This window comes from Triticum urartu, chromosome 7A (genome assembly GCF_056163025.1).
Source record: "Triticum urartu cultivar PI428250 chromosome 7A, HENAU_Tu73, whole genome shotgun sequence".
Lineage (NCBI taxonomy): Eukaryota > Viridiplantae > Streptophyta > Magnoliopsida > Poales > Poaceae > Triticum > Triticum urartu.
Genome location: NC_141879.1, coordinates 703,084,928 through 703,156,152, shown reverse-complemented (window position 1 = coordinate 703,156,152; position 71,225 = coordinate 703,084,928). Strand labels below are relative to the sequence as shown.

Sequence of the window (71,225 nt, the reverse complement as noted above, 5' to 3'; positions counted from 1 at the left end):
AGTATACCTTTATAGTCACCCAGTCACGTTGTGACGTTTGGTACACCCAAAGCACTCCTACGGTATCCGGGAGTTACACGATCTCATGGTCTAAGGAAAAGATACTTGACATTGGAAAAACTCTAGCAAACGAACTATACGATCTTGTGCTATGTTTAGGATTGGGTCTTGTCCATCACATCATTCTCCTAATGATGTGATCTCGTTATCAATGACATCCAATGTCCATAGTCAGGAAACCATGACTATCTGTTGATCAACGAGCTAGTCAACTAGAGGCTTACTAGGGACATGTTGGTGTCTATTATTCACACATGTATTACGATTTCCGGATAACACAATTATAGAATGAATAAAAGACAATTATCATGAACAAGGAAATATAATAATAATGCTTTTATTATTGCCTCTAGGGCATATTTCCAACAGTCTCCCACTTGCACTAGAGTCAATAATCTAGTTACATTGTGATGAATCGAACACCCATGGAATTCTGGTGTTGATCATGTCTTGCTCTAGGGAGAGGTTTAGTCAACGGATGTGCTACATTCAGGTCCGTATGTACTTTACAAATATCTATGTCTCCATCTTGAACATTTTCACGAATGGAGTTGAAGCGACGCTTGATGTGCCTGGTCTTCTTGTGAAACCTGGGCTCCTTAGCAAGTGCAATAGCTCCAGTGTTGTCACAGAAGAGTTTGATTGGCCCCGACGCATTGGGTATGACTCCTAGGTCGGTGATGAACTCCTTCACCCAAATTGCTTCATGCGCTGCCTCCGAGGCTGCCATGTACTCCGCTTCACATGTAGATCCCGCCACGACGCTCTGCTTGCAACTGCACCAGCTTACTGCCCCACCATTCAAAATATACACGTATCCGGTTTGTGACTTGGAGTCATCCAGATCAGTGTCGAAGCTAGCGTCGACGTAACCTTTTACGACGAGCTCTTCGTCACCTCCATAAACGAGAAACATTTCCTTAGTCCTTTTCAGGTACTTCAGGATATTCTTGACCGCTGTCCAGTGTTCCTTACCGGGATTACTTTGGTACCTTCCTACCAAATTTACGGCAAGGTTTACATCAGGTCTGGTACATAGCATGGCATACATAATAGAACCTATGGCTGAGGCATAGGGGATGACACTCATCTCTTCTATATCTTCTGCCGTGGTCGGACATTGAGCTGAGCTCAATTTCACACCTTGTAACACAGGCAAGAACCCCTTCTTAGACTGGTCCATATTGAATTTCTTCAATATCTTATCAAGGTATGTGCTTTGTGAAAGACCTATGAGGCGTCTTAATCTATCTCTATAGATCTTGATGCCTAATATATATGCAGCTTCTCCAAGGTCCTTCATTGAAAAACTTTTATTCAAGTAGGCCTTAATGCTGTCCAAGAGTTCTATATCATTTCCCATCAAAAGTATGTCATCTACATATAATATAAGAAATGCTATAGAGCTCCCACTCACTTTCTTGTAAACACAGACTTCTCCATAAGTCTGCGTAAACCCAAACGCTTTGATCATCTCATCAAAGCGAATGTTCCAACTCCGAGATGCTTTCACCAGCCCATAAATCGAGCGTTGGAGCTTGCACACCTTATCAGCATTCTTAGGATCGACAAAACTTTCCGGTTGCATCATATACAATTCTTCCTTAAGAAAACCATTAAGGAATGCTGTTTTGACGTCCATTTGCCATATCTCATAATCATAGAATGCGGCAATTGCTAACATGATTCGGACGGACTTTAGCTTCGCTACCGGTGAGAAAGTCTCATCGTAGTCAACCCCTTGAACTTGTCGATAACCCTTAGCGACAAGCCGAGCTTTATAGATGGTCACATTACCATCCGCGTCTGTCTTCTTCTTAAAGATCCATTTATTTTCTATGGCTCGCCGCTCAACAGGCAAGTCAGTCAAAGTCCATACTTCGTTTTCATACATGGATCCTATCTCGGATTTCATGGCTTCTAGCCATTTGTCGGAATTCGGGCCCGCCATCGCTTCTTCATAGTTCGAAGGTTCACCGTTGTCTAACAACATGATTTCCAAGACAGGGTTGCCGTACCACTCTGGTGCGAAACGTGTCCTTGTGGACCTACGAAGTTCAGTAGCAACTTGATCTGAAGTTTCATGATCATCATCATTAACTTCCTCTCTAGTCGGTGCAGGCACCTCAGGAACATTTTCTTGAGTTGCGCCATTTTCCGGTTCAAGAGGTAATACTTCATCAAGTTCTACTTTCCTCCCACTTACTTCTTTCGAGAGAAACTCTTTCTCTAGAAAGGATCCATTCTTGGCAACAAAGATCTTACCTTTGGATCTGAGGTAGAAGGTATACCCAATAGTTTCTTTAGGGTATCCTATAAAGACGCATTTTTCCGACTTGGGTTCGAGCTTTTTAGGTTGAAGTTTCTTGACATAAGCATCGCATCCCCAAACTTTTAAAAACAACAGCTTAGGTTTCTTCCCAAACCATAATTCATACGGTGTCGTCTCAACAGATTTCGACGGAGCCCTATTTAAAGTGAATGCGGCAGTCTCTAAAGCATAGCCCCAAAAAGATAGCGGTAAATCGGTAAGAGACATCATAGATCGCACCATATCTAATAGAGTGCGATTACGACGTTCAGACACACCATTACGCTGAGGTGTTCCAGGCGGCGTGAGTTGTGAGACTATTCCACATTTTCTTAAGTGTGTGCCAAACTCGTGACTCAAGTATTCTCCTCCACGATCTGATCGCAGGAACTTGATTTTCCTGTCACGTTGATTCTCAACCTCACTCTGAAATTCCTTGAACTTTTCAAAGGTCTCAGACTTGTGTTTCATTAAGTAGACATACCCATATCTACTCAAGTCATCAGTGAGGGTGAGAACATAACGATAGCCACCGCGAGCCTCAACACTCATTGGACAGCACACATCAGTATGTATGATTTCCAATAAGTTGGTTGCTCGCTCCATTGTTCCTGAGAACGGAGTCTTGGTCATTTTACCCATGAGGCATGGTTCGCACGTGTCAAACGATTCGTAATCAAGAGACTCTAAAAGTCCATCAGCATGGAGCTTCTTCATGCGTTTGACACCTATGTGACCAAGGCGGCAGTGCCACAAGTATGTGGGACTATCATTATCAATCTTACATCTTTTGGTACTCACACTATGAACATGTGTAGCATTACGCTCGAGATTCATTAAGAATAAACCATTCACCATCGGAGCATGACCATAAAACATATCTCTCATATAAATAGAACAACCATTATTCTCGGATTTAAATGAGTAGCCATCTCGAATTAAACGAGATCCTGATACAATGTTCATGCTCAAAGCTGGCACTAAATAACAATTATTAAGGTTTAAAACTAATCCCGAAGGTAAATGTAGAGGTAGCGTGCCGACGGCGATCACATTGACCTTGGAACCATTCCCGACGCGCATCGTCACCTCGTCCTTCGCCAGTCTCCGCTTATTCCGCAGCTCCTGTTTTGAGTTACAAATGTGAGCAACCGCACCGGTATCAAATACCCAGGAGCTACTACGAGTACTGGTAAGGTACACATCAATTACATGTATATCACATATACCTTTCGTGATGCCGGCCTTCTTGTCCGCTAAGTATTTGGGGCAGTTCCGCTTCCAGTGACCACTTCCCTTGCAATAAAAGCACTCAGTCTCAGGCTTGGGTCCATTCTTTGGCTTCTTCCCGGCAGCTTGCTTGCCGGGCGCGGCAACTCCCTTGCCGTCCTTCTTGAAAGCTTTCTTACCCTTGCCCTTCTTGAACTTAGTGGTTTTATTCACCATCAACACTTGATGTTCCTTTTTGACTTCTACCTCCGCTGATTTCAGCATTGCAAATACTTCAGGAATGGTCTTTTCCATCCCCTGCATATTGAAGTTCATCACAAAGCTCTTGTAGCTCGGTGGAAGTGACTGAAGGATTCTGTCAATGACCGCGTCATCCGGGAGATTAACTCCCAGCTGAGTCAAGCGGTTATGCAACCCAGACATAGTGAGTATGTGCTCACTGACAGAACTGTTTTCCTCCATCTTACAGCTAAAGAACTTGTCAAAGACTTGATATCTCTCGACCCGGGCATGAGCTTGGAAAACCATTTTCAGCTCTTCGAACATCTCATATGCTCCATGTCTCTCAAAACGCTTTTGGAGCCCCGGCTCTAAGATGTAAAGCATGCCGCACTGAACGAGGGAGTAGTCATCGGTATGTGCCTGCCAAGCGTTCATAACGTCTTGTTCTGCAGGGAGAACAGGTGCGTCACCTAGCGGTGCTTGTAGGACATAATCTTTCTTGGCAGCTATGAGGATGATCCTCAGGTTCCGGACCCAGTCCGTGTAGTTGCTGCCATCATCTTTCAGCTTGGTTTTCTCTAGGAACGCGTTGAAGTTGAGGACTACGTTGTCCATTTGATCTACAAGACATATTGTAAAAAATTTAGACTAAGTTCATAATAATTAAGTTCATCTAATCAAATTATTCAATGAACTCCCACTTAGATAGACATCCCTCTAGTAATCTAAGTATAACATGATCCGAGTTAACTAGGCCGTGTCCGATCATCATGTGAGACGGACTAGTCAACATCGGTGAACATCTTCATGTTGATCGTATCTTCTATACGACTCATGCTCGACCTTTCGGTCTTCTGTGTTCCGAGGCCATGTCTGTACATGCTAGGCTCGTCAAGTCAACCTAAGTGTTTGCATGTGTAAATCTGTCTTACACCCGTTGTATGTGAACGTTGGAATCTAACACCCGATCATCACGTGGTGCTTCGAAACAACGAACTGTCGCAACGGTGCACAGTTAGGGGGAACACTTTCTTGAAATTATTATGAGGGATCATCTTATTTACTACCGTCGTTCTAAGTAAACAAGATGCAGAAACATGATAAACATCACATGCAATCAAATAATAATAGTGACATGATATGGCCAATATCACATAGCTCCTTTGATCTCCATCTTGGGGCTCCATAATCATCTTGTCACCGGCATGACACCATGATCTCCATCATCATGATCTCCATCATCGTGTCTCCATGAAGTTGCTCGCCAACTATTACTTCTACTACTACGGCTAACGCGTTTAGCAATAAAGTAAAGTAATTTACATGGCGTTTCTCAATGACACGCAGGTCATACAAAAAATAAAGACAACTCCTATGGCTCCTGCCGGTTGTCATACTCATCGACATGCAAGTCGTGATTCCTATTACAATAGCATGAACATATCATACATCACATATATATCATTCATCATTCATCACAACTTTGGCCATATCACATCACAGAACACTTGCTGCAAAAACAAGTTAGACGTCCTCTAATTGTTGCTGCAAGTTTTACGTGGCTGCAATAGGGTTCTAGCAAGAACGTTTTCTTACCTACGTGAAAGCCACAACGTGATTTGTCAACTTCTATTTACCCTTCATAAGGACCCTTTTCATCGAATCCGCTCCAACTAAAGTGGGAGAGACAGACACCCGCCAGCCACCTTATGCAACTTGTGCATGTTAGTCGGTGGAACCGGTCTCACGTAAGCGTACGTGTAAGGTTGGTCCGGGCCGCTTCATCCCACAATACCGCTGAAGCAAGATAAGACTAGTAGCGGCAAGAAAGTTGACAACATCTACGCCCACAACAAATTGTGTACTACTCGTGCAAAGAGAACTACGCATAGACCTAGCTCATGATGCCACTGTTGGGGAACGTTGCAGAAAACAAAAAATTTCCTACGGTTTCACCAAGATCCATCTATGAGTTCATCTAGCAACGAGTGATCGGATTGCATCTACATACCTTTGTAGATCACGCGCGGAAGCGTTCAAAGAACGGGGATGAGGAAGACGTACTCGACGTGATCCAAATCACCGGAGATCCTAGCGCCGAACGGACGGCACCTCCGTGTTCAACACACGTACGGTCAGCGTAACGTCTCCTCCTTCTTGATCCAGCAAGGGGGAAGGAGATGTTGAGGAAGATGGCTCCAGCAGCAGCACGACGGCGCGGTGGTGATGGAGCTGCAGTACTCCGGCAGGGCTTCGCCAAGCTCTATGAAGGAGGAGGAGGTGTTGGAGAGGGAGAGGGAGGCACCAAAGGCAAAGGTCAGAGGTCCTCCATCCCCCCACTATATATAGGGGGGCCTAGGGGGGGCGCCGGCCCTAGGAGATGCAATCTCCTAGGGGGCGGCGGCCAAGGGGTGGGGGGCTTGCCCCCCAAGCAAGGGGGCGCCCCCCCTTTAGGGTTTCCCCCACCCTAGGCGCATGGGCCCTAGGGGAAGTGGCGCCCCAGCCCACTTTGGGCTGGATCCCTTCCCACTTCAGCCCATGGGGCCCTCCGGGATAGGTGGCGCCACCCGGTGGACCCCCGGGACCCTTCCGGTGGTCCCGGTACAATACCGGTGACCCCGAAACTTGTCCCGACGGCCGAAATAGCACTTCCTATATATAATTCTTTACCTCCGGACCATTCCGGAACTCCTCGTGACGTCCGGGATCTCATCCGGGACTCCGAACAACATTCGGGTTACTGCATATACATATCCCTACAACCCTAGCGTCACCGAACCTTAAGTGTGTAGACCCTACGGGTTCGGGAGACATGTAGACATGACCGAGATCGCTCTCCGATCAATAACCAACAGCGGGATCTGGATACCCGTGTTGGCTCCCACATGCTCCTCGATGATCTCATCGGATGAACCACGATTTCGAGGATTCAAGCAACCCCGTATACAATTCCCTTCGTCAATCGGTATGTTACTTGCCCGAGATTCGATCGTCGGTATCCCAATACCTCGTTCAATCTCGTTACCGGCAAGTCACTTTACTCGTGCCGTAATGCATGATCCCGTGACCAGACACTTGGTCACTTTGAGCTCATTATGATGATGCATTACCGAGTGGGCCCAGTGATACCTCTCCATCATACGGAGTGACAAATCCCAGTCTTGATCCGTGTCAACCCAACAGACACTTTCGGAGATACCCGTAGTATACCTTTATAGTCACCCAGTCACGTTGTGACGTTTGGTACACCCAAAGCACTCCTACGGTATCCGGGAGTTACACGATCTCATGGTCTAAGGAAAAGATACTTGACATTGGAAAAACTCTAGCAAACGAACTATACGATCTTGTGCTATGTTTAGGATTGGGTCTTGTCCATCACATCATTCTCCTAATGATGTGATCTCGTTATCAATGACATCCAATGTCCATAGTCAGGAAACCATGACTATCTGTTGATCAACGAGCTAGTCAACTAGAGGCTTACTAGGGACATGTTGGTGTCTATTATTCACACATGTATTACGATTTCCGGATAACACAATTATAGCATGAATAAAAGACAATTATCATGAACAAGGAAATATAATAATAATGCTTTTATTATTGCCTCTAGGGCATATTTCCAACACCCCCCCCCTCCCAAAAAACCTATAGGTATACCAACATATCATCAAGTCACACACAAAAGGTGATCAGCTTGGTAAGCTATCAACGAATTTTTTTTGCAATCAAGTCACGAAAATCTTACCGGTAAAGCAAGTTTTTTAATCCACTTGGCCCCCCAAGGTGAGACTGACACGGATGGGTCGCAACGCTGTATGACACAAGGAGAATGGTATTCAGACTTTAGACAGATGCCGGTCCTTAACATCAAGATAGATTCAACCCGTGTCAGTTTCACCCTTCTTTTCCCTGTCGGCAGCAGTGCACAGGAGGCGCCTATCTTGGTGGACGCCGGCCGATCAGGACAATCCATGTCCTTAGGGCATTTCTAACCGATCACAAATACAACCATAAGGGAGTAAAATTATCGGTTTACTCCCTTACGGTGGACCTAGCCGATCCACTAAAAACATCAATGGAGTATAATTTTTACTCAAATCCCTATCCTCCTAAGATTTCCCTAAATATACTTCATCATGCGGCGGCCAAGTAAAACTCCGTCTCACCCTCCCGCGCTGCACTGCCTCCAACCCCGCCGCCGCCACCGATGACCTCCCAGCCAACCAGAATGGATAGCCAAGCCCCCCACCCCCCGCACTCACCCCGCCAGACACCGGCGCCATCTTTTCGCCGCCAAAAACCACCCACGCCTCGCCGCTGGTGCCAAAAAAAGCTTGGGGATGACAAAAAACCACCGGGTCCAAGCGCCGCTTCCAACCGCGCCAATGGTGTCCGGGGTGGCCACCGCGTCTCTGGAAACAACACGCCGCCCTCCCACTGCACCTACCGGAGGCAAACGGGCTCGAAAGCCGACAATGGCGGCGCTGGCGCTCGCCGAGGCGGCCGCCAAGAAGAAGATGAAGAAGACCACAACGGCAACTCCGGCTGCCCCTACGATGACTGCTCCGGCGCGAGCGGCGGCCGCGGCCGGCAACAAAATATGCGACCGCCAAGTGCTCGATGAAATGCCAACAAGGTAAAATAAAACCTCGCGTCCCATTGGTATTCGATAGTGATTTTTTGTGATCGATAGTGATTGTTTATAGTGCTTGCTTTGACATTGTAGAGCGGAGATGAACACGGTCGACTTCCTTGCATCGTTGGAGTCCTCGGCCACCGTTGGCCTTGATGATCTCAAGTACTCGTTTTGGGATCATTCGTCCGCCCAAGACACGGAGGAGGCTATGGAGGAGGTCCAAGAGGTGGTGGCGGAGGAGGAGGTGGTGGAGGTGACCGAAGCAAGCACCAAGGTCCCAAGGTGCCGCTCCCAAAACTATAACCAAAAGGAGCATAGTGCGCTCTGCGACGCTTGGTGCGCCATCTTCAGGGATGCAACGATCGGAACGGATCAAACCAACACCATGTTTTGGGAGAGGATTGCCGATCACTACAACAAATCCATGGACGTGCGATCAAGCCGTACACAAGGTTCGCTTGGGCATCGTTGGAGCACCATCCATGATCAATGCAACCGATGGTCCGGTTGCATCGACCAAGAAAGAAGAGGAATGCATTCGGTGGCACTTACAAGGATGAACATGCGGCAATAATCAAGGCTAACAAGGTGTTGGCGACCGAACGCAAAGAAGACAAGATGGCGAGGTGGAATGAGCTCAAGGCCTTCGAGGATGAGAAGTGGAAGACCAAGTTGGCGGCCGAAGAGAGAAAGTTGAAGGTCGAGGAGCGTAGGCTTGCACTTGGGAAGGAGAGGATTCGTGATGCGAACAAGGTCGAAGAGTGTGCCATGATGTTCATGAATTCAAACACAATGGATGAAACTGCAAGAAAGTATTGGGAGAAGAGCTCACTCGTGGAGAAATCTTGGAATCTCTTCGGAATGTTGGTGGTGGCCGAGGGGGTGGTGGTGGTGGTGGCCTAGAGGATGTCGAGGTTGATTTCTTTGCCAATGACGTCGTTTGAGTGGTGGTGGCCGAGACGGTGGTGGTGCATGCCAAAGATTGGCTCAATCCACAACATATACATGCTATATTTGTGATGATTTTGAATCAAACATTGTGTTTGAAGTGATGTCTTTTGGGTGAATTTTGCATGTTTAAATTTGAAAAACATGGTGATGAAACTTTATGTTATAACAATTATTGCTACCCATGCTTTAATTTGAATAATTTAAAGATATAGGAGTATATTGTGTAGAGATTGTGTTTGTGCGGCTAGTATTCAAAACGGCCACAAATTTAATTTTACTTCGCTAACTATAAGGGACCGGCTAGATGCGGCCACCGTTAGTGGAGTAAAATTTTACTCCATTAACTTTACTTCACTAACTTTTAGGGGATCAAAAAGAAATGTCCTTACACAACAGCCAAATTAGTCTTTTTGTTTTGCCCTCTGCTTGCGCACACCGGCATACGGATGTACTTTTGACGATCAAGGAAAGATCATTCGCAGAGATACGGCTGCTACTTTTCCCGCGCGCCCATGCATGCATGCTGTAGTTGGCATAATCCTGGATTTTTTTTCTTTATTCCCTTTTCCGTGGCAGCGATGAGCAATTTAGGTTTCCCCGATTCAGAAAGAGGTGATGTACATGTTGGTGGCCGTTGGAGCAGTTCTCTCCTTGCGAATATTTGATAGTCATGCATGATGCATGCCAATTCTTCAGAATTTCTTCGGAATGATGTAAGGGGAGAATATTTCGACGAAGATAGGTAGGAGCATTTCAAGCTCTCTTGGACCATTTTAATTAGCTACAGCTATACGCACCTAAAGTTTCCTTGACGGTTGACTTTTTAGGGCTGACTTCGCTATTGCCATTTATGGTTTATCCATTCGAAGTCCACCTAATAAATGGTATATATCCGTGCTGCTAGTTGCCGACCCTTCCCTCCGAGAGATACTATGGTCAACGTCAGCCCATGCATGCATGCAAGATTGAAAATTCTGACGGGGTTGACGACCTGCATCACCAATGACCAAAAAATTCATGTAGTCTCGCATGCATGCGTTATTTCCATTCTTGTCAAAGTCAACCACCGGCAGGTTACGGTGCATTTGTTGCTGTGCGCATGCATGCATGCATGTTGTTGTGTCGTTTTAAAAAGGCGGGAATTGACTTGTTGTTCAAAAAGCTAAATAAATCGTCGAAATGGTTTCTATCAGTGTGTGATCACCAGCGTCTCTCTTCATGTGCACGTCTGGTCGAGTTACGGGTCAGAGCAGAAGAGCACAAGCTCTAGCTAGTGGCCGGCCGGACGGCGGCCGGTGCACCCCACTCCACCCTGCTCGGTCGATGGATGTGTTGCCCACGTGCTGAGGCGGCGGTGCGGCGGCCGCCGGCGAAGGAGGAGCGCCATAGCCTGACATCACCCCTGACGTGGCACCGCACCCGGCCTGTCCGGCCCCGGCGGTTTTGCACCCTCGCGGTTGAAGGGGCTGCCGGGCCAAGTCAGACTCCATCTTTTTGCGACTGGGACTGGAACGGATGCGGTCACGGTCGCGTGGACTCGTCGATGGATCTCATCCGATGCGCGAGGCGACGCGACGCGAACGTGGAATAGCCGCCGGGCACATGCACCACGCTCGCGTCCGACCCGGCGGTCGTAGGTCGAGTGGGTCTTGGCCATTGATACGTAGGATCCACTTGAGTTTCTACGGCCAGTCAAGGTCTGCCGACAGAGACACTCCGTGCAATGCAACGTGCTATTAGTAAAAAGTCATATATCCATGCTGGTTTCCTAGCCTAGCCCTAGCGTGAGTCCAAAACAACACGCCTCCTTTTCAACTCGCACGACGAGATAGGTTAAAGTCAGCTGGTGGTTCACTTGTCTACTCACTCGGTTAGTATAAAAACGAACAGATCAATTAAGCACGTGAGTGCCGGAGATAAAGTGCCAAAGCCGAACAACCCCGCCCGTGGAAGAAAAATAGCAAAGAATGGTCCTTTAAAAAAAATAAAAATAACTCCAAGGCAGACCGTCAAAATGCTCGCATACACCCAGACGCAGTTTGTCATCCAATGTGCTACCTTATCGGTTCACGGACTGGTCTAAATGTTCAAAATCCCGCAAACCAGACGTACACAAGGGGGCTTTGGGGGCGTCCGGATCGCTGCCATGTACGTGCCTGCCAACCGAACCCATCCTAAAACCTCCCCTACACCCTCTGCCGTGGGAAGCGGCTGTCGTACGTTCATGACGGACCAGAGCGCTAGCGCTGTATTCATACCAGCCCATAGCGGACGTGTGATGGTGTCCTCGATTAGGGGTTGCTAGCCATGTCAACTCCCAAACATATGGGGCGGGCCAAGGACCTCCAAAGCAACCAACCTGTGGGCCACATTCTTTAAGCCCCAAGAGAATCAACATGGAAACTTCGGAAGACTTGGTGCATACTACAAGACTTAGAAGCGATCTTTAACACGTTTACCTTACAAATAACCAACCTATATGTAACTCTGGGCACCTTCAGTATCTATACAAGTTGAGGGGTGAGGACCGTAGACGCCAACTCATACACACACGAGCTCATGGAAAAGCGACCTGTACTACGTACCCCCCCCCCCCCCAATCAATACAATCAAAGCAGGACATATGGTGTTATCTCATCGAGAGAGCATAGACCTGGGTAAAACATGTCTCCGTTACCATCGCACCACGACTACCTGCTCGGGACCCCCTACACAAGATCTGCTGGATTTGACTCCGTCAATGTTACCTCCCACGGGAGTCGGCATTGAAATGGCACGTCGGCCGAGAGTGCCAACCAGTCTTCGTGCCTGTTCCGATGCTAGAGACGGTTGATCGTGCGGCAACAATCGATGTGGGGTAGAAGGTGCCGATGTCGACTATGGTTGTCGGAGTAAATGGAGTGGTCAGGAAGATGATGATGACGCTGGCGATGAGCTGGTGCTTGACGATAACAAAGGGGGTGGACGGGTGGCGCGGCTCGGGTGAGTGTGCGGCAGCAGCGCCGAGGAAGAAGAGCGGCGGCGGCTAGGTTAGGAGCGTGACGGTGGTGCTCGAAGTAGGCGAGAAAAACCCGACAGCGTGACGAAGACCGGCGCGGACTGTAGTGTTTCCGCGCCTAGGGAGGCGCGCGGCGCATACCATGTAGAAGTCGGCATGCAGGAAAGGTTGAGTGGACCGCATGCCGTGGCACTACGGCCCGAAGGGGCGACGCAGCCGCAGCGCATAGGTCGGCGCGACGACGGGGAAGACCTTAGGGCATCGGCAGGGACCATATGTCATGCTCGCTACGGCCTGATGGGGCGACGCATCGGTAAAGCAAGGGTCGTTGCAGCCACGGAGATGACCTAGAATGGACAGCCTCGGGGCGGCGGTGGACCGTAGGGCGGCGCTACAGCCCGAAAAGGCGACGTAGAGGGACTGCGTGGCTCGGTGCATCCATGGAAACGGCCTCGAAACAGCAGCGTGGACCGCGTGCCGCGGTGTCATGGCCCGGAAGGGCGACGCGGCGACGACGGAGTTGGTATAGCCGCGAGGAGAATGACAGGGCGTCGGTGCTGTGGCCCGAGGAGGCCATGCAATGGTAGTCCGTTACTCAATCGATGGAGAGGCGCATAAACTCTATGACGATCTTCATCAAGTTGGACACAGACACGTACGTGCGGTTGATCAAACTTGACGACGTGCATCTGGTCGCCGGAGGACACGAGCTGTGCAAGGAGGCTGAGCAACGCAGCCTCCACCTGCACCGTACGCAGCAAGTACAAGGAGCAACAACGTGCACACAACCAGCACGGGACGCGGCTATGCTGGCCATGCTATGTGGTCGATGGCCAGTGCGGACGCGCGAGCAGAAAACCACGGCCGTGCCAGGCGCGTGGGTGGTCGATGGTCACGAGGCGAGGGCGAGAGGCTAGTACAGGACCGCAACCGCATGAGGCGGCCGCCTTAACAACGCATCGCACGCGCGTAATGGATGGAGCCTGGGCGCCGTGTGGCAGCCGATCCAGCCGAGATGATGCAGTTGTCGATGGAGTGAATGCGCATTGAAGATGACGAATGGCGGCGGGCAACGCTAAAAAAAAGTACGAATCAAGATGACCGACGTGAGAGAGAAAATCCGGATCAAAGATCGGAAAAATGACTTTCTAGGACAGCCGATCAACACGACCGGCGAACGAATCCTAGCTACGGGCGTCGCGACCCCCGTTAGTGATCATGGAGATCGACCTCCCCAGAGACGGCGCGGGCGAAAGCGGCGGGCGGCGGCTTGGATTTGGATCGGTCAGGTTGATACCATGTTAGAAGGGAATAGAGAATAATTGGTGGAATCTTGTTTATTGCTTGAGCCTCGTACTCATAGATATAAGACTACATAATCTTTTGGAGTAAAACAAGTTTGAATACTTTTTAGAGTAGGGTGTTTCGGTGCCCAGGCTCATCTGTATCTAGTTAGAAAAAATTCAAACCCTTTTTGTGCGGTAGAAAATTTGATGCGCGAGGCCCACTTCAAATTTCCAGTCATTTGGACATCTAAGGAGCTCTCAGCAAAAAGATAAATCGGGCCAAAACAGTGCATGAACAATAAATGACCCTCAATTTGTCTATTTTGCCGAGAGCTCCTCAAATGTCCAAATGATGTGAAAATTGAAGCGGACCTCACGCATCAAATTGTCTACCGCACAAAAAAATTTGTAATTTTTTGAATTTTTCTAGTATTTGTTTTGATTTTTTTTCGAGGCGCGGCTGCAGAGATGGATTTTCGAACTTCTTCTCCTTTAATTCTGGTACAATAAACACTAGATGCCATGTCCCTAACAAAAACATTTCACGATACTCTTTTTTTAACACCGTAAAATCTCCATCTATTAACTCATCTCCCACGCAAAGTTGGAAACTCTTCATCGTATCATAGTACAGTCATAGTACAGCTTTAGGTCTAACCTAGCAGCCGCCGTTTCCTTCGATGCCTTCTACTCCCTCCGTTCCTAAATACTTGTTTTTTTAGGCATTTTAACAAGTGACTACATACGAAGCAAAATGAGTGAATCTACACTTTAAAATATATCTACATACATCCATATGTAGTAGTCATTTAAAATGTCTAAAAAAACAAATATTTAGAAACGGAGAGAGTACCATCCTGGACCTTGGATCAATTGTAGCACATCGTTCTTCCCTCCACCGGCTAGAGCACGACCAAGGAACGACACCATTCCAGTTTGAAGCCTACATCACTTGCTCTCCATCTGATCCATCCATCTCAAGGTAGAGTACTCCGTCAACTACCCTTCACTAATCTTTCAACTTGCACCAGCGACCCCAGTTTGATAGGATGGAACCGTCTAATTCTGAGTTGTTTCCTTGGCACTACATGTTACATGTATCTCATATGTGATTTGGATCATAGGAGACAATCGTCCATGATAGCTCCTTGCTTCATATACCATTTCGTTGAAATTTGTAGTCCCGGGTGAGTTTGATCCAGATCTGATGGATTGATTAGTGTCTTATCACACATGCTAATTTCTTTTTGTTGATTTGGCACATGCATATTTAGTTATTTACTAGAACCATTCGGAAAATTCCATATGGGTCGTACTACTATATGATCATATTATCTGAGCCATTGGTCCTCCTTGGGATCTGAGTGTATGCAGGTATAAGATGGAGTATTGATGCATTCTTCAGACTTTTTGTACAGTGCCCCTGACGCCATGCAGATCACATTTATTGATGGTTGCAACCGTGGTCTTCTACGGTCTCATCTTTTGCCCTTTTCATGGTCCGGTTGTGCTCGGATCTGTTCCGATTTCGACTCGTGAGGGCTAAGCCGGAACAGAGGAATTAAGTGCACAGCCAGATCATACATTCCGGCAATTAGCTAATCACATACAGTAATAACAAATGTCTCTCAAGATTTTCAGCCAACCCCCTACAATGTTTTCCGCAACCACAGAGCAAAAGTATACATAATTCATGCCATGTTGATTATTTCTACTCTTGGCTAGCATCCACACAAACATTTTTGATCCATCAGTACCAGGGATAGAGTAGGACATGAAACGAAATCATGAAAATAATATAACATTGGTTGAGGCTACAATCAACGACTGTAGCACCATTTTTGCTTCAGAGGTGAACATCACTTGCTTCATTAATAAACAACAAAAATGACAAAAAACTGTAAACAAAGACACCGAGTACATCTAACAATGCTGAAATTTCTAACGAGTTTACACCGAGGCATAAAGATTGCTATTACAACTTTACGAGTTGTCCACATGTACTCAATAAGGCTACATGCTCTAAACATGGGCGACATGAGTCATTTCTTTCTTCTTGTTTTGAATATCTCCAAGATGTTGAATCCTCTGGCATGGATTTTGAAGAGCCCTGCAACTACATATAGTTCAATGTCAAATGAGATCAAATATCTCCTTATGTTTTAGAACACTATATACAGAATAAAAACAAACATGCTCTAGATATTGTTTCATTTTATTTGCTGGGAAGCAGAGCATCCTTTCTAAATGAAAACGTACTTGCTAAATTAACAAAACTATATTAAATTATATCATGAAAAACAACTGGACAAGAAAAGGCAACAGAAAAACAAGAAAGGATTCACTCTCTTGCTAATTTCACTCTGCTGCTATAAAATCACATCAACCAATATGGGAAGAGCTATTTCTTCAATGGATGAACATGCTAGATGTAAGCTACTACCTAGGAAAATAAACACTTCTCTGCCCTCAAACTTGCAGCTTAATACCCACATTGTCTAGTTTTGAAGTGTTATGTTGCCTAATTTAAGAGTAGAATTATTCTCAATTCATAATCATCAAGAGGATCTGTGATGAAGAGTTTCAGCAAGTTTGTTATAAAGAGCTATTTATTAAGTGGATGAACTTCTCTGCCAAAAATGAACACTTTCAGGACGTTTGTTCATGAATTGGATCTGGACTGTATTTGCCCAGCATCAATCAACTCAGAATATTCTATCCTACTAAAAATCTATCTGCTACATAATCATCATCATCATGTCAATTCAAAGACGATATCTACGTATGGGATACAACAAAGAGGAAAAAGAGGTCACCTTGGTGGGCAGTGGTGACCTGGGTGTTGAGGTTGGGTCCGGCGGCGACATGGCCATCGCATTGAGCCGGTTCTTGACGAGGACTGCTCAATTGATGATCGATTGAATTTTCGGCATGATACAATACCAACAGCAGCTATCAAAGTTCAGCTAGTCCCAAACACCTGGAACCATGTCGTGCAATCTGAATCATTTGATCTAACAATTCATCAAAAGCAAAAATATACTAAGCATATGACATGGATATACAAGAAACATCAAGGATTTCTTTTTTCTTTCTTGGTCGACTGAAACCACTGAGGTGGTACATTGCAGTTATGAAATTGTAACAAGCCCGAAGCTCCTCTCTCTCAGATGATTTGGTCGCAAAGACAGGGGAAATTGTAACGAGTCGAATGTGGTGCCCAATTCTGGTTTCACCACTTTGTCCCCATCTCGTTCTGCAAACCCCCATATGGACTTCTCTAGGTCACCCATCCTACCAGGGCATGGTGCCTGCTCTGTTGGATTTGCTCCCACACGATCCCTGCAACCAAATCAGATCCCCATAGAGAGGCCGCAATTTTATTTCCTCATCAAGCTTTAACAAAGGTGATGTACAGGTCACTACCAAATTTCCATCTTTTCCAAGAACCAGTCTGAATGTGATCTACTCTGCTAGCCCATCACATTAAAATTATTTCTAGCACCCGCAGCCAAGTCAATTACTCTGCGTGCTATTTATTTTTCCTAGCGAATTCACAGGAAAATTTATGCAAACCCCTATTAGAACCGCAGATGATTATACAACACAAATCAGCATGCCCTACAACCAAAACAACCTAATTTTTTTGCCGCTGCCATATCAGTGTGGTCAGCAGGGAGATGCTCCCGGCAAAAGGCTTAAATTTTGTTCGGGTTATTCACAGTTTCAGGACTCTACATTTTTTTATACAGCCACAAACAGGGATTCCAGTTATCGATTGCCAACCTCACAAGAAGAACCAGCAGTGGCCAGAATTAGGCTACTTTTTTCACCTTGCGCATCTCACATAAACATCTCAGTTTTTTCGTTATCCACCATTTAACCGCAGGAATACACAGCCCGCAGGCATCCTAATCCCGACCCCCAGACGAACAACTACTAGCCACACTCCCCCAGAAGAGAATGCAGTCATCATCATAATCATGCGCGTACATGTTAACCAGGGGAGGGAATACCTTCTAATACACTCCAGCGCCTTCGGATTTGCTCTTTACCGCCGACTCGCTGGACTCAGCAGCAGCGTTGTCTCTGCTCCCCTCGCCACCAGGGTCGCCACAGCTGTCGTGAGCAGCCACCGAAGATTCTCGCAGTCTGGCTTCCCCACAGCCTTCGATCTCGCTCCCTTCACCATGAACAGAGCCGCGGGGCGACGCCCCCAACTGGAAGATCGGCAAGTTGCAGGCGGAAGCAAGAGGAACAAAAAGGACATCATTTTTTAGCCTCGAGATCGATGGAATGAGGAGAGGGGAGAGCGAGCGGGCGGTGCACGAACCTGCACACGGGGTCTAGGGGAAACTCGCAGGCGGCGCGCATGGCTGCCGAAGGCCTTCGCCGCCGAACCAATTGCCTCGCCCTCCATCGCCTTCCGGGATCTATCCCCTGCCCAACCCTTTTTTTTTTCTTTTTTCCGTCACGAACCAGCCTGCACCCAACTTTTCTTTGTGTGTTCAAAAACAAATTCTGGACCATGGTCCAATTATATCCCATCAAAGAAGGACCGCCGGTCCTTGTCCGTCAAGCCGCGTACTTGTACTCTTTTTTTTTTTTTGCATCGACGCGTACTTGTACTCGGGCCGCACTGTTGTCAGACATACGAAACTGTGTGCGCGTATATCTCGCTCCACGTGATCGGTCTACGTCCCTCGTGTGAATACCGATTTTCCACAGCTCGCACCCACGCCTCATTCAATGCCAGGTACCTACCCATCAAGCCCAACGAATGGCACAGATAATGATACTATGTGCAAGTACGGGCCATATCGCTGCTCTCGAACCATTCCTACTATGTTACATCTCATGTATGAAATATGAAGGAATGCAAAGTACCCTAAACATTAAAAAAAACATTGAGGTTCTTGAACCAACGAACAATAACTGCCGCCGTTAGAATGAACCGTCGACCTGCCGTTGTCACAACTGCCGTACCGGAGCCACTTGACCTTGTCAATGACATCCGTCAAGTCATCATGCATGTGCCCCTGAGGACCAGTGCCTTGGAGTCGTTATCCTTGCTTTGTACCTTTGAATCGATCTAAAAAAACCAGACACCTAATTTCGCCATCGCGTCGATGAGAAACTCTAAACTCACCACCTGAGGAGCCGACGGCAATCTACGTGGAGCTCCGTCAAATTTGTCCCAACAAAAGAACTAGAGGAGGATCGGAGCCTGGAAGACTAACTCAAAGTTGAAGCGCTGCCATCGGCCCAAGTGCCGCCATTGTGGGGACTAAAATCCCATCTTATCTACTAATCGGAGCCAAGGTACCAGGATTTCCTTCCCTGCCACTGGCCACCGGAGCTAGAAGCAGAGGGAAGGCAAATCCACCAGCCCATTGCCGAAGATTGATGAGAGGAAGGCTTTACTCTATTCACCTTGTGAGGGTGAGATTAGAAGAAGTTTTCAAGGTCAACTTGGTTTCACAAATGCAATATACCTGCATGCAAGAATTTTGGAGAACTCCAGTTAATAATTTATTTTAACTAGGGAGTGTATTTAATCAATCACATTGTTGTATAATTTTGGGTTTAGTTTTGCTTAATAGTAAGGTAACTCTTCTTTTCCTTTTTCTTGTTTCTTTTTTGTGGGGTAAGGTAACTCTTCTATATGAGTCAATCGAAGCATTGTGCCGCCCACTTGATGAGGTTTCGTAAAAACAAACTATAAATTTGTGTAAAACATTTCTGCATATAAGATTCTAACATGAGTTGTACGTTGTGTAGAGAAATTCTTAGGTAGGACCTCCTCGCGTTTTGATTTCTTATGCAATATGTTCAAAACATCTAAAGAGTCATGTTACAAATCTGGACTGATAAAATGCAAATTTCTGATTTGTTTTCAAGTTTTACTCATAGTTTTCGTTCGCCGTTTTTTCGCTATTCATGTGAAATTTGAATTTTAGTAAGTCACTCTTTTTTTGATATATTTTTTATTTTTCATAAAAGTGTCGCAAATGCACTTTTTATTTATATAGATAAGCTTTTCATGAATTAAACAAACAACTGATAAAAATGTCTCATCCACGCCTTCTTCTGTTTATGTTATTTATTTATTTTTGAAACAGAGGCAAAAGCTTTGCCTCATCTCATTAATAAAGAAGAGGAGAATTGCCCGGTTAATTAGCGAAAAACCAGACGAAAGCCGTTACAACACGTCCACATAGGACACACAGGGTGACCTGGCAACCAACACAAGAACGCACACACGTCGCCGAGGAGAGAACGCCCTCAAGGTTACTACCCAGTGCCATCGTCATCACACTTCCACGAGGGCGACTCCGACTCCACCATCGACGACCACCGATGTAGCCCTCACTGCAAGCAAATGCCGAGGCATGCGCCGGTCGATGCCAAATAGTCAACCACACACGTCGACTGCCAGGCAACTCCGACTCTGTAGGGCATTGCAGGACAAAAGCGATGAGCCAGCGCCAAGCCAACACCGAAGCCAACCACCCGCCTCGCGTCATCGTTGCCGCAAGGGCCCTTCTCAGCAGCCCTGACTCCAAAAAGACAAAGTGAAGCACGACAACCCCTCGAACACGCCGGATGGGACCGACTATCAAAACTCAGCTGCAAACCAAGTCCGCCCGAAGCCGCCATCGTTGCCACACAAGAATCCGCGCCATCACTCATATCACCGGTTGGGCACCTGCCAACCATGATGCCCTGCATGTCGTCCAAAGGAAGCATGAAGAAGGATCAAGAGTCTTCAAAGCAACACCCCAAAGGAGGAAACGCTGTAGGGACGACGTCGTTGCCCAGCCCAACTGGGTCTAGGTTTTCGCCCGAAGAGCTCGATCCAGAGGTAGAAGATGCACATGAACACAACGACGCCTCCAAGAAGAAACGCGACGCCCACAGGCACCGCCGCCGCCGACCGGCAAGCACCGCCAAGGCTTTCGCCTGTAGCAGTGCAAACCATCACCTCCACGCAGACGGCCAACGCCGACAACACCTCCGACGACCACTAGCCAGAGCAACAAGCCGGCACGGCCTCCCACCGCCTTGGAAGAGCTGGATCCGGTCACAACCGCCTAGATCTGACGAGCTGCAGCCGCCGGATCGCTGAGTGAGCCGCCAGAAGCCAGCCCGATGCCGAACGTGAGGAGCACACCCAGATCCGTTGGAGAAGAAGGGGGCGCCACCCACACCCGACTCGCCGGAGAGAAGAGCCGGCGGAAATCCACCAAGCCCACGCTACCACGCAGTGCAGCCAAGGGGCCCGAGCCTCCACCTCCGAGAGCCACCACAGCCAGGCGAGGAGCGCCCTCCGCCGCCCCCATCCGCCGCGCGGTCTTAGCCCAGTAGCATCCTCCGACGACGGCGACGGGAAGGGAAGGGGCGAGGAAGGAGACTGGCGGCGCGGTTCTTGACTTCCGCCCGTGTCGCCAGAGAGGCAACGCGGCAGATGGGACTGTGCGTGTGGAGATGTTTGTGTTATTACGCTCTAGTGGCGAGGCAGAATAAGTTCACACACCTCTTGTCTACTAATTCTTGAGTTGGACCTTGTGTCTACTTTATTGGGAATTCCAGTACACTTTTCTGTTTTCATAGTGTATCCTAGAAAAAAAACATTGGTAATATTTTATTTACCTGTCTCATGCATGCCTTTTGAATTAATGCCGCGTTACAAATATACCCTTCAATTCCACTCCACACCTGTAGGCTGAATTAGAACCTACAATTTTGACTCTGTATTGAGATATGTGCTGGACCATGACTTAGCACGAACCAAGACTTTGAGTTGACATGATCTTGGAAGGAATTGGTACGCAGCAGGTGACTGAACCCAAATTTTGCTTGATCTCTTCGCACCATGCATGTACGCAGCCGGGCATTCCTAATTAGCTAGCAGAGAATGGGCAAGTCGACCAGGTCACCTTCGTTGATTGGATCGTGACAGCTGATTACAATTCATTAACTATGTATACAGTCCATAGACTTCATCCACATGGCATACTTAACTACTATAGTTTAATATATGCACAAGTTGGTGAGTACTATGCTACCTAGTCTATGCATGACATACCACATGACACATGTGGTAAGCAATCCAAACTATTTGAGAGAATTATAGTTCATGCATGCATAAGATCATATCTTGTTTCAGACATCTCTCTTGGACCGGTGTTGAATTCTTTGGAATATCCCGGTTTCATATGGCAGCAAGACCACATCAAAAAGCAACGAAGAATTTGTTCAATATTCTGGAAAAAATAAACATGAAGAAACAAAAAGGTTCAAGAACGTTGACTCTGGACTAAAGTCAACCGGGACCAACATTAATTTAAAACGGCCACATCAGGAAGAAAGATGCCGATCTCTTCCAGCACAAACCACACGTACACACTTGTTTGCTCGCACGTGTGAAATCAAGGAGAGCTGCAAAGCCTGTGATTAGTACTGTACTGTATTTTTTCAAAGTCGTCGTTAGGATCCCTTTTTGGTTAGCCAACAAGAGTATCATACATTCGTATCCAAGTTGATGTGGTGCATGCATGTGCATGGGATTGATGCATCGAATCTCCAGGTAGCCACGTGGAAAACATGCACGAAGCATGCATCGAATCTCCAGGTAGCCACATGGAAAACATGCACGAAACATGGATCGAATCTTCAGGTGGCCACGTTTAGCACGTGTTGTAGCATATGTACATAAAGCATGCACGAAGGACACATCTGGAAAACATCTGGAAAATGCAACAACTGATCGAGCTCACCAGCTAGAAGATAGGATTCGATCAGCATTGGCACGATAGACAACATATGATCGGCTACGTTTAACAAATTTGTCCCGCAATTAATTAATGATAGCCTCCTTAATGGCCAGCCCCAAGGAAGGGTTCTCATTAGACTACAAATGATTACCGTGCAAACAAGTGATTCGATCATATGCCTCTCTATTTTTTTGGTAATCGTAACCAGCAAATGTTCGCTGAAACAGTGGCAATTGTGAACTTCTTTTATTGGCAAGTTTAGGTGTCGCGAGGATGGCAAGTTTATTTGGCGAGGACAACAATTTTCTGGCAAAAACAGAATTGCATCAGAGTTTCCATACTCGTGGACACGATTTCCATGCCATGCATGCTGACTAAATTTGGTTGGGTTGGTTTTACCACAAGGAACCTACTCATTTGACCTGCGCTCAGTTCACATCATGTGTGGTAGTTGATTTGCCAAACTTGCAACTCGAACACCTATTCTCCGAGGGGCATCACCGCACCCATTCAAACCATGTGCCACATGGCACAACCGTTTGGAGCATGGTGTCACGTGGCATGAAGACGGAAAACCATCCACACTACTGTGAAATGTTGACTAACAATTTTACCTGATGTACGTAAGGATATTGTACAAACACACAAGTTTGATTTCTAAGTCGCATCCTCGGTGTGAATATTGCAGTTATGTTTTATCTGTTTAAGTTTCAAATTTTAACGAACGTATACTTGTATTTGCATGGAAGATTTTTACATGAAAATTTGCAATAAGAAACGTTCGTTTTCTGAACTTGAGACATCTTAACCCTCTAGCTTCATATGATAAAAAAATTATGGGGTATAAGTTAGAAAATGTAAATTAAATCTTGCATGTATAGGATTCATACAAGCATCAGCGTGTAAAAAATTGAAATGGTATATGACCCATACAAAAAATAACAAAGTGACCAAGGACAATTAGGTCATAGTCATGTTTGAGTTTCAAATTTGACATGAACATATTTTATTCATCCTCTACGTGCAAGATATTTTTTAATATTCTTCACAACCTAAAATGTTTTATTATTGAGAAATCCCTGTAGTTGAGATGGTCCCAAGCTCATCTGCAAATCCCCCTCCCCCCTTGAAAAGATTGGTTAGCCCTTGGAATGGCTTTAGCTACTCAACTCGAGAGGGGATGAGCGGTTGAGTCCGCCATTAAGGGATAGTTCAGCTACAGTACTTTATCCGTTACAGAGGAATGGTTTGGAGTGTCCGAAATGATACATCGATTAGGGCCTGGAGGGACCCTTGGATTCCATGTGACCTTTCTTTTTTGGCCAATCACCTTGAATTAGCTAGTCAACTCGAGAGGGGGTTAAGGCACTCTTAGGGGACAATGTCAATTGAGCTTTACAAAGAGATTCATTTTTTTTGTACGGTAGTAGTATCTACAAGGATATCTTCAACGCGACCTCTAAAAATGCTAACAACCATCCGAACCAAGCTGTCTGGATGCATTTTGCCATCAAACACAGTCCCGCATCGGTCTATCAACGTGTCAGGTTGTTTGTTTTCCCACAAACCCGGAACAAACGGGCTGAGGGGGCTTTTCGGGAGTCTGGATCGCCGCCACACGTAGGACTCCGACACCCCCGGTCCACTCAAATCCTCTTCCCGATCCAGTTTTCTTCCACTCAACCCCACCATCCCCTTGCTTTCATTCGCACCCTACTCGTCCACGCCGCTATACCTCTTCGGCCGCTGCCCAGGCATCCTCAGACGTCCGCAACCCCACCCACGCGTCAGCCAGCCTTGGACTACACCACCACCCACCCATCCTTCGCAGCGAGGTACCCTCCACCACCCTCCCACAACAGACAGGAAGGGCGCTGAAGCTACTGTTTAACGAATGCAATGCAAGCAAGGTAGCTTGCTTACTCTCCATCTAGCGTGCGTTGGCGGCAAGGAAGTAAGCATTCAAAAAGACTAAACAATAAACATTAATTAGTACAAGAAAGAGGCATTCGGGTTGCTTCCTGCGAAGCTTAACAAAGGACGACTGCTACATAGAGACAACTGCTACCAGTCATGAGCGCTAGTGAAGCCGTCAGAAGCAGAAACTGTCGCTTGACGGACGAAGCCGGGCCGAGACGATAGGCGGGCGAAGTGAGCGAGACCAAGACGGGCCAGACATGGAGTGGCGATGGGGGCAAGACATCGAACCCCTCCCCCCAGCCGATGTTGTCCATGGCAGACACCATGCCCGACGGGTGTTTGGTCAAATGTCATTGAATTTTTCCGTTGAACTTCTTGTTGTTTTCTAGAGTAAGCATGATGGCGTGGTACTCGGTGATCAAAAATGAGTTGTTGTGTGAAAGCATGGTTGATTAGCTCCATGGCGGGTGACAAATTAATTTCGTTCTGAGCCAAAGCAAGCCTTTTCTTTCTTTTACAATCGAGACTCACTCATTCAACGTAGTAAAGGTAGGTCATGTACGTACCCATGGTGGTTTCCTCGCTTGCGTTAGTCAAAAACAAGGTAATCAGTTGGTTCAGCATGGATCCACTCACTCAATTATGAAATCGAGTGGATCAACTAATTAAGCACGTGATGGTAAAAAGTATGCGTCTAGTCAAACAAACCCACTCGAGTAGTACTTTGCTATGGCTGATTCGCAATAGTATGCACAAACCAGAGTAGTCAAAAATCTCATGCGAGATCCTCACATCTTGGCATCTTTGCGATGCCGATATAGAAACTGTGCGAGGGCAAACATAGTGCGAACGGTGGACACTGGACAGGAGAAGAGGCCTTTTACGGTGCTTCAGACGTAAAAAGTCTCTAGGAGAAAGAAACGGCACGAAGCACGCACACATTTCCTGTACGACTACGTGCCCGCTATAGCTGTGGAAATTGCGGATCCGAGCTTTGCATGCTGTGGAAAACACAAAATTAAATAAAAAAGAAGTCATAAACCTAAAACCCCCAACCTTTTAATACTGGTTGGTGTCATTAACCGGTACTAAAGGGTCCCTGCCCTCGGAGCTGACTCGTGCCACGTGGTTGCCCTTTAGCACCGGTTCGTACTGAACCAGTACTAAGGGGGAGGGGGGGGCTTTAGTGTCCACACTTTAGTGCCGGTTACCGAACCGACGCTAAAGGACCTTACGAACCGGTGTTATTGCCCAGTTTTGCACTAGTGTCTCAAGACACGGCGCTGCCACTAAACGCACATGTTGCTAGGAGAAGTACTATAGTATAGTTTTCGTACAACTTAACTATTCCCTTCGTTTTTAAATAATCATCTTTTTAGAGATTTCAACAAATAACTACATAGAAAACAAAATAAATGAATTTACACTCTAAAATATGTCCACATACATTCGCATGTGATAGTCCATTTAAAATTTCTAAAAGGGTTTTTATCAGTTTTGCCATCGGTTGTATAACACTACTCGGTTTTGCCACTAAAATTTTTCACTACTTGAAGGTAGATGACAAAAATACCCCTAACCCGTTTGTCAACTCCCCTCTCTTTTTGTTGACTTGTGGGCCCATGAAAAGGATAAAAGGAAAATTGGCTATGCAGGGTTTCGAACCCAACACCACCACCTGAACGTTGCGCGGGCTAACCAACTGAACTACGGAAGTCTTTTGTTCTACAAGGAGATATATTCCTTACATTGTTTAGACGGGATAATATGCCAACAGTCATATCTTTTCTTGTTGCTAGCTAGTTGTGCTAGGGTTTGGAAGTTAGTTGGGATCACCCGCACGAGTGGCTAGCCGACTGGAAGAATCTCTCTGGTAACACCGCCACGTTCAATCGATTGATGCGTCACACACTAATTGGCAGCAACACCACATTTTTTTTTGAGAATTCACGCGGGGGGGCAAGGCGCCCCACCTGAATATGTACTTCTCATGGTGCGAAGCAGCAAAACCAAAACCCAGGGTCCTGGGAGAGTACAGATATGAGTTTTTTCTCGCCAACTATGGTACAATCAGGGAAAGAGGGAGGAAGACTACAGGGAGATCACAGGTCCAGAGCTAGGAGGAAAGGGCCCCAATCTGCCAGGTCTCCACGGTCTTCAGGTTTCAGGCGGAAAGACCAAAGCTCGAGGTCGCCGGCAGCAGCGGCGACGGCACGACTAACAGCAGGACGTTTGTTTCGGAACACTACATCGTGCCGATGGTTCCAAATTCGCCAAAGGAGGAGGAGCCGCACCGCAGGCCAGTGCTTTTGAGGTGCAAGAGGAGGAGAAGGGACTTCCCAGATATCGTTGCAACTGAGGCCACGGTTGACACCAAGGGCACGCCATACATGCGTGACGCGGCAGCAGATAAAGAGCATGGTGGCTGCCTATTCCTGATCACATGGTTTTCTATTTTTCTCTGGAAATTTCAGCATGGTGGCTGCCTATTCCTGAAAACGACACAAACACAAAGAGGTTCACAAATCACAACCCTCAGCGGGTGGTGGCACTCGGCGTGCAGGATGGCGGCACTCGTCAGGAGGCGCTGCGGCAACGGCAAGTGGGGGCACGCTGGAGCTGGGCGGCCAGCCCGGCGGTCGACGGTGCCAGGTGAGGACTGAGGAGTTAGGCAGGCGACGGCGGCTAGGGATTTGTGGTTCCCGCTGGGGAAACTAGCCAAGCTGGCACGAGTAGGTCGGCCAAAGGATTAGGTTGGTCTGTTTAGTTAGGTGCAGATAGATTATAGTATAAGAATACTTCTAATTTTAAATGAATGCTTGTGTTAGTTGGACTGGTTGTCATGCTCCTCCATCCACAGTGAGGTTTTTGGTTCGAACCCCAACAACGCTCTTTTTCTCTGAATTTATTTATCCGTACACCCTGACTAGTGGGCCCACACTATAGAGAGAGAGTGTGCAAAATGAGATCAGGGATATTTTCGTCATCTGCCTTCGGTCAACTTGCATTGACCTGAAGGTAACGATGAAAATGGTATTTTTGAGTACGTGTCCAACGGGACAGTGGCATTTTTGAGTAGTGAAAAGTTTTTGTCAGAGTTGTGTCGAATATTGTGTACAAGGTAGGTTACAGTTGGACTTGTAGTTGTATTGTGTTTAGATATGATATGGAGTCGTGTTCAAGTAGGACACTTGTATCCCAGGCCTCTCTTATATAGCAGGGGTAGACACACGATATAACCTATGCCAACATAATAGCACAGGCATGCAAGGGGGAGCCGGCGTGTGTGCCGGCGCCCGGGTGGCCGGGTGCGGTATTGTGACGGTGTCACGGGGAGGAGCGCCCGTAGTCAGGCCCTGGGGATGTAGCCATGTCAGTGAACCTCGTTAACAAATCTCGGTGTCGTGCTCGTGTGATTGCTTGGTCCTCAGATGATCGACGAAGTGCCTCGGATTTATTCTAACAGTTTTAATGGCAGAACTGAGTAGTGTTATATAACCAATGGCAAAACTGATAAAAACCCTTTCTAAAAAGACAAATATTTAGAAACGAAGGGAGTATATCACAATCTGTGGAGACTATGTCTCTTTTGGTTCGTAGGATAGAATTATCATAGGAATAGGAATCTTGTAGGAAATGAGATGACATGTATCTAAAATCCTATGAGTAGGAATAGGAAACAAGATGTCATTTGGTTGACATCAAAGGAATTTTTCCATTGAGTCTAGGCTCTTTTTTATTTTTCTATGAAATGTGGAGGATAGGAACCAATCCTATGTAGGAATAAGAATCCATTCCTATGAACCAAAAAACTCTAAAGGAAAAAGTCCTATAAAAATCCTATCCTCTAAAATTTCTATGAAATTCCTCTAAACCAAAGGAGGCTTTATGCTCCATGCATGTCTTGCACAGCAATATGCACAGTTCTTAGTACTAGCTGGAACACTAAATTCGGCAGGATTAAGGACGGCTAGTTGTGCAGTTGTAAAACTGTAGAAAGTTTCGACTTAGAGTTGCCTTGACTGTTGACTTCTCAAGGCTGGCTTCCCTACGGCCACTTATCCATTCGAAGTCCACACAATTAACGTGTCAGCTTCAACGGTGTCCATCCGCTACGTGCTGCTAACTGCCGGCCCTTCGAGAGATACGCAATTACGGGTCAACGCCACCCTGGACGGAAGATGGAAACTTCCTCACGGGGTTGACGACCCACATCACCGACGACCAAAAAAATCACCAACGACCAAACATTTCATGCATCCTCGCATGCGTTATTGCCGCTCGTGTCAAAGTCAACCACCGGCAGGCTACGTTGCATTTGTTGCCGTGCGCATGCATGCATGTGGTAGTACCGTTTTGGAAATGCGGGAATTGACTTGTTGTTCAATTGGCTAAACAAATCGTCGAGATGGTTTCCATCAGTGTGTGATCACCATCGTCCCCCTTCATGTGCACACCTAGGCTTCCGAAAATTTTGCCATTGTTCAAGTTACGGGTCAGAGCAGAAGAGCACAAGCTCCAGCTAGCTAGTGGCCGGCCGGCCGGCGGCCGGTGCACTCCACTCCACCCCACTCTGCCCGGTCGATGGACGTGTTCCGCACGTGCGGTACAGTGGTGCGCCGGCCGCCGGCTAGCCTGACTTCACCCCTAACGTGGCACCGCATCAGACCTGTCAACTTCCTGGTCGCGGTCGAAGGGATGCAGTGACGGTCGCGTGGACTCGTCGATGGATCTCATCCGGCGCGCGAGGCGTCGCGAACGTGGAATGGTCGCGTCCACTTGTGGTGGAGTCGGTACAAGATCCACTTGAGTTTCTACGACCAGTCAAGGTCCGCGACAGCGACGCTCATGCAATGCAACGTACTACGTACAAAAACTCAAAACATGGAGGTTTCCTGGCCTACTCCCACAATCAAGATCGGTCAAAGTCAGTCGGTGGTTCACTTGTCTAGTCACTCGGCTACTGATCCAAACAGATCAATTAAGCACGTGAGTGCCGGAGTTCACGATCCAGATATAAAAAGTGCCAAGAGCGATAGGGCCGCTAACCGGATGCAATTTGATGAATACTCCAACTTGGTTCCCCCTCCAAAAAAAAATGTGAAACGATTGCCGCTCATTTAAGTAGGGCTAGAGTGCCAACATCGCATTCATGCCGGCTCAAAATAGACACGATCTCTCACCAGAACCGGTATTGAAGTGGCGCGCCGACCAAGAGGATCACCTAGTCTCGGTGCATGTTCCGATGCTAGAGACGCTTGTCCGGACGAGGCTGGACAACCGTGTACCACATTCAAACCGGCGTCTGCCTGCCAGCATTAATTAAACAAGTTTGATGGTGTCCTGGCTAAGGGGCCTCTCACCACGTCAACTTCCAAGTTGAGATGAGCTTTTCTTTTTCGGGAAGCACGTCTGTGTTTCTCATGAATGCATATGCTATGCTTTTTTTTCTTTTGGGGAGGCACAGTTGTGTTATTATTTTTCAAAAAATAAAACTATGCTTTTCCTCTTTTGAGGAGCATAGTTTCGCTTCTTGTGGAAGCACGTGATGTGCTCGTCCTTGCAGCAAAAAAGCATTGCTTCAAAAAAAAAATCCGCAAACCCATGAAAAACAATCAATAACCGAAAGGCGAAAAAAACTAAACCTAAATAAAAGCATGAAATGCATACAGAAAAGGAGAAAACCAAAATCACAGGGGTACGCCGGCGCATGACACATGTTGGGTACTGGGCGCACCACTTGGCGCATTCCCAGGCAAAAAAACTAACCCATGCGGGAGCCCTCTATGGGATACCCCTTTATTAGTTGCCCCCTCATCCGAATGTTCCTTCAAAACCAGGCCCATAGATACTTCAAGGTTCGTGCTTGCCAAAAATCTGATGCAACTCAAGCAACCAAATGTACTAAAATTCTATATAGTGGTCCTGGATGGGCCTAAGGCTAGCCATAGTGGGGGTAACTTAGGTAGTAACTTAACACACCCCAAGACAATTTTGCTTATGTGGCAAGCATTTAATGAGGAGAGAGGTGTTTGGAGTAACATAATATGTTACTGTAACATAGCGTTTCCCGAGGTAAAATGAGTTTATAAGGCAATAAATGAAACAATCTATGACACTACTACTAAGATACTTTGCACTATGGAGGTAGTAACTTAGACTAGTGTCATATGCATGACACTAGTATAAGTTACTCCCCACTATGACCAGCCTAATAGTCGCCACTTCCATTTCCCTGCACCCTTATCCTCCTTTCCCCTACCCCACTCCCATTCGAGACCTCCTAAGTAGCACCTGTTGTGCTAGCAACCCTAGCTAGCACTCAAACGCATGTGCTATGGGCCGGCACAGCTACCAATGGTCGCTCACCAAGTGCCAGCTCGCTGGTTTGTTTTTTCCTAAAAAAAGGAAACGACCGTTGATAGCACGACTGGTTGACTTTATGTAAAAGTTCAAAAATCAAGATTTTTTTTATGAATTTGTTAATTTTTTTGCAATTTTTAAAAATGCTCATGAATAAAAACTCATGAAATTTAGGGAAAAAGTTCACGAGTTTGAAAATAAGTTGTAAATTTTGAAAAATCTCATCAAATTTTAAGAAAAGTTCACAAATTATAGAAAATGTATATGAATTTGGAAAACAGGAAAAGAAAAAGAAAAATAAGCAGGAAAGGAAAAGAGGAAAACAGGAAAAGAAACACAAAAAATGAAAAGCAAACAAAACCGTGTTACACAGTTGAAAAGGAAAAAAGGGAGCTCCCGACCAAATCGCACGCTATGCTACATGTGCATGGACCGGCCTTTTCACAAAGGAAACGATCGACATAGTTAGTTGGGCTCCCATTCTCCCTCGGCCTTCTTATTATTCGTCCTAAATGGCCCTTTTCATTTTCATTAGAAACTTATCGCTGGATGCATCTCTTCTCCCGTCGGCGACGAACCCTAGCTAGCTACTCTCTCTTCTCTCTCTCTCAAAAAAAAAAACTCGAATCAGTCGGGGCGCGAGAGGCCACCGGCGGCATGGCTGCGTGCGGCGGCGGAGGCGACCGCTCTAAACTAATCGGATCGGATCGGATCTGACCGAATCCCGCCGCCGTGCCCGTCTCGCTCGCCGTGGCCGATGACCTCGTCGGCCGGGACCGCGTCCCTCCCCAAACGGCGGCGATGATGGATGGACCCGCCGGCGCCGGCCAGGCTCCCGTCCTCCGGACGCGGCGGGTTGCCGCTCCTCGGGGCCAGCCCCTCCCGCCGCGCCGGATCGCGCATCGGCTTGGAGGCCCCTCGGGGCTGCCGCCGGTGCGGGAGGCGTCCGCGGACCGAGCGGCGGGGCCCGTGATGCGTTCCGGTCGAGGGCATGGTCGGGCCGGCGCGGGATCTGAGCCACCGTCGATGGATTTCTCGCAGCTTGGCTGGATGTTGCTTTGGATCCGGTACGATCCCCGTCTCTCTCTCTCTCTCTCTCTCTCCGAGACTGAGCCCCACACTCACTCGCCCACTCTGCGTGCGCGCAGTTCACACCCCTGAACCCAAACCCTAAGCCGAATCAGGCGAGCTCTCGTTGCCGGATCGCTGGCCAATCGTCCGGTTGACGCGTCAGTTCTACACCGCTGCGGTGCTGCCAGCGACCGCCGTTCCATTGCCCTGGGTTCGGGTGTGGCGTTGGCTGGGAACCGTACGTTGTTTGTCTGACGTGCCGTCCGCACCGGGGGGTTTGGTCGATCGACTCCAGGCATGAGCAGCTCCTGAGCTTGATGGCTGGATGTGTGTACACATGTAATGGGGTATCATGGTCATGTTGCTTGGTGTGCAGAGGCAACCTCATTTTTGGACCAAAAAGAGGGGCGATGACGAGGACGACGATGATGATGACTGTGGCTGAAATAATCATGTCTTGAGCAATCAAGACAGCCTTGGCTTGTGGGACTAAACAGACCTGAAAAAGTAGGTGTCAGCGTTGGAGTTGCACTTAGAGCCCACCCTTACCTCTGTTGCAGCCTGCTCAATTTGTCGCTGATGTTGGATGATCTGTGCCTTGGACGGTCGTTCTGATGAGTGACAACCAGGGCAGTTCTCTTACACTGTGATGGGTAGGTCATGGAGCAAGAGATGTGGGTGTTGGGTTTGAAGATGAATGACAAAGCTGAGCCCTCTTTTGCTACGCTACATACACTGAATTTTCACTGTTCAGTTGCGTTTTGTTTTGGATTCGGTATGAATCCTCCTCCTCCTCTCTCTCTCTCTCTCATATATATATATAATTATATATATCCTAAAACAAATCAGTCAAGCTGTCATTGCCTACTCGTTGACCCATGGTCTGGGTGGACTGACGCTATGGTGCCGCCAGCCACCGCCATTCCATTGCCTTGGATTCGGTTGTGTCGTGAGCTGGCAACCATACAGTGTAGTCTGATGCATCGTCCGAGCCGGAGGTTTGGTTGGCTGATGCCAGGCATGAGCAGCTCCTGAGAGCATGGTTAATAATCTATCCATCCATTGATCCATCTATCTATCTATCTATCTATCTATTTGGGGCGATGATGATAAAACATGGCTGACATAAACTTGTCTTCGATTATTCGAGGAGCTGTGGGCTTCAAAAACCTACTCTCCCCTCTTTTGGCACCTTATCATTCTCACTGAATATTGATGTCTCTGTCTTGGATGGTCATTCTGCTGAGTGATAACCAGAGGAGCTCGACCTCAGTGGTGGGGTTGATCTGGTGAAAGAAGATGGAGCTAGGTTGTATGATCTATCAAAGGCGAATCTGAGCCCTCTCAAATCTCAATGCAACTAATACTGTGTACACATCTATTTATCCCTATCGCCTTTTTATGTTTCAAATTGATGAATTGTCATGGTTGTGGCATTGGGCCATCTAATTAGGAATAACTACGCACTGATCACCTCTCGTGGTGTTCGCTTTGCCTTCCCATGATTTTGTTGTCCATGGAGCGAACCAGTTTGGTGCATCTGGGCCTTTTGTTTTCTGTTCTTAATTTTTCCTTGAATGGCTGTGATAATAATGCTGCCCTTGGGTATTTTTTGAAATTATCTTATTTGGTACTGTATCAGTTTGGTTGTTTGAATTGCCATTTGACTTTCGATAATTCCATTTTGCTACTGTTCTATTTATCTAGTTATCAGTTTGTACTTTTGGGCACTCATTTATTTACTGGTTTTCTTCTTAAGGGTCATATAGGGCAAGTTCAGATGTCAAGATTATTGTTTCCTTCATGTCATGTTCATGAATGGCTGTGATGATATAGCTTCCCTGTTAGTGCTTCTATCTAACACCTGAATTGATTTAGTTGGTGCTAAACTAGGAGTGCTTATATCACAACAAGTAACTGGTTTAGCGGCTAACAATTACTGTTAAACATTTGAATTAAGAATCCACTTAACAGTGTGGTTGCTTACAGAAGAATGCTTTGAAATAACGATGCATCATTAAGGACTACTTTGTTTGAATAAAAAAAATTGTGTTGTGAGGGCCCTAGAAAGAGGCAGAGGGTTTCACATCTTTTCATCAAACTATTCTATTATTTGCAACTGTATGTCCTTTGCTATGCATGTTCTGTTTCTTCTCTCAGCATTCCCATTTAGTCGTAACTGCATTTTATTTTGCGGAAGGTCTTGCATTCACGCATTTGCTGCACTACGGCACTGCAAGCATCAGCAATAGTAATAATTACATTTGGTCTATTAATGTATTCAGATATATTTATTTAGTTCTGAACCTACCATTCTAATTTTGGTATACATTATGTTCAGTGTAATCTGCAGCACTAACCCTTTTGATGTCTTTCTTCTGGTTCAAAAAAGAAAGTTCACGTTATCCTGTTTTTATTTGGCTTGCCGTGACTCCTTTTATTTGAAGTAACAAATGCCAATTTTTCTTTCGTTGCAAGTAATACGGCCATCAGTGCAGTCTTCCAAATTAACTTCTGAACACAGCATATTTGTTTCCATTTGTGTTGGTTATAATTATTCTTTTCTGAATGGCTATGATGATTTCTGCCCCTTGGTGTCTTTCACGTCTCTAGGTTGGTTCCATTCAACTTTGCCCAGTTAGACAGTTAGTCGTTAAACTAGGAGGCCTTGCTCTGCGGCATGTTACCAGTTGTGGCTATTTGTTGCTGGGCGGAGAGAGAGAGAGGTTTTATTACTTATGGTACTACCTTAAGCATTGTCAACTTCCATGATTCATGGTCGGGTAAATCTGAGCCATTCATTCAAGTAGTACTCCCCAGAATTTTCCCAGGATTTTGTGAACTACTAGACGATGCCCCGTGTGTTGCCGCGGGAACCTCGTTAAAATAATTGTATTAATAGGTGCTAGAAAACAACTAAACTAATGCAAGATAATAATAGTATTCTTGATTTACATTGTGTAGTTAACAACATGCCATGTTATTCCTATAAAAAAATTGCAAATCATGAACTATGTAGGTATGCTTCAAGTATCCACCACATATGCCGTATATGACAATGTAAAAGTCAATTAAAAAAAATGTAACTTATCAACGACATCGACATGTACAATTCAAAAAATATAACTTATCAACGCCATCGACATGTATGGCTTGCTAATGTGGCACGGTCGCATGGTTAAATTAATGCAAAAGGTGTAACTTATAATTGACATGCATAGGTCCTTAGGTGGCATTGTTGCATGCTTAGAAAAATTAGATCGTGGAATGCATGTAAATAAATGTAACTTATGCTTCGTGATTGACATGCATAGGTGCTGATGTGGCATGGCTGCATGTTAGGAAAAATTAGCTAGTGGGTTGTAGCTATTTAGAAATAGAGGATTCCTCGTGTATTTGTTATGGTACCTGAGTCTAACAGTTGTACTTCTGCTTGATTATAGCAATTTTATCTGTGGGTACTTCTGAAATATACTCCAGAAAACAGTTTGGTTTCTTGAACAGCCTTTTTTTAAAGTATATCTTATTGGCAATCGTGAGTGGTCATGATTGTACTTTTTTCTCCAATGTTTGTAGCCATTGGCACTTCTATTCATGTGGTTAACGAGAAACTGTTGTCTTGCTTGTCTTGTCCTGCCAGATGCTTCTTCAAAGACTGAGTTATGATCAGCGATATCTGTCTTTTCTTAAAAATTGAAGCTCATATTGCGTTAGTTTTATTTTGGTCAGTGCAGCATTTATTTTACTGGTTATTAGTCTCTTTTTAAGCTGCTACTGTCAAATTGCCACATTGATTATTTGAATTACATTTTGATGCATTAGCGAGGAACTGATTCCACACAGGTTGTTTAAAATGAGAGTGTCCTGTCAGCTGCATTAGTTTGTTTAAAAAGGTCTTATATTTTGTCTAATCATGACTGAAGGTGCTCTTGGAGCTTTTGCTTGGGTCCTTTGGGATTTGTACTTTAACCATTGTCCCCCTTCTCTTATATCTTATATATTTTCAAATTTATTCAGTGTTCTTGCTTTGGTTTTGTTTTCGTTTTGCCAAAGGTTGGACCGATGTGTTTGGTTTCATGGTGGAATAGTATTGCCACTGTCCAATGTCACATGCCTGATTATTTAGCATTGGAACCCCATTTTTCATGGGATAAACAAGCGAGCAGCACTTCCTGTTGTCTGTTTGGAGTAAAGGACCCCTTTTGGTTGATGCTGTGCTGTGATAACCTGGTTTGCAAGTTTATGTTCTTCTTTTGGTTCAAACATGAAAATTTATGTTATCCTGTTCTAATTTTGCTTGCAGTGACTCCTTTTATCTGAAGTGAACAAATGTCAATTGCTTTTTTCATGTAGTAATGTTACCATCAGTACAATGTTCTGAATTAACTTCTGGACACAGCATATTTGTTTCCATTGTGTGTTGATGAGTTCTATTCCTTACTGAATGGCTATGATGATTCTTGCGCCCTTTGGGGTGCTGGAGATCTTTCACCATATCCTGAGATGGATATGTTTTTACATCTCCTAGGTTGGTTCCATTCAACTTTGCTCAGCTAGACAATTAGTCGTTAAACTAGGAGGCCTTGCTCTGCAGCAAGTTACCAGTTGCGGCTATTTGTTGCTGGGTGAAGAAAGAGAGTTTTTCTTGCCATGGACAGAGGTGCATGGAAGTTAGCTATCCATGTGTCCAGATCGTATGGGTTTCAACTGTAGCCCATCCCAACTTGTCTGGGACTGAAAGGCTTTGTTGTTGTTGTTGTTGTCAACTGTAGCCCATCCCAACTTGTCTGGGACTGAAAGGCTTTGTTGTTGTTGTTGTTGTTGTTGTTGTTGTTGTTGTACTGTCTGAAGCATTTTCCAACTTCGGTGTTTCATGGTGTGGTAAATCTGAGCCATTCAAGCAATACTCCAAAATTTACCTTCATTTTATGAACTATTCCTTGTGCGCCATGTGTTTGTTATGATACCTGTCTGATACTTCTTTTGTCTGATTATAGTAATTGGACCAGTGAGTATTCCAAAAAACAACTTGATTTTCCTGAACAGCTTTTGATTGCTTCTTGATTTTAAGAATATCTTTATTGGCAATCGTGAATGGTTGCGGTCTCATGGCAAAAATCAAGTCGTATGTACTCTTCTGTACATTGCGGGCCTGTAGCTTGAAAAGTGAACCTGGCGTTACTATGTCTGGTTCTTTTTGTGGACCTTGGAAAGTAAGATGACGTCAAATCTTTTTATTGAACCAGTTTAAAAGCAGTTTCCTACTGTTGCTATTGTTCAGTTTTTTTGTTCCTATTTTCGCATCCATTATCAATTTTTGTATTGACATTTGATATTGTTGTCCTCGTTAAGTTTAACATCGATGCTTGCCATTCCGAGCCCCAGCGACGAGGAAGGGTGCTGGCTGAAACAGCAGGGGCTGGCGGTTTGGGGTGGGAATCCTTACTCTTTGCATCCATCAATCTGGTTGGCTGGGGCGATGGTCAGTGGCGGAGCTAGCATTTGACACCGGGGTGGTCCGTCTCCATTTTTTTTGACAACAACTATGCCATGTAAACATTTTAACTAATTGCAGATTTCACAGAAATAGATAAATACGATCTTAAAAGCACACTAAAATTCTCATTCAAGTCTCAGTTTTGCATAAAAGAAGCCTACATACAGTACATACCTTGAGCAGTTAACCATGAAAGTATCAATTAAATCATCTTCATTCACCATAGAAAAAACATCCAGCATAATATATGTGACTTGGCAATTATCCAAAAGACTATCACCCATCTTATTTCTCAACTTGTTCTCAACTAAAACATTGGTGGTGAGATAGTTTTACAATATCTTCGGTTCTCTTCATTCTTATGGTGATAGTATTCCGGACCCTCGCGAGCCGCCGAACAGGGTAGCGATCTTCATGGCTAGCACCCAGCCGATTCTCGGTTCGACATCCTCTTCGGCCATGACTTCCAGCGCAGCGGCAGTAACAGCAGCAGGTGCTGGTGGATCAGCACGCCCGCTGGCTCAAGTCTTGTCAGATCTGTTGGAGACTCTGGCGACTCTGATGGAGGTAGAGGTAACCCCGGACAACTAGGAACAACATAAGGTGGATGTGGCTAAACTGTGTGATGAGATAGCACAAGCCAAGGAAGAGCTGGCAGAGGAGAACGGTAGGATGATTGCAGAACACGCCGTTTTGAACGCCCAAGTACAGCGGATTCAAGCGGATTCATACCGGCTCATGGTGGATCAGAACGCTGCAAACGAGGTCTGGAGAAGAAAAAACCGGAGTCGTCTGCCCTTGGTTTATGAGTCAAGGAACCTCTTCAACACATTTGGAACAGGGGCTAGTAACCCGCCGGTAATAAACCAGGTGGCTGAAGCGCCAAGGGGTAGAGCGCCGGTTCAGCCGCGCGTGACAGGTTCTCCGCATATGAATAGCACCCCACCTTAGCATGTGGAAACGCCTCCGGGTCATTATTCCAACCCTTTGGACAATATGATTGCTGTAGCTACGCGATTGACGGCTCTGCCAGTCAAGGGCGAGACTCTGACGGAGGTTGAAACTCGAAGGGCTAGGGAACTTCTTCAAACAGCACTGGTACAACAGCAGGCTTATTCTTATAGTTGTGATGGATTCATATGACCCCTCGTCCAAGCCGGAGCTACAGCAGGCACATTGACTCGCCAGCAGTTTCAAGTACTGAGCAGTGTCGTAATCAGCCTCGTGGGCATGACCCGGCGCGCAATGGGGCCAATGCCTAGAATTTTGTGGATCCGGGTAGACCGCCTCAGGAGGCTGAGCTGGCGGCTCAGCCGGCGGCTCATCAGCATGCGCCGGTTTACCCGACGACTTCGGTAGAGGTAGGTGTGACCTCTAGAGCTTGGGGAGTGCCATGATTAACGGCCTATAGTATGGAGCCGTGAGGATCACCCGCCCCGGGTTGACAATCCGGTCACCTGGCTCTAGTGGTGGCGCCTCAGGTTGGGGGCTATAAATTTACTAAGGTGCTCATGGATGGGGGCAGCAGCATTAATATACATTACTACGAAACCTTCCGTCGCATGGGATTAATCGACAAAAATCTTAAGCCGTCCAACACCGTTTTTCACGTTGTGGTGCCCGGTAAGTCGGTGTAAGTGCATCTAGTGCCACCCCTAGTTGGCTTTGGAGTATTGACAACAAACCTGGTTGAGGGACTAATGTGTTTGTGAGAATTGCAGGATAACACAGGTAGTAGTCCCTCATTGATTCGGTTTACCTATCGGAGATGACCCATAAAAATGTATGGAAACATTGAAGACAATGGTGGTATGTGAAGACAATCACGTTGAAGTTTATGACTCAAGAAGACATTCACGTGAAGACTATGGAGTGCGAAGACATAGTTGTTTGTAGTTTCCTTTTCTTCTTTGTTGAGTCATATGAAGCACTGTACTATTAAGTGGGGTCCAAGTGAACAAAGTCAGAGTGACTGAAGTGATGCTCAACCAAATCCTATGTCTTTGAGCGAAGACACTGAGAGCAAATCTTGTCCAGAGCTGGATAAGTCAGCTTTACTTGTAGCCCAAGTCAAGCTGCCGTATGTGTTTGAAATCTGACCGTTGGAACACATGTCAGTTCCTTAGTGACTCAGGGTCATTTCGGACAAATCAGGTCGGGTTGCCTAGTGGCTATAAATAGCCCACCCCTACACCATAAATTGGTGGCTGCTCAGAGTTAGTGCACGGCTTTTGTCGTTTGAGAGCAACCCACCTCCGAAGCTTTTGAGAGAGAGAAATCCTTGCGAGGACAAAGCCCAAAACACCCAGAGCCAAAGAGTGTTAGGCATTACTGAAGTCTTACTGTCCACGTGGCTTGAAGACTTGTTACACTTGAGGACTGTGAATCCTCCAGCCAGTTAGGCATCGCGTTCTGAGCATCCAAGAGTCATTGTGGATTGCCGGTGAACGAAGTCTGTGAAGGTTTCGAAGTCTACCTTGAAGACTTACCAGAGTGATTGGGCGAGGACTAGGTGTCCTTAGCTCAAGGGGAATAAGGTGAAGACGCGGTCTTCTGAGTTGAATCTCAGCCTCCCTAACCAGACGTACAGTTATGACAGCAACTGGAACTAGTCCAACAAATCCTTGTCCTCACCAAGTGACTGGTTCTATCTTCTCCCTCTCTTTACTTATAGTTTGTCTTCGTGAAGTCATTGCCTGCTTGCATTATCTGTTATCTTCACTGTGTGACGACTATTGTTGTTTGGCTTCATACTGTCTTCCATCCTGATCCTTTCTACCTAGCTGCTATTAGTCTTCGTGCTTTCACTTCATTGAATAATTGAATATGGCTTGCCTAGTGTAGTCTACCTTCCGTTGCATGTTAATAGGTTCATTTATATCGTTTGTCTTTGAAACTTCCATGTTTTGAAGACTTTCATAAAAATCGCCTATTCACCCCCCTCTAGTCGATAACTAGCACTTTCAATTGGTATTAGAGCGAGGTACTCCCTTATTCTGTGTGATTCGGTTTAACCACCTGGAGTTTTAGCTATGTTGACTGCAGGGATAATCAAAGTCTCCGCTGCGTGCCCTGTCTTCGATGGCACTGATTACCCCTACTAGAAGAATAAGATGCGCATGCATCTTGAAGCCATTGATGTTGATCTTTGGTATGTCGTCAAGAACAGCGTTCCCAAGGGCGGTGAAGGCGTCACTCTTGCTGATGTCAAGAAGTTCATTCAACTGGATTCTACTGCGAAGAACATCATCTGCAGTCATCTGACCAAAGGACAGTATGGCCGTGTGAGTGCTCTGGAAATTTCGAAGCTAGTCTGGGACTGGCTCTCCAAGGTCAACGAAGGCGTCTCAACCCAGAGAGATCAAAAGATCAGTGTCCTTTGCAACCTCTTCAACCGCTTCAAGAGAAATGACAATGAGAATGTCCAGCTCATGTTTGTTCACCTCAGTGATATCACCAATGAGCTTCATGCACTTGGCGCTAGTGAGATCACCAAGCATGAAATCCTCAAGACACTCCTGAGATCCCTTGACAGCTCGTTTGATACACTAGCCCTGATGATTCAAGAACGCCCTGACTTCAAGACACTCGATCCGTCTGACATACTTGAGAGGTTCAACACAGATGAGTTTCAGCTATTTGAGAAAATAGACATCTATGGTCCCAACTATGGACGTACTCGCGCTTTGAAGGCAAAAACTGCTTCCTCTTCTGAAGAAGAATCTCACTGCAGTTCTGATAATCCTGAAGACATTGGAAAGGAACTTGCTATGCTTGTGAAGAAGTTCAGAAGTTCACTAAAAAGAAGGGCTTCAGAAAGTCTTCACGATCCAGCTCAAGAAATGATGAAGCTTGCACTCATGACTACAAGAAGAGAACATGTCACAAGTGCAAGAAACCTGGACACTATATCTCTGAGTGTCCACAGTGTGACAATGAGAAGAAGAAGAAGAAGAGCAAGGAATATGATTCTGATGACAGGAAGAAGAAGAAATCTTCAAAGTCTTCTTCCAAGTCCTCATCCAAGTCTTCATCTCATAAGAAGAGCTCATCTGGCAAGGCTCGTGCTTTTGTTGGCAAGGAGATGGATTTAGAGGAGGAGTCTGCTTCTGAGGAGGCGGAGGTGGAGTCTGAGGAGGAGTCCGACCCTGGCGTTGCAAGTCTGGCTCTAGCCACAGCCTACGTTGCCAAGTCCATCTTCAACACTGAAGACAATGGCTCCGTCACCAACGCTGATACTAATAACAAGGACGACTCCGCTCCCACCTACTGCTTCATGGCACGTGGTGCCAAGGTAAACTCACGCGATGCTTACTTTCAAACATCAAGTGAAGATGACTCTGATTGTGAATCCAAACCCAGCTACAAAACACTTGCTAAAATTGCAACTGAACAACAGAAAGCTATGGAACATATTCAAAAACTGATAGACAAAAGCGATGACCTGTTGGACACGGAAATGACCCAATCTTAGTCCTTAATTGAAGACATAAAAAATATTCATGTTAAGTATGAGGAACTTGAAAGTCGTCATGAAACACTCTCAACAACTCATGAAAAGCTTTCCTATGATTATCTTCAAAGGAAGAAAGAACTTGAGAAATTGAGAGCAGTTCATGAAGATCTTCAAAAAGAGAACGAGTCACTTCGCGCTCAACAGATCAGTCCCGCTCAGGAAGGATTTGAACCACCATGTCTAAAATGCCTTGAGTGTGACAACACTACTTTTGTTGCTGAATGTTCTATTGCTGCCACTGTCACAATATCTTCAACTGCTAATGTGGTTACTAACCCCTCTGCTAAGAATCGCACTAGTATTGCTGATGAAAATGCTAGGTTGAAGACATTGCTTGAGACTGGGATGTATAAAAGTCTCAAAGGGCATCAGACATTATGTGATGTCCTCAAAAAGCATATTCTGAACCGAAATCCTAGAAAAGAGGGTGTTGGGTTCGAGAGGAAAATGAATGTTGATGGTTCTTACTGGAAGCCTGAGCAGTACCCCAAAACCACATGGGTTGCTGCAAATGGACCTTCAATGGATCCATCCACCTTATCTGGCTTCACTTGTGCTAATATCGGTACTAACTGCAGGAATGGACCACCTATGATGATATCGGTACTAACTGCAGGAATGGACCACCTATGAAGAAGATCTGGGTGCCCAAAAAGTGTCTTGAGAATCTTCCTGTGAATATCATCATGACACCACAAGTGAAGAAGACAAACCCCAGACCAAATGCTTCATATGGCTCAAAGGCTTCATCCAGACAGAGGACTCACCTGAGTCACCCTAATGCCAATGTTTTTCAGGGAAATTATACTCAAACTTATGAATATGAGCGTGTATCATCAAACCGCTATGTTCATAAGACTAAGAACTATTTTGCTTATTCATACGAGTACTATTCACCTCCTACGATGCTATTTGCTAGGGCTCCAAAGCCGAAGTTCTCAGATGCTGCACTTAGACTCATTGCTTCTAATCCACCCCTGAAAATGTGGGTGGTTAAGAAAAATTAACTTTATTTTGCAGGGAAAGGTCTCCAGCTGGAAATCAAAGGCGTCCGATGCTTTTGCTGGGGACCTAAAACATCTTGTGGGGTGCAAGATTAAATGCCCAAATGGTCTTACTATGTATTTTGTTCCTGAATCGCTTGCCAATCATCCTATCAGTCCTAACCTTGATCTGAGCTTTGATAATCCTCTTGTGCGTCAAATGTTTATGCTTCACAATCTGTATTGTAGGTTCTGACACCTCATGCTTCTGAATGGATTATGGATAGTGGATGCACTAATCACATGACTGGTGACCGAAGTCTTCTCATGGACTCAACATTACGTCCATCCGACAAGAGTCACATCACATTTGCTAACACTGGTAAAAGCAAGGTATTGGGTCTAGGTAGAGTTGCAATCTCAAAGGATTAGCACATGGATACAGTGATGCTTGTTGAATCCCTTGGTTTCAACTTAATGTCTGTCTCAATGCTTTGTGATTTGAACATGATTGTGATATTTGGAAAATATCGTTGCCTTTTCTAATGAAATCTGACAAGTCTCTAGTCTTTGAAGGGTATCGAAAAGGTGATTTATACATGGTAGATTTCTTAGCAGGACCGCAGTTGGCTGTATGTCTTCTAGCAAAAGCTTCAGAGTGCTGGCTCTGGCATCAGAGGCTAGGGCATGCTGGCATGAGGAACTTGCACACTCTTGCAAAGAAGAAGCACGTCATAGGCATCGAGGGCGTCAAGTTCAAGAAGGATCATATGTGCGGTGCTTGCGAAGCTGGAAAGATGACGAGGGCCAAGCATCCCTCGAAGACAATCATGACGACATCTCAACCCTTCGAGCTGCCTCACATGGATCTCTTTGGACCTACTCACTACTCAACTCTCACTACTACTGCTTTCCTCTATGGTTTCGTCATAGTTGATGATTACTCAAGATATACATGGGTGCATATAATCTTTTACAAGAATGAAGTGCAGGATGTCTTCAAAGGCTTTGCAAATCGTGCCATGACAAACTATGACATCAAGATCAAGCACATCAGGAGTGACAATGGCACATAGTTCAAGAACACAGGCCTCGACACTTATCTTGCTATGCTAGGAATCACTCATGAGTTCTCCGCTCCGTACACTCCGCAGCAGAATGGCATCATGGAGCGCAAGAACAGAACACTCATTGAGATGGCTCGGACGATGCTTGATGAATACAAGACTCCAAGAAAGTTTTGGCCTGAAGCCATTGATACTGCATGTCATGTCATCAACCATGTTTATCTTCACAAGCTTCTGAAGAAGACATCCTATGAACTCCTTACTGGTAAGAAGCTAAATGTCAGTTACTTCAGAGTATTTGGTGCTAGGTGCTGGATCAAGGATCCACATCACACTTAAAAATTTGCATCGAAAGCACATGAAGGTTTTATGCTTGGTTACGGAAATAATTCGCACTCCTACAGAGTCTTCAACCTCTTTCACTATAAAGTGGTTGAAACTGTGGAAGTGCGATTCGATGAGACTAACGGTGTTGGGGAACGTAGTAATTTCATAAAAAATTCCTATGCACACACAGGATCATGGTGATGCATAGCAACGAGAGGGGAGTGTATTATCCACATACCCTCGTAGACCGAAAGCGGATGCGTTAGCACAACGCGGTTGATGTAGTTGTACGTCTTCATGATCCGACCGATCCAAGTACCGAACGTACCTCACCTCCGTGTTCAGCACACGTTCAGCTCGATGACGTCCCGCGAACTCCGATCCAGCAGAGCTTCACGGGAGAGTCCCGGCAGCACGACGGCGTGGTGACAGTGATGATGTTGCTACCGACGCAGGGCTTCGCCTAAGCACCACTACGATATGACCGAGGTGGAATATGGTGGAGGGGGCACCGCTCATGGCTGGAATAGATCAACAGATCAACTTGTGTGTCTAGAGGTGCCCCCCTGCCCCCGTATATAAAGGATCAGGGGGAGGAGGCCGGCGGCCAGGAGGAGGGCGCGCCAGGGAGAGTAGGACTCCCTCTTTTCCTAGTTGGAGTAGGAGGGGGAAAGGAAGGGAAGGAGAGAGGGGGAAGGAAAGGGGGCGCCGCCCCCCTCCTTGTCCAATTTGGACTAGAGGGGGAGGGGGCGTGCGGCCAGCCCTAGACGCTCCTCCTCTTCTCCACTAAGGCCCATCTTGGCCCATTAAACTCTCGGGGGGTTCCGGTAACCCCCCGGTACTCCGGTATATGTCCGAAACTCCCCGAAACCATTCCGGTGTCCGAACATAGTCGTTCAATATATCGATCTTTATGTCTCGACCATTTCGCGACTCCTCGTCATGTCCGTGATCATATCTGGGACTCTGAACTACCTTCGGTACATCAAAACACAAAACTCATAATACCGATCGTCATCTAACTTTAAGCGTGCGGACCCTACGGGTTCGAGAACTATGTAGACATGACCGAGACATGTCTCCGGTCAATAACCAATAGAAGAACCTGGATGCTCATATTTGCTCCTACATATTTTGCGAAGATCTTTATCGGTCAAACCGCATAACAACATACGTTGTTCCCTTTGTCATCGGTATGTTACTTGCCCGAGATTTGATCGTCGGTATCTCAATACCAAGTTCAATCTCGTTACCGGCAAGTCTCTTTACTCGTTCTGTAATACATCATCCCACAACTAACTCATTAGTTACAATGCTTGCAAGGCTTACAGTGATGTCCATTATCGAGTGGGCCCAGAGATACCTCTCTGACAATCGGAGTGACAAATCCTAATCTCAAAATACGCCAACCCAACAAGTACCTTTGGAGACACCTGTAGAGCACCTTTATAATCACCCAGTTACGTTGTGACGTTTGGTAGCACACAAAGTGTTCCTCCGGTAAACGGGAGTTGCATAATCTCATAGTCATAGGAACATGTATAAGTCATGAAGAAAGCAATAGCAGAATACTAAACGATCAAGTGCTAAGCTAATGGAATGGGTCAAGTCAATCACATCATTCTCCTAATGATGTGATCCCGTTAATCAAATGACAACTCATGTCTATGGCTAGGAAACATAACCATCTTTGATCAACGAGCTAATCAAGTAGAGGCATACTAGTGACACTCTGTTTGTCTATGTATTCACACAAGTATCATGTTTCCGGTTAATACCATTTTAGCATGAATAATAAACATTTATCATGATATAAGGAAATAAATAATAACTTTATTATTGCCTCTAGGGCATATTTCCTTCAAATGGCTCAATGTGCTAGATGAAGTTCCACCCAGTGAATCCATCAAGCTCATGGGAACTGGAGAGATCATACCTTCTGAGGCTCAGGCTAAAGAGGAACTCATCATTTCTGCACCTAATCAACCTGAAGACAATTCTCCAAATGATGACATTGATCAGCAAGAGCAAAATCTTCGTCCAGTTCATCCTCGTGTTGCAAATGAAGTACAGAATGAGAAGATAATTGATAGCATCAATGCACCTGGTCCACTCACTTGTTCAAAAGAAACACAGCTAGCAAATTTCTGTGGGCACTTTGCGTTTGTTTCAATATCAAAACCCAAGAAAGTTGCTGAAGCCTTCATGGAACCTGAATGGATTCAAGCTATGCAAGAAGAGCTCCAACAGTTCAAGCTGAACAATGTATAGGAATTGGTCAAGCGTCCTGATCCTCGTAAGCACAATATCATTGGCACCAAATTGATATATCTCAACAAGCAAGATGAGCATGGTCAAGTTGTCAGAAACAAGGCTCGTCTCGTTGCTCAAGGATACACTCAAGTAGAAGGGATTGACTTCGATGAAACATTTGATCCGGTGGCTAGGCTTGAAGCCATTCGCATATTGCTAGCTTATGCAAATCATCACAGCATCCTTCTGTATCAAATGGATGTGAAGAGTGCCTTTCTAAATGGCAAGATTGAAGAAGTGTATGTTGCACAACCACCTGGTTTTGAAGATCCAAAACATCCTGATATGGTATACAAACTTAACAAGGCACTGTATGGCCTCAAACATGCCCCTCATGCTTGGTATGACACACTCAAAGACTTCCTGAAGAGCAAAGGCTTCAAACCTGGTTTCCTGGATCCCACACACTTCACAAAGACGCATGATGGTGAATTGTTTGTGTGCCAAATATATGTGGATGACATTATCTTCGGCTGCACTAACCAGAAATACAGTGATGAGTTTGGACACATGATGCAAGAGCAATATCAGATGTCCATGATGGGTGAGCTGAAGTTCTTCCTTGGTCTTCAAATTCGTCAGCAAAGCAACGACATCTTCATATCTCAAGAGAAATATCTCAAAGACTGCCTGAAGAAGTTTGGAATGCAAGACTGCAGAGGTTACACGACGCCAATGCCAACCAAAAGTCATCTGGGTCCTGACGCCAATGGTAAAGAGTTCGATCAAAAGGTATACCGCTCCATGATTGCTTCTTTACTTTATTTATGTGCATCTAGGCCAGATATAATGCTTAGTGTTCGCATGTGTGCCCGATTCCAAGCGGCACCAAAGGAATCACATCACTTAGCTGTGAAGCGAATTCTTCGATATTTGGCTTACACCCCAACACTAGGATTATGGTATCCAAAGGGCTCAGAGTTTGATCTAGTTGGATTCTCGGATGCTGATTATGCTAGTGACAAGGTGGATCGCAAGTCTACATCAGGCACATGTCACTTTCTGGGACGATCACTTGTCTGTTGGTCTTCAAAGAAGCAGAACTGTGTATCGCTCTCCACTACTGAATCTGAATATATTGTTGCTGGATCTTGCCGCGCTCAGCTTCTATGGATGAAGCAAACACTCAAGGGCTATGGCATCCATCTGAAATAAGTACCTCTCTACTGCGACAATGAAAGCACCATCAAGATTGCCAGCAACCCAGTTCAGCACTCGAAGACAACACACATTGAGATTCGTCATCACTTTATCAGAGATCATGTCATGAAGGAAGATATTGATATCATTCACGTCAACACTGAAGAACAATCGGCAGATATCTTCACGAAGCCCTTGGATGAGAAAAGGTTTTGCAAGTTGCGGTGTGAGCTAAATATCTTGGAGTCCTTGAAAGTCCTGTGATTAGGCACACATCCTAACACTTATGCATGTTGATGGCTTAGATGTGCAACACACGAAGTAATGTATATTTTCAATCAATGAAGAGTTACACACTGAGTGTGAATACATTAATGCGGAATTGACTTCAGAGCACCACGATAATTGTGGCCGTGTCTGGGTCTAATACTTCCTATACGGTGGGTAACGCCACCACCAAACTTTTGTTTGGAGTGTTTTCTCTTGGTGTTGAATTTGCTAAGTCTTCGCATTTGATTTATCTTCAACATTGATCCGTCTTCATGTTGATCTTAACTTTGTTGATTTAATCTTACTCAAATATATACATATATTTGTGTTCTGTCCTCTACAACATTCACTTATAGCTATGTCTTCTTGTTTGAATCTTTTGGACTAAGTGAATGTGATCGGACCCTAACATCTTCTATGCTTCTACCTCAAATTCTATCTATCCAAATCATATGCATTCTATTGAAACCGTCAATGTCTTCTTTGCGTCCTTGTCAGCAGAAGATACAGAGACAAACATTGAATCTGTTTTAAATGCTCAATCCTTATTGCCTGAAACCCGGAGAAGCCGGAACGACCACCAGACAGTCCAGGCGTGCCTGGGAACATGGAATAACTTTCAATGTGTTGCATGTTCGCCACGTGTCCCTCAGATGTGAACCGCCAGGGGCAACTGCATAATTGCGCTGTGCTGTCCCTTTCCTTATAAATACACATCACATCGCGGTCAAAAATACTTCTTCCACCTCTCCACCTCGGACAAACCCTAGCGCCACCACTAGCTCCCGACAACGCCGGCGACGAAGCGCTTAGCTGCCGCGACCTCACCGACGCCGTTCTCACGCCAGCCGCGGACCTCGTCTTCTCCTCCGCCGCCGTAGGTGTCCTAGGTCACCAAGTTAGGGCACGGAAGATCGAACTGCTCGGCCTCCTCTCTACTCAGTCTAGCAGTTCTTCGTGTGGTAATTAAAACTCACGTTTACTGCCCTTTTGATCCGATAGATTCATCCTTCTTCACCAAAAGTGGTTTCTGTGGCTACAAATTTGGATCTATCCTGTTCCACATCTCATAATATGCCTAGTATATTCACTTATGCTTCATGATACGTCCAATTTGCATCATGCTTTTATATCGATATTTATTGCATTATGGGCTATTATTTCACATTATGTCACAATACTTATGGCTATTCTCTCTTATTTTACAAGGTTTACATAAGGAGGGAGAATGCTGACAACTGGAATTCTGGGCTGGAAAATAACAAAGAACCTTTCGGGACAAGACTCCGCCGCCACGAGGCGGAACCTTGGCGGAACCAATCTAGAGCTCCGGCAGAGCTGTTATGCCGGGGATACTTCCCTCCTGGAGGGGGAAATCACCACCATCATCATCACCAACGCTCCTCTCATCGGGAGAGGGCAATCTCCACCAACATCTTCACCAGCACCATCTCATCTCCAAACCCTAGTTCATCTCTTGTATCCAATTCTTGTCTCCAAGTCCGGGATTGGTGCTAGTAGGTTGCTAGTAGTGTTGATTACTCCTTGTAGTTGATGCTAGTTGGTTTATTTGGTGGAAGATCATATGTTCAGATCCTTTATGCATATTATTACCCCTCTGATTATGAACATGAATATGCTTTGTGAGTAGTTACGTTTGTTCCTGAGTACAAGGGAGAAGTCTTGCTATCAGTAGTCATGTGAATTTGGTATTCGTTCGGTATTTTGATAAGATGTATGTTGTCTAGCCTCTAGTGGTGTTATGTGAACGTCGACTACATAACACTTCACCATTATTTGGGCCTAGAGGAAGGCATTGGGAAGTAATAAGTAGATGATGGGTTGCTAGAGTGACAGAAGCTTAAACCCTAGTTTATGCGTTGCTTCGTAAGGGGATGATTTGGATCCACATGTTTCATGCTATGGTTAGGTTTACCTTAATACTTTTGTCGTAGTTGCGGATGCTTGCAATAGAGGTTAATCATTAGTGGGATGCTTGTTCAAGTAAGAATATCACCCAAGCACCAGTCCACCCACATATCAAATTATCAAAGTACCGAACGCGAATCATATGAACGTGATGAAAACTAGCTTGACGATATTCCCATGTGTCCTTGGGAGCGCTTTTCCTTATATAAGAGTTTGTTCCGGCTTGTCCTTTGCTACAAAAAGGATTGGGCCACCTTTCTGCACCTTATTTACTTTTGTTACTTGTTGCTCGTTACAATTTACCTTATCACAAAACTATCTGTTACCACTTATTTCAGTACTTGCAGAGAATACCTTGCTGAAAACCGCTTATCATTTCCTTCTGCTCCTCGTTGGGTTCGACACTCTTACTTATCGAAAGGACTACGATAGATCCCCTATACTTGTGGGTCATCACTTCACACATAGTTAGATTCCTCACTTGTACCTATTCTCGGATTCGTACAAATCTGGAACCAACTCTCAACATATATGTGAATATCTTCGCGCTATGAGGTCAATGTCTTCAAAACTAATTTATCTTCAAAATCTTCTGAGAATGCATATGACCTCTTCCCCTTCCCTCGCATCTCTAATGCTGTCACAGGTACATGTCCATAGGAGAATCCCTTGGTTCTCATAGTCTGCATTCACTTGTAGAATTCTTACAGCATCACATCAATTCTCCCGAAGCTAGTTCTTGTCTGACCAGCAGACAGAAGCCTTTGATAGCTTTGAATCCATTCAGTCTGAACTACATGGCCACAGAAAAGTCAGCAAGGAAGGGAGGCAGACAGCATCGCGGGGGCACTTCCATGGATTTGCCTGAAGATCTTTATGAGTTATACAAAACAGATCCTGAAGAAAGCTATGGCCAACGCAAAACATGAATCCAATAGATTCGAAGATATTGGGCCGAGCAATGGTTCAAGTACAGATTCGTCACCAAGGAATATGCTGAAAAGAATGCCATCAAGCGTCCTTGGGGAGATATTCTCAAAAATCTTCAACCCAAGACCAAATCTGAACCTATTGCTCAGGGTTTCTACCCTTGCATGGTCCGTGGACCACAGCCTGCAGATGTCGACCCATCTTCTCTGCTATGGTGCCGTGAAGACAATCTGTTCAAGCGCAACTACAAGTTTGCCAAGGACTCTGTAGCGAAGAACAAGAAGTCGCTGGGATTAGGCTTCAACCCCGGTCCCTCTGCTCCTCAGGCTGATGGCACACGCGATGTTGAACCCAATATCATCTGGCCCTTCTACAACCTTGAAGGCCTCATCACTCATATTGCTGTTCAGGGGGAAGCTGTGGAGCACTCTGCAGACGACGCTGATTCTGATGAAGCGCCTGCTCCACCCAAGCCACAGAAGCAGAAGAAACCCAAGGCTTCAAAGCCCTCCACTGCCCCAAGAGCTTCGCGTGCGAAGCCTCTGGCCACTGCTCCTCCTGCACCAAGTGTGCATTCTGAAGATCTCTCTCGCATCTCCAAGACTGAGAAGAAGAAGAAGCCCATGCAGATTACTGGTCAAGCACTGACCCCAGCTGCCGTTCTGAGGAATGAGAACGAAGCCATAGATCTGTCAAGTGATGAAGATCTTGGCGATGATGCTCTCGAGCTGCTGATAAAGAGCAAGCAAGAGGCGGAAATCTTCAACGATCTGCCCCTCTTCGATGTGGACATCCTGAACAATTTCATTGATGAGTGGTTTGACAGCCCAAACCTCAGTTTTGATGATCTTCAGCTCCCAATTGGCCTCAGCGTCTCCTTCCACGGAGCCATTGCTCCTGAGCTGGCTCTAGCTCAGAGGATTGTTGAACTGAAAAACAAAATTGACTATGAAAAAGCCCAGTTCAAGACGCACATGGCCAAGCTCAGTGTGATTGATGTCCAAAGCTTCAAGCAAATGATGCATGAGCTCAAGGAGGCGTTCCACAAGAAACGTGAAGAAGCAAAAGGTTCACGAGAGCGGATGAAACACCTCGCTGCCAAATGTGTTCAAGCTTACAATGAAGCCGAAGATGGCTGCCAAGAAGAAGAAGCCTGCTGTGGCCCCAACTGAAGCATCCAGGCTGGAAGAACCTCGCATTGTCTTCCCCGCCAGCATGACAGGCTCGAAGCCTAAGGTCCCCAAAGTTGCTTCAGAACTCAAGAAAACAAGGGCAGCTGAAGCCGAAGCCAGAAAGCGCAAGTCCAAGAACACCACTGACAATGCTCCACCGACCAATAAGAGAAAGACAAAGAAGAAAGATCGGGCTGCTCCCACAGAGCCCCTTTGTAAGTGCATCTAGTGCCACCCCTAGTTGGTTTTGGAGTATTGACGACAAACCTGGTTGAGGGACTAATGTGTTTGTGAGAATTGCAGGATAGCACAGGTATTAGTCCCTCCTTGATTCGGTTTACCTACCGGAGATGACCCCTAAAAATGTATGAAGACATTGACGACAATGGTGGTATGTGAAGATATTCATATTGAAGACTATGAAAAGAGAAGACATCGCGTGAAGACTGTGGAACACGAAGACTTAGTCGTTTCATTGTTTCCTTTTCTTCTTTGTTGAGTCATAGGGACCACCGTACTGTTAAGTGGGGTCCAAGTGAACAAAGTCAGAGTGACTGAAGTGATGCTCAACCCAAATCCTATGTCTTCGAGCGAAGACAATGAGGGCAAATCTTATCCAGAGCTGGATGAGTCATCTTTGCTTGCAGCTCAAGTAAAGTTGCCGTGTGTGTTTGAAATCTGACCGTTGGAACACGTGTCAGTTCCTTAGTGACCCAGGGTCATTTCGGACAAATCAGGTCGGGTTGCCTAGTGGCTATAAATAGCCCACCCCCTACATCATAAATTGGTGGCTGCTCAGAGTAAGTGCACGGCTTCTGTCATTTTGAGAGCAACCCACCTCGAAGCTTTTGAGAGACAGAAATCCTTGCGAGGACAAAGCCCAAACACCCAGAGCCAAAGAGTGTTAGGCATCACTGAAGTCTTTCTATCTGAGTGACCTGAAGACTTATTACACTTGAGGACTGTGAATCCTCCAGCCGGTTAGGCGTCGCGTTCTGAGCATCCAAGAGTTGTTGTGGATCACCGGTGAACGAAGTCTGTGAAGGTTTGGAAGTCTACCTTGAAGACTTACCAGAGTAATTGGGCGAGGACTGGGTGTTCAACAAGTGACTGGTTCTATCCTCTCCCTCTCTTTACTTAAAATTTGTCTTCGTGAAGTCATTGCTTGTTTGCGTTACCTATTTTTCTTCACTGTTTGACTCCTATCATTGTTTGGCTTCATGCCATCTTCCATCCTGATCCTTACTACCTAGCTGCTATTAGTCTTCATACTCTCACCTTATTGCATACTTGACTATGGATTCCTTAGTGTAGTTTATCTTCCGCTGCATATTAATAGGGTCATTTCTATTGTTTGTCTTCGAAACTTCCATGTTTTGAAGACTTTCATAAAAATCGCCTATTCACCCCTCCCTCTAGTTGATAACCAGCACTTTCAATTGGTATTAGAGCAAGGTACTCCCTTGTTCTGTGTGATTCGGTTTAACCACCTGGAGTTTTAGCTATGTCGACTGCAGGGATAATCAAAGTCTCTGCTGCTTGCCCCGTCTTCGATGGAACTGAATATCCCTAATGGAATAATAAGATGCGCATGCATCTTGAAGCCATTGATGTCGACCTCTGGTATGTCGTCAAGAATGGCGTTCCCAAGACTGGTGAAGATGTCACTCCTGCTGATGTCAAGAAGTTCGTTCAACTGGATTCTACTACCAAGAACATCATCCGTGGTCATCTGACCAAAGGACAGTATGGCCGCGTGAGTGCTCTGGAAATGTCGAAGCTAGTCTGGGACTGGCTGTCCAAGGTCAACGAAGGCGTCTCAACCCAGAGAGATCAAATGATCAGTGTTCTTCGCAACCTCTTCGACCGCTTCAAGAGAAACGACAATGAAAATATCCAGCTCACGTTTGATCGCCTCACCGACATCACAAATGAGCTTGGTGCTCTCGGCGCCACTGAGATTACCAAGCATGAAATCGTCAAGACACTACTGAGATCACTTGACAGCTCCGTTGACACCCTTTCCCTCATGATACAAGAACATCCTGACTTCAAGACACTCGATCCGTCTGATATACTTGAGAGGCTCAACACACATGAGTTCCAGCTATCTGAGAAAAGAGATATCTATGGTCCCAACTATGGCCGAACTCGCGCTTTGAAGTCAAAAGTTGTTTCCTCTTCTGAAGAAGAATCTCACTGCAGTTCTGATAATCCTGAAGACATTGGAAAGGAACTTGCTATGCTTGTGAAGAAGTTCCAGAAGTTCACTAAAAAGAAGGGCTTCAGAAAGTCTTCACGATCCAGCTCAAGAAATGATGAAGCTTGCACTCATGACTACAAGAAGAGAACATGTCACAAGTGCAAGAAACCTGGACACTATATCTCTGAGTGTCCACAGTGGGACAATGAGAAGAAGAAGAAGAAGAGCAAGGAATATGATTCTGATGACAGGAAGAAGAAGAAATCTTCAAAGTCTTCTTCCAAGTCCTCATCCAAGTCTTCATCTCATAAGAAGAGCTCATCTGGCAAGGCTCGTGCTTTTGTTGGCAAGGAGATGGATTTAGAGGAGGAGTCTGCTTCTGAGGAGGCGGAGGTGGAGTCTGAGGAGGAGTCCGACCCTGGCGTTGCAAGTCTGGCTCTAGCCACAGCCTACGTTGCCAAGTCCATCTTCAACACTGAAGACAATGACTTCCACACCAACGCTGAAGCTAATGACAAGGACGACCCTGCTCCCACCTACTGCTTCATGGCACGTGGTGCCAAGGTAAAATCACGTGAAGCTTACTTTCAAACATCAAGTGAAGATGACTCTGATTGTGAATCCAAACCCAGCTACAAAACACTTGCTAAAATTGCAACTGAACAACAAAAAGCTATGGAACATACTCAAAAATTGTTAGACAAAAGCGATGACCTGTTGGACGCGGAAATGACCCGTTCACAGTCCTTAGTGGAAGACATTAAAAATCTTCATACTAAGTACCAAGAACTTGAAAGTCGTCATGAAACGCTCTCAACCACTCATGAAAAGCTCTCCTATGATTATCTTCAAAGGAAGCTAGAGCTTGAGAAATTGAGAGCGGCTTATGAAGATCTTCAAAAAGAGAATGAGTCACTTCACGCTCAACAAACCAGTCCCGCTCAGGATGGATTTGAACCACCATGTCTAAAATGCCTTGAGCGTGACAACGCTACCTCTGTTGCTGAATGTTCTACTGCTGCTACTGTTGCATTGTCTTCAACTACTGATGTGGTAACTAACCCCTCTGCTGAGGATACCACTACTATTGCTGATGAAAATGCTAGGTTGAAGACATTGCTTGAAACAGGGATGTACAAAAGTCTGAAAGGGCATCAGACACTGTGCGATGTCCTCAAAAAGCAGATTCTGAACCAAAACCCTAGGAAAGAGGGTGTTGGGTTCGAGAGGAAAATGAATGTTGATGGTTCCTACTGGAAGCCTGAGCAGTACCCCAAAACCACATGGGTTGCTGCAAAGGGACCTTCAGTGGACCCATCCACCTTATCTGGCTTTACTTGTGCTAACCCTATTATCATTGATGAATCATTTGATGCAAACTATAAACTGTTTAAGAATCAGAATGGTGAAGTGTTTGCCAGGTATATCGGTACTAACTGCAGGAATGGGACACCTATGAAGAAGATCTGGGTTCCCAAAAGCTGTCTTGAGAATCTTCCAGTGAATGTCATCATGACACCACCCGGGAAGAAGACAAACCCCAGACCTAAGGCTTCATATGGTCCAAAGGCTTCATATAGACAGAGGACTCACCTGAGTCACCCTAACGCCAATGTTTTGCAGGGAAACCATACTCAGACTTATGAATATGAGCGTGTGTCTTCAAACCGCTATGTTCATAGAACTAAGAACTTTTCTGCTTATTCATATGAGTATCATTCATCTCCTGCAAGGCTATTTTCTAGGGCTCCAAAGCCAAAGTTCTCAGATGCTGCACTTAGACTCATTGCTTCTAAGCCACCCCTAAAGATGTGGGTGGTTAAGAAGAATTAACTTTCTTTTGCAGGAAAAGGTCTCCAGCCAAAAATCAAAGGCGTCTGATGCTATTGCTGGGGACCTAAAACATCTTGTGGGGTGCAAGATCAAATGCCCAAATGGTCTCACTATGTATTTTGTTCCTGAATCGTTTGCCATTCATCCTATCAGTCCTAATCTTGATCTGAGCTTCAATAATCCTCTTGCCCGTCAAATGTTTATGCTTCACACATCTCTTGGTGAGGCCTATCCTCCTGACTGTACTGTAGGGTATGACACCTCATGCTTCAGAATGGATTATGGACAACGGATGCACTAATCATATGACTAGTGATTGAAGTCTTCTTATGGACTCAACTTTACGTCCATCTGACAAGAGTAACATCACATTTGCTGACACTGGTAAAAGTAAGGTATTGGGTCTAGGTAGAGTTGCAATCTCAAAGGATCAGCACATGGATAAAGTGATGCTTGTTGAATCCCTTGGTTTCAACTTAATGTCTGTCTCAATGCTTTGTGACTTGAACATGATTGTGATATTTGGAAAATATCGTTGCCTTGTACTTATGGAATCTGACAAATGTCTAGTCTTTGAAGGGTACCGGAAAGATGATCTATACATGGTAGATTTCTCAGCAGGTCCACAGCTTGCCGTATGTCTTCTTGCAAAAGCTTCAGAGTGCTGGTTCTGGCATCGGAGGCTAGGGCATGCTGGCATGAGGAACTTACACACTCTCGCCAAGAAGAAGCATGTCATAGGCATCGAGGGCGTCAAGTTCAAGAAGGATCATTTGTGCGGTGCCTGCGAAGCTGGAAAGATGACTAGCGCAGAGCATCCCTCAAAAACAATCATGACGACATCTCAACCCTTCGAGCTGCTACACATGGATTTATTTGGCCCTACTCACTACTCTACCCTCACAACAACTGCTTGTCTTTATGGCTTCGTCATTGTTGATGATTACTCAAGATATACGTGGGTGCACATAATTCTCTACAAGACTGAAGTGCAAGATGTCTTCAGACGCTTTGCCAACCGTGCCATGAACAATTATGGTGTCAAGATCAAGCATATCAGAAGTGACAACGGCACTGAGTTCAAGAACACTGGACTTGATCTTTATCTAGATACAATGGGAATCACTCATGAGTTCTCAGCTCTATACACACCTCAGCAGAATGGCATCGTAGAGCGCAAGAACAGAACTCTCATTGAGATGGCTCGAACCATGCTCGATGAGTACAAGACACCAAGAAAGTTCTGGCCTGAAGCTATTGATACAACATGTCATGTCATCAATCGTGTTTATCTTCATAAGCTTCTGAAGAAAACATCCTATGAACTCCTAACAGGCAAGAAGCCAAATGTCATTTACTTCAGAGTATTTGGAGCTAGGTGCTGGATCAAGGATCCACATCACAAATAAAAATTTGCACCTAAAGCTCACGAAGGTTTCATGCTCGGTTACGGAAAGGACTCGCACTCTTACAGAGTCTTCAATCTCTATCTCTATAAAGTTGTCGAAACTGTGGACGTACGGTTCGATGAAACCAATGGATCACAAAGAGAGATCCTGCCAAATATGCTAGACGAAGCTCCACCCAGTGAGTCTGTCAAGCTAATGGGAATTGGTGAAATCATACCTTCTGAAGCACAGCCTGAAGACGAACTTATCATTTCTGCACCTAATCAAACTGAAGACAATGCTCAGCCTGAAGACAATCCTTCCAATGTTGATAATGATCAACAAGAGCAAAATCTTCGTCCAGTTCATCCTCGTGTTGCAAACGAAGTACAGATTGAGAAGATAATTGATAGCATAAATGCACCTGGTCCACTCACTCGTTCAAGGGCAACACCGTTAGCAAATTTCTGTGGGCATTTTGCCTTTGTATCAATATCAGAACCCAAGAAAGTTGCTGAAGCCTTTATGGAACTTGAATGGATTCAAGCTATGCAAGAAGAGCTTCAACAGTTCAAGCTGAACAATGTTTGGGAACTTGTCAAGCGTCCTGACCCTCGCAAGCATAACATAATAGGCACAAAATGGATATATCGAAACAAGCAAGATGAGCATGGTCAAGTCGTCAGAAACAAAGCACGTCCCGTCGCTCAAGGATATACTCAAGTTGAAGGGACTAACTTCGATGAAACATTTGCTCATGTGGCTAGGCTTGAAGCTATTCGGATACTGCTAGCCTATGCAAATCATCACAACATCTTACTATATCAAATGGATGTGAAGAGTGCATTTCTCAATGGCAAGATTGAAGAAGAAGTATACGTCGCACAACCTCCTGGCTTTGAAGATCCAAAACATCCTGATATGGTGTACAAGCTAAACAAAGCACTGTATGGCCTCAAACAAGCTCCTCGCGCTTGGTATGATACGATCAAAGACTTCCTGAAGAGCAAAGGCTTCAAACCTGGATCCCTCGATCCCACGCTCTTCACAAAGACATATGATGGTGAACTGTTTGTGTGCCAAATCTATGTGGACGATATTATCTTTGGCTGCACCAATCAGAAATACAGTGATGAGTTTGGACACATGATGTAAGAGCAATATCAGATGTCCATGATGGGTGAGCTGAAGTTCTTCCTTGGTCTTCAAATTCGTCAGCAAAGGAATGGCATCTTCATATCTCAAGAAAAATACCTCAAAGATTGTCTGAAGAAGTTCGGAATGCAAGATTGCAAAGGTTACATGATGCCAATGCCAGCCAAACACCATCTGGGTCCCGACAACAATGGTAAAGAGTTTGATCAAAAGGTATACCGCTCCATGATTGGTTCTTTACTTTACCTATGTGCATCTAGGCCAGGTATTATGCTTAGTGTTTGCATGTGTGCTCGATTCCAAGCGGCACCAAAGGAATCGCATCACTTAGCTGTGAAGCGAATTCTTCGATATTTGGCTTACACCCCAACATTAGGATTATGGTATCCAAAGGGCTCAGAATTTGATCTAGTTGGATTCTCGGATGCTGATTATGCTGGTGACAAGGTGGATCGCAAATCTACATCAGGCACATGTCATTTTCTGGGACGATCACTTGTCTGTTGGTCTTCAAAGAAGCAGAACTGTGTATCACTCTCCACTACTAAATCTGAATACATTGCTGCTGGATCTTGCTGCGCTCAGCTTCTATGGATGAAGCAAACTCTCAAGGACTATGGCATCCATCTGAAACAAGTACCACTCTTCTGTTACAACGAAAGCACCATCAAGATTGCCAACAACCCAGTTCAGCACTTGAAGACAAGGCACGTTGAAATTCGTCATCACTTTCTCAGAGATCATGTCATGAAGGAATATATTGATATCATTCACGTCAACACTGAAGAGCAACTGGCAGATATCTTCACAAAGCCCTTGGATGAGAAAAGGTTTTGCAAGTTACGGTGTGAGCTAAATATCTTGGAATCCTCAAATGTCCTGTGATCAGGCACACATCCTAACACTTATGCATGTTGATGACTTAGAAGTGCAACACACGAAGTAAAGTATATTTCAATCAATGAAGACTTACATTCTGAGTGTAAATACATTAACGTGGAATTTGACTTCGGAGCGCCACAATAATTGTGTGCCGTGTTTGGGTCTAATACTTCCTATATGGTGGGTAACGCCACCACCAAATTCTTCTATTTGAAGTGTTTTTCTCAAGGCGTTACTTTTGCTATTTGTCTTCAATTTCAACTTATCTTCATGATTATCTTCACTGTGTTACTTTCTGATATATACATACTAGTGTTCTGTCCTCTACAGCATTCACTTATAGCTATGTCTTCTCTGTTGAATCTTTTGAACTAAGTGAATGTGATCGGACCCTAATCTCTCTATGCTTTCTACCTCATACTCTATCTATCAGAATCATATGCATTCTGCTGAAACTGTCGAATGTCTTCTCTGCGTCCTTGTCAGTAGAAGATACAGAGACAAACATTAAGTCTGTTTTAAATGCTCCATCCTTATTGCCTGAAATCCGGAGAAGCCGAAACGACCATCCGACAGTTCAGGCGGGCGTGGGAACATGGGACAACTCCAAGTATGTTGCATGCTTGCCACGTGTTCCTCAGATGTGAACCGCCAGGGGCACCTGCGTAATTGCATTGTGCCACGCTCTCCCTTATAAATACATGTCACCTTGCAGTCAAGAAAACCTTCTTCCACCTCTCCACCTCGTCAAAACCCTAGCGCCACCGCTAGCTTTCGACGACGCCGGCGACGAAGCGCTTAGCTGCCGCGACCTCACCGACGCCGTCTTCACGCCAGCCGCGGACATCGTCCTCTCCGCCTCCGCTGTAGGTGTCCTCCGTCGCCAAGTTAGGGCATGGTGGATTGAACTGCTCGGTCTCCTACTCTTCCCATCCAGCAGTTCTTCGTGTGGTAAATAAAACCCTCCTTTTACCATCTTTTTGATCCTAAAGATTCATCCTGTTTACCGAAAGTGGTTTCTGCCTACACAATGTTAGATCTATCTTGTCTGCATCTCATACAATGCCTAGTATATTCACTTAAGCTTCACATCTAGTTAGATTCCTCACTTGTACCTATCCCTGGATTCGTACAAATCTGGAACCAACTTCAAACACATAAGTGAATGTCTTCGCATCATGAGGTCAATGTCTTCAAACTGATTTATCTTCAAAATCTTCTGAGAATGCATATGACCTCTCCCCTTCCCTCGCATCTCTAATGCTGTCACAGGTACATGTCCGTGGGAGAATCGATCCCTTGGTTCTCATAGTCTGCATTCGTTTGCAGAATTCTTACATCATCACATTAACTCTCCCAAAGCCAGTTCCTGTCTGACCAGCAAGCGGAAGCCTTTGAAGCCTTTGACTCTGTTGAAGCCATTCAGTTTGAAGTTCATGGCTACAGAGAAATCAGCAAGGAAGGGTGGCAGACAGCGTCGTGGGGGAACATCAAGAGATTTGCCTGATGACCTCTCAGAGCTGTACAAGACAGATCCAGAAGAGGATTACAATTAGCACAAGACACGAATCCAATGGATTCGAAGATATTAGGCCGAACAATGGTTTAAATACAAGTTCGTGACCCAGGAGTATGCTGAGAAGAATGCCATCAAGAGTCCTTGGGGTGATATTCTCTTTCGAAGCCTTCCACCCAAGACCAGAGCTGAAGCTATTGCCCAGGGTTTCTCTCCCTGTATGGTCCGTGGACCACAGCCTGACAATGCCGACCCATCATCACCGCTCTGGTGTCATGATGATAATCTCTTCAAGTGCAACTTCCAGCACGCAAAGGCATCGGCCAAGGAAAATAAGAAGTCATTGGGGCTAGACTTCAACCCTGGTCCTTCTGCTCGCCGGGCTGACGGCACACGCGATGCTGAACCCAATATCATCGGACCCTTCTACAACCTTGATGGCCTCATCACTCACATTTCCGTTCAAGGTGCCAAAGTGGATCATTCTGATGATGATGCCGACACTGATGAAGCCCCAGCTCCTACTCCAAAGCCGCAGAAGCAAAAGAAGGCTAAAGCTTCTAAATCAGCTGCTGCCCCAAAAGCGTCACGTGCGAAGCCACTGGCTACTGCACCTCCTGAAGACAGTGTGCAGTCTGAAGATCTATCACGTATCTCCAAGAAGACGGAGATGAAGAAGAAAAACGTCAAGAATACTGGTTAGGCATTGACCCCTGCTGCCATTCTGCGAGACGAACACATTGATCTGTCAAGTGATGAAGATCTTGCAGATGACGCTCTTGAGCAACTGATAAAGAGCAAGGAGGAAGTAGAAATCTTCAATGATTTGCCTCTCTTTGACGTGGCAATCATCCAAAACTTCATTGATGAGTGGTTTGACACCCCCAATCTCGGCTTTGAAGATCTGCAACTTCCAATTGGCCTCAGCGTCTCTTTCAATGGCGCCATTGCTTCTGAGCTAGCTCTAGCTCAGCGCATCGTTGAACTGAAGCACAAGATTGACTATGAGAAAGCTCAGTTCAAGAAGCACATGGCAAAGCTCAGCATGCAAGATGTCAAAAACTTCAAAGTTATGCTGCATGAGCTCAAGGAAGATTTTCTCAAGAAACGTGAAGAAGCTAAAGGTTCTCGTGAGCGCATGAAGAGTCTGGCTGACACGTGCGTGCAAGCATACAATGAAGATGAAAAGCGCAAGGCTCTTGGGCATCCTGGCATCGACCCCAGAATGGCTGCCAAGAAGAAGAAGCCATCGGCTGACCAATCTGCACCATCTAGGCGAGAAGAGCCTCGCATTGTCTTCCGAAGCAGCATGTCCGGCTCGAAGCCAAAGGTCAAGTCAACCGCTTCAGAACTGAAGAAGACGAGGGCTGCCGAGGCTGAAGCCAGAAAAAGGAAAAATCCTGAAGCCTCTGATATCGCACCCTCCAAGAAGAAGCGCAAAACCAAGAAAGATCAGGCTGCTCCCACAGAGCCCCTCGTTGTCGAGCCAATCTCGGTTGCTCGTCCTGACTCTTCGCATCAAGAACGACGGATGATAGTTCATGAGCCTGCTTCCATAGAGGCTCCTGAAGCTGAAGATATTCCAGCAGTTGACCCCACCGCTGCTGAAGACATTGGTCACCATGACAATGTTGAAGATGATGTAGTTCTTCCTCAGATCGAGCACAACTTGGTATCATCGCCTATTCTCACGAACAGCGAACTCATCAGCATTGGTCGTCCTCTGACGCCAATTGCTCAGGATGCATCATGGGCTGATCACCCACAACAACAAGACACCCTGAGTACTCCCCAACAACAAGTCACCCCACCAGTGCAAGATGAAGATGACTTTGAGGCCCAGCCAACTCCATCTCCACAGGCGTCGCCAGCGTTACGCAGGCTTCGCAAAGGACCAAGGCCCCAAGTCACTCTTCCGAGCGTTCCAGAAGGAGAAGTGCACCACCAATCTGTTGCACGTCAGGTGTTCCTAGAAGCCACTCCAACTGTGAATGTCTCCTTGTCTGAAGCTAATGTTGCTGAAGACAATCCGGCTGCATCAGCCGAAGAAAAACAAGCAGAAGAGCGTGTCGCTACTCCCCCATCACTGAAGAAGCTGTTCCAGAAGTGAACATGTCTGAACCCATCTCTCCAACTCCTCAAGTAGAGACTGAGAATCTTGAGGCTGCCACCACTAACACCAATGAAGCCAATGATGTGGTCATGGCTGAAGAAAATGTGGAGCCTGCATTGAACACCATGCCAGAAACCAATGAAGCCAATGAAGCACCTGCTACAGATGTGCAGCCTAACGCCTCTGCTAATGCCACTGCTCCTATTCTGCCACCAATGCCACATACTATCAAGCAAGCATACAACTATGGGAAGCTTATCACTGTTAAATGGCCTCTTCTGGTTCCTCCGCCTGCTGCTGGTCCTCAATTTGACTACCACGTTGAGCACAGGCCTCAGGTTCAGAAGCCACTGCCAAGACTGCCTAGGTTTCCAGGTACTGCATCTGCACCAGGATAATTCAATGTCAATGGTTTCAAAGCGCACAACACCTTCTTTGATAGCGCCAAGAGCCCCTACTCTAAGGCAAGAATATCATCTGATCAGTTCTGGAGCTATCAGCAGCACAGTTATTACTCATGCATCTTATACAATCTAGGTCGCATTTTCCCACATATGCGTCTTGACATTGAAGCCATAACTGGTTTGCCCTGTTTGGAAGAAGCGCTGGATTGCTTCAGAGAGTCTGGCTTGTTGCAGTTCGTCACTGACAAGGAGAACTAGAATGAAGAATTGCTGCTCCAATTCTATGCCACTCTTCATATTCGTGGCTACAACAGGGATCCGAAGACTTGGGTCCTTGAGTGGATGACAGACAATGTCCATCATGAAGCCAAAGCCTTTGATATCATTGAGCTCACTGGCCTGCCCACTCCAGGTGATCTTTATGAACCTGGTTGTCAGCTTCACAGTGCTGCTTTGGAAAGTATTTTTCACAAGCCTGAACCCAACATGAGCCAGATGCTTAGCATGATGAAGCATTTGTCTTCTGATGCAGAATATCCTAAGGAGTTCTTTGTTGAAGACCTTGAGTATCTACCACGTACTATCTATCACATTATAAGGCGAACTCTCTGGCCCATCAAAAGACATTCTCCTCATGCAAAGCTTGAAGGTGCAATGAAGACTTTGGTCTTCCATATTCTTCACGGCAAAAGCTTCAATGTACAAGACTTCTTTATCCGCCAACTTGCTGCATCAGGCTATGATCTCTTTGGTTTGAAGTTTTACGCTCCATGGATCATGCGTCTAATCAAGCTACACTCAGCTGTCAACTATCAGCCCTCTGCTCACAATCATCTGATTTTTCTGCCTGAGGTTGATATGTCAATTGAAGCCATCTATCCAGAGCTTGGCAAGGAGCCCCTTAGTATTCAAAATGCTGATAATCAAAGCTTCTCACAAAACATTGAAGGAGTTCAATCAGTCACTCGTGTTTATCCCCTGGCTGGTACTACGCGTGCACCTCATCGTGCCCTCACTGAAGCCACCGAAAGCACCATTCCACAACGGCCTAAGAAGCGATCTCGTGTTCTCAATGACCAAGAGCTTCTGGTTGCCCTTCATCAGAAACAGGATAAGCATCATGACTAGCTGAAGCGCCAAATGAAAAGCCTCTTGGTGGACGTAAACAGGATTCGCAACCTTGCCACCAAGAATGCCTTTGTCGCCCATGAAACTTTTCGGCGTACATGGAAAGGGCTGACTCTTATGTGTTCTGAAGATGATCTTCAAGACGATGGCTTCTCTGAATGCTTCAAGTTTGACACAACACCTCCAAGAAGGACTATGCTGCGGCGCACTCCGTCTCTTGAAGACTCTGAGTTCTCCTCCTCTGCTGCAACAGTGAATGCCCGTGTCATCGATGATGAAGACGATGCTACTTCACCACCTTCAGCGTGAATCGACACTGCACCAAGTTCGTCTGCTCCGCCAAACAACACCGACAACCCTGCTGCTTCACCAACTCCTCATGGGAACGAGTAGATGCTCTATGTCTTCAAACCTTTTTGGTCCTTACTGACAAAAGGGGAGAAGCATATGAGTTTGATAGTCTTCAAGCGGGTCCATATGGGCGGTTGCTTTATATTCTGCCTAGTGTTTACAACTCTCGCTCTTTGATACATTTGCTTCTTTGAGTTGTAACACTTAAACTCGATGGTCGTCTGCTACTTATTTGCTATTCTGCGATGCGATGATAAATTCCGCTTGTGCGATGATAACTTCCGCACTTAGGTCATTCTGCAGACGTCCATTTTTTATTATGCATGTCATTATCTTTGTTATATCAAATCATGCATGATGAATTGTCTTCATAAGTTGAAGAGGATTTCCACAAGTACAACCTGCCATGTGCATTTGCATTCCAAAAGCAAATTACTAATATGCACATCTTCAGGGGGAGCCTTTGCCACTTATGAAGACAATACCTAAATCCTTTACATTTCACATACTTTTATCCCCGTTGAAAACTTCAACCAGTTTGTCATCAATCACCAAAAAGGGGGAGATTGTAAGTGCATCTAGTGCCACCCCTGGTTGGTTTTGGAGTATTGACGACAAACCTGGTTGAGGGACTAATGTGTTTGTGAGAATTGCAGGATAACACAGGTAGTAGTCCCTCCTTGATTCGCTTTACCTACCGGAGATGACCCCTAAAAATGTATGAAGACATTGACGACAATGGTGGTATGTGAAGATATTCGTATTGAAGACTATGACAAGAGAAGACATCGCGTGAAGACTGTGGAGCACGAAGACTTAGTCGTTTCATTGTTTCCTTTTCTTCTTTGTTGAGTCATAGGAACCACCGTACTGTTAAGTGGGGTCCAAGTGAACAAAGTCAGAGTGACTGAAGTGATGCTCAACCCAAATCCTATGTCTTCGAGCGAAGACAATGAGGGCAAATCTTATCCAGAGCTGGATGAGTCATCTTTGCTTGCAGCTCAAGTAAAGTTGCCGTGTGTGTTTGAAATCTGACCGTTGGAACACGTGTCAGTTCCTTAGTGACCCAGGGTCATTTCGGACAAATCAGGTCGGGTTGCCTAGTGGCTATAAATAGCCCACCCCCTACACAATAAATTGGTGGCTGCTCAGAGTAAGTGCACGGCTTCTGTCATTTTGAGAGCAACCCACCTCGAAACTTTTGAGAGACAGAAATCCTTGCGAGGACAAAGCCCAAACACCCAGAGCCAAAGAGTGTTAGGCATCACTGAAGTCTTTCTGTCTGAGTGACCTGAAGACTTATTACACTTGAGGACTGTGAATCCTCCAGCCGGTTAGGCGTCGCGTTCTGAGCATCCAAGAGTTGTTGTGGATCGCCGGTGAACAAAGTCTGTGAAGGTTTGGAAGTCTACCTTGAAGACTTACCAGAGTAATTGGGCGAGGAATGGGTGTCCTTAGCTCAAGGGGAATAAGGTGAAGACGCGGTCTTCTGAGTTGAATCTTAGCCTCCCTAACCAGACGTACAGTTGTCACAGCAACTGGAACTGGTCTAACAAATCCTGTGTCCTCAACAAGTGACTGGTTCTATCCTCTCCCTCTCTTTACTTAGAGTTTGTCTTCGTGAAGTCATTGCCTGTTTGCGTTACCTATTTTTCTTCACTGTTTGACTCCTATCATTGTTTGGCTTCATATCATCTTCCATCCTGATCCTTACTACCTAGCTGCTATTAGTCTTCGTACTCTCACCTTATTGCATACTTGACTATGGCTTGCTTAGTGTAGTTTATCTTCCGCTGCATATTAATAGGGTCATTTCTATTGTTTGTCTTCGAAACTTCCATGTTTTGAAGACTTTCATAAAAATCGCCTATTCACCCCCTCTCTAGTTGATAACTAGCACTTTCACCCTTGTCGTCGAGCTAATCTCAGTTGCTCGTCCTGCATCTGCACATCAAGAGCGTCGTTTAATAGTTCACGAGCCTGCTACCACAAAGGCTCCTGAAGTTGAAGAAGATCCAACTGTTGACCACACCGCAGCTGAAGACATTGGTCCTCAAGACAATGTAAATGATGATGAAGTTCTTCCTCAGATTGAGCACCAAACGGTATCATCGTCTGTTCTCGCGAACAGCGAACTCATCAGCATTGGTCGTCCTTTGACGCCAATTGCTCATGATGATTCATAGGCTAATCACCCTCAAGACTCCCCCCGTGAAGAAGAATCACCAAGTACTCCCCCAACTCAAGTCACCAGTGCGGTGCTTGATGATGACGACTTTGAGGCCCAGCCAACTCCCTCTCCACAAGCGTCGCCCGCATTTCGCAGGCTTCGCAAAGGACCAAGGCCACAAGTCACTCTTTCGAGTGTTCCAGAAGGAGAAGAGCACCACAACTCAGTGTCACGCCAAGTGTTCCCTGAAGCCACTCCAACTGCGAACTTGTCAGAGTCTGAAGCCAAAGTTGCTGAAGACATTCCAGCTGCATCAGCCGATGAACAAGAAGAACCCCGTCAAGAAGAAGAACGTGTTGCTACACCCCCGTCCAACCATGAAGTTGTTCTCGAGGAGAATGTGTCCGACCCTCCAGCTACTCAAGTGGAGGTTGATAATACTAAGGCGGCCACCAACACCAATACTGAAGCCAATGACGTTGGCATGGCTGAAGCAAATGTGGCGCCAGAGGTGAATGTGTCCCCTGAAGTCATTATTGCACCTGAAGCCTAACATTTATGAGGAAACTATGGGGGTCTCCTCATGAACAACATTGGAAACATCATATGGAGAAAATGGACAACATCCAAAACAATGCATATCCGAAGCTAGGTGGTCATGGCATGGCATATGAGATAAATGATGCAAAGGTAGCATATCAATATCATCACAAGAAAAACAAATGCCAATAACCATGGGCTTGTCATCTATGCCATATGTGCAAATTGGGTTTATTTTAATGGCATATGCATAGTCACTATGAAGAGATTGCAAATAAAACATATGGTTGATCTCATGCATAGCATATGACAAGTCAAGCAGATTATAAAACATGATGTGACCAAGGGAATTGTCACAAGAAATCCTATGTAACATGGCATCACAACTAGGCAACTCAACATGCTCATCATCATAGTCATCATAAATTGGTAAGTCAAGACATGAGGAAGTCGCACTAGCATGAAGCATGGAAATAGGTTGATCAACATCATGCAAGCAATCAATGCCAAGAATGTACACTAGTGGGACTAGAGCATCACCTTCACCTATGTTACCATTCTCATTCCACTCAAGTGGTGTAGGTGAGGTGGGAAAGACCAAATGTTGGTCATCTTTATCTTGATGGAACCATGTGGGGGGTGCATCATATTCCACCATGGCTATCGTCTTGTCCAAAGGGAGGACGAAGTCGTCGAGGATCGGCGCGTCATCATAAATGGGACCTAGCACCAAATGAGAAGACACAATAGAGGTAGAGGTCAAGTTGTTAGAAATGCAAATGGCCTCACGAGACCTATCAACTATCTCCCTCTCTCAATGTGATGGTTCACTCACTCCTCAAAGTAGGTGCACTCAAACTCACATATGGTGGAGTCACTCATCTCACTCAAGTGGTGGGGGTTGTGGCTCTCCTCACATAGAAATTGTGGCAACTTATCATATATGGGGCTAGAGGTGAAGTCACTCTCACTCTCAATATAGTGGAACAAGTTACTCAAGTCATCATACGTCGTCGTGGTCGAAGTGAAATACTCAACCATCTCATCGCTGTCACCGGGGATGAAGGCCGAAGATGGCACATCATCGCTCTCCTTATGACCGAAGGGAAAATACCATGCTCGATCATCTCGTCATCGTCGCCGTGGATGAAGGCCGAAGATGGCACATCATCCCTCTCGCCTCCAAAGATGGAAGCATCATCCTTGCTCGCCACCTTGTCGCTCGCCTCCAAAGCTTGGTCCTTGAAGTGAAGGAAATATGCCCTAGAGGCAATAATAATGTTATTATTTTATTTCCTAATATCATGATAAATGTTTATTATTCATGCTAGAATTGTATTATCCGGAAACATAATACTTGTGTGAATACATAGACAAACTAAACGTCACTAGTATGCCTCTACTTGACTAGCTCGTTAATCAAAGATGGTTATGTTTCCTAACCATAGACATGTGTTGTCATTTGATTAACGGGATCACATTATTAGGAGAATGATTTGATTGACATGACCCATTCCATTAGCTTAGCACTCGATCGTTTAGTATGTTGCTATTGCTTTCTTCATGACTTATACATGTTCCTATGACTATGAGATTATGCAACTCCCGTTTGCCGGAGGAACACTTTGTGTGCTACCAAACGTCACAACGTAACTGGGTGATTATAAAGGAGCTCTACAGGTGTCTCCAAAGGTAAATGTTGGGTTGGCGTATTTTGAGATTAGGATTTTTCACTCCGATTGTTGGAGAGGTATCTCTGGGCCCTCTCGGCAATACACATCCCATAAGCCTTGCAAGCATTGCAACTAATGAGTTAGTTGCGAGATGATGTATTACGAAACGAGTAAAGAGACTTGCCGGTAACGAGATTGAACTAGGTATTGAGATACCGACGATCGAATCTCGGGCAAGTAACATACCGATGACAAAGGGAACAACATATGTTGTTATGCGGTCTGACCGATAAAGATCTTCGTAGAATATGTGGGAGCCAATATGAGCATCCAGGTTCCGCTATTGGTTATTGACCGGAGACATGTCTCGGTCATGTCTACATTATTCTCGAACCCGTAGGGTCCGCACGCTTAAGGTTTCGATGACAGTTATATTATGAGTTTATGAGTTTTGATGTACCGAAGTTAGTTCGGAGTCCTGGATGTGATCACGGACATAACGAGGAGTCTCGAAATGGCCGAGACATAAAGATTGCCATACTCGGACACCGGAAGTGTTCCGGGTGATTTCAGAGAAAACCGGAGTACCGGAGGGTTACCGGAACCCCCCCGGGAGAAGTAATGGGCCATATGGGCCTTAGTGGAGAGAGAGAAGGGCAGCCAGGGTGGGCCACGCGCCTCCTCCCCCATGGTCCGAATTGGACTAGGAGAGGGGGGCGGCGCCCCCTCTTTCCTTCTCCCTCCCCACTTCCTTCCCCCTCCTAGTAGGAGTCCTACTCCTACTAGGAGGAGGACTCCTCCTTGGCGCGCCTATAGGGTCGGCCGGCCTCTTCCCCTTGCTCCTTTAAATACGGGGGCAGGGGGCACCCCTAGACACACAAGTTGATCCACGTGATCATTTTCTTAGCCGTGTGCGATGCCCCCTTCCACCACAATCCTCGATAATATTGTAGCGGTGCTTAGGCGAAGCCCTGCGACGGTAGAACATCAAGATCGTCACCACGCCGTCGTGCTGACGGAACTCTTCCCCGACACTTTGCTGGATCGGAGTCCGGGGATCGTCATCGAGCTGAACGCGTGCTAAAACTCGGAGGTGCTGTAGTTTCGGTGCTTGATCGGTCGGGCCGTGAAGACGTACAACTACATCAACCGCGTTGTCATAACGCTTCCGCTGTCGGTCTACAAGGGTACGTAGATCACACTCTCCCCTCTCGTTGCTATGCATCACCATGATCTTGCGTGTGCGTAGGAAAATTTTGAAATTTCTACGTTCCCCAACAGTGGCATCCGAGCCTAGGTTTTATGTGTTGATGTTATATGCACGAGTAGAACACAAGTGAGTTGTGGGCGATATAAGTCATACTGCTTACCAGAATGTCATACTTTGGTTCGGCGGTATTGTTGGACGAAGCGGCCCGGACCGACATTACGCGTACGCTTACGCGAGACCGGTTCTCCCGACGTGCTTTGCACAAAGGTGGCTAGCGGGTGTCAGTTTCTCCAACTTTAGTTGAACCGAGTGTGGCTACGCCCGGTCCTTGCGTAGGTTAAAACAACACCAACTTGACAAACTATCGTTGTGGTTTTGATGCGTAGGTAAGATTGGTTCTTGCTTAAGCCCTTTGCAGCCACGTAAAACTTGCAACAACAAAGTAGAGGACGTCTAACTTGTTTTTGCAGGGCATGTTGTGATGTGATATGGTCAAGACATGATGCTAAATTTTATTGTATGAGATGATCATGTTTTGTAACCAAGTTATCGGCAACTGGCAGGAGCCATATGGTTGTCGCTTTATTGTATGCAATGCAATTGCGCTGTAATGCTTTACTTTATCACTAAGCGGTAGCGATAGTCATGGAAGCATAAGATTGGCGAGACGACAACGATGCTATG

At 45.7% G+C, this 71,225-nt stretch overlaps 2 long non-coding RNA genes across 3 annotated transcripts; one reads left to right on the top strand and one right to left on the bottom strand.

Annotated features, from left to right (window-relative positions):
* Window positions 1-15,475: 15,475 nt before the first annotated feature.
* Window positions 15,476-18,221, bottom strand: LOC125521356 (uncharacterized). 2 transcript variants are annotated; one of them, XR_007289214.2, is made up of 4 exons: window positions 18,034-18,221; window positions 17,717-17,920; window positions 16,517-17,042; window positions 15,476-15,816 (listed from the first exon to the last, which is right to left on the bottom strand). It is a non-coding gene; the product is annotated as an uncharacterized LOC125521356 (long non-coding RNA). The 2 variants fall into 2 exon arrangements; XR_007289215.2 differs by having other exon boundaries at window positions 16,517-16,680; window positions 18,034-18,219.
* Window positions 18,222-31,287: 13,066 nt separating this feature from the next.
* Window positions 31,288-33,175, top strand: LOC125522178 (uncharacterized). Its single transcript, XR_007289656.2, has 2 exons — window positions 31,288-31,827; window positions 31,909-33,175. It is a non-coding gene; the product is annotated as an uncharacterized LOC125522178 (long non-coding RNA).
* Window positions 33,176-71,225: the final 38,050 nt, after the last annotated feature.